Here is a 70,938-nt window from a genome sequence, read left to right as displayed (position 1 = left end):
GAGCTAGAGGCCAAAATCTACAGGTAGGCACCTTGCAAAAAACACTTCTGTTTTCTTTAAAAAAATTGGATGTCTCCACGTTGCGCTTTGGGGCCTTTGCTGTCGCGGGCGCTAGGCCTACCCACACAAGTGAGGTATCATTTTTATCGGGAGACTTGAGGGAATGCTGGGTGGAAGGAAATTTGTGGCTCCTCTCAGATTCCAGAACTTTCTTCCACAGAAATGTGAGGAACATGTGTTTTTGTAGCCAAATTTTGAGGTTTGCAAAGGATTCCGGGTAACAGAACCTGGTCCGAGCCACACAAGTCACCCCATCTTGGATTCCCCTAGGTCTCTAGTTTTCAGAAATGCACAGGTTTGGTAGGTTTCCCTAGGTGCCAGCTGAGCTACAGGCCAAAATCTACAGGTAGGCACTTTGCAAAAAACACCTCTGTTTTCTTTTAAAAAATTGGATGTGTCCACGTTGCGCTTTGGGGTGTTTCCTGTCGCGGGCGCTACGCCTACCCACACAAGTGAGGTATCATTTTTATGGGGAGTCTTGGGGGAACACTGGGTGGAAGGAAATTTGTGGCCCCTCTCGGATTCCAAAACTTTCTGCCACAGAAATGTGAGGAACATGTGTTTTTTTAGCCAGATTTTGAGGTTTGCAAAGGATTCTGGGTAACAGAACCTGGTCCGAGCCACACAAGTCACCCCATCTTGGATTCCCCTAGGTCTCTAGTTGTCAGAAATGCACAGGTTTGGTATGTTTCCCTAGGTGCCGGCTGAGCTAGAGGCCAAAATCTACAGGTAGGCACCTTGCAAAAAACACTTCTGTTTTCTTGAAAAAAATTGGATGTGTCCACGTTGCGCTTTGGGGCCTTTGCTGTCGCGGGCGCTAGGCCTACCCACACAAGTGAGGTATCATTTTTATCGGGAGACTTGAGGGAACGCTGGGTGGAAGGAAATTTGTGGCTCCTCTCAGATTCCAGAACTTTCTTCCACAGAAATGTGAGGAACATGTGTTTTTGTAGCCAAATTTTGAGGTTTGCAAAGGATTCCGGGTAACAGAACCTGGTCCGAGCCACACAAGTCACCCCATCTTGGATTCCCCTAGGTCTCTAGTTTTCAGAAATGCACAGGTTTGGTAGGTTTCCCTAGGTGCCGGCTGAGCTAGAGGCCAAAATCTGCAGGTAGGCACTTTGCAAAAAACACCTCTGTTTTCTTTAAAAAAATTAGATGTGTCCACGTTGCGCTTTGGGGCATTTCCTGTCGCGGGCGCTAGGCCTACCCACACAAGTGATGTATAATTTTTATCGGGAGACGTGGGGTAACGCTGGGTGGAAGGAAATTTGTGGCTCCTCTCAGAGTCCAGAACTTTCTTCCACAGAAATGTGAGGAACATGTGTTTTTTTAGCCAAATTGTGAGATTTGCAAAGGATTCTGGGTAACAGAACCTGGTCCGAGCCACACAAGTCACCCCATCTTGGATTCCCCTAGGTCTCTAGTTGTCAGAAATGCACAGGTTTGGTAGGTTTCCCTAGGTGCCGACTGAGCTAGAGGCCAAAATCTACAGGTAGGCACCTTGCAAAAAACACTTCTGTTTTCTTTAAAAAAATTGGATGTCTCCACGTTGCGCTTTGGGGCCTTTGCTGTCGCGGGCGCTAGGCCTACCCACACAAGTGAGGTATCATTTTTATCGGGAGACTTGAGGGAACGCTGGGTGGAAGGAAATTTGTGGCTCCTCTCAGATTCCAGAACTTTTTTCCACAGAAATGTGAGGAACATGTGTTTTTGTAGCCAAATTTTGAGGTTTGCAAAGGATTCCGTGTAACAGAACCTGGTCCGAGCCACACAAGTCACCCCATCTTGGATTCCCCTAGGTCTCTAGTTTTCAGGAATGCACAGGTTTGGTAGGTTTCCCTAGGTGCCGGCTGAGCTAGAGGCCAAAATCTGCAGGTAGGTACTTTGCAAAAAACACCTCTGTTTTCTTTAAAAAAATTGGATGTGTCCACGTTGCGCTTTGGGGCATTTCCTGTCGCGGGCGCTAGGCCTACCCACACAAGTGATGTATAATTTTTATCGGGAGACGTGGGGTAACGCTGGGTGGATGGAAATTTGTGGCTCCTCTTAGAGTCCAGAACTTTCTTCCACAGAAATGTGAGGAACATGTGTTTTTTTATCCAAATTGTGAGATTTGCAAAGGATTCTGGTAACAGAACCTGGTCCGAGCCACACAAGTCACCCCATCTTGGATTCCCCTAGGTCTCTAGTTTTCAGAAATGCACAGGTTTGGAAGGTTTCCCTAGGTGCCGGCTGAGCTAGAGGCCAAAATCTGCAGGTAGGCACCTTGCAAAAAACACTTCTGTTTTCTTTAAAAAAATTGGATGTGTCCACGTTGCGCTTTGGGGCGTTTGCTGTCGCGGGCGCTAGGCCTACCCACACAAGTGAGGTATCATTGTTATCGGGAGACTTTGGGGAACGCTGGGTGGAAGGAAATTTGTGGCTCCTCTCAGATTCCAGAACTTTCTGCCACAGAAATGTGAGGAACATGTGTTTTTTTAGCCAAATTTTGAGGTTTGCAAAGGATTCTGGGTAACAGAACATGGTCCGAGCCACACAAGTCACCCCATCTTGGATTCCCCTAGGTCTCTAGTTTTCAGAAATGCACAGGTTTGGTAGGTTTCCCTAGGTGCCGGCTGAGCTAGAGGCCAAAATCTGCTGGTAGGCACTTTGCAAAAAACACCTCTGTTTTCTTTAAAAAAATTGGATGTGTCCACGTTGCACTTTGGGGCGTTTCCTGTCGCCGGCGCTAGGCCTACCCACACAAGTGAGGTATCATTTTTATCGGGAGACTTGGGGGAACGCTTTGTGGCTCCTCTCAGATTCCAGAACTTTCTGCCACAGAAATGTGAGGAACATGTGTTTTTTTAGCCAAATTTTGAGGTTTGCAAAGGATTATGGGTAACAGAACCTGGTCCGAGCCACACAAGTCACCCCATCTTGGATTCCCCTAGGTCTCTAGTTTTCAGAAAGGCACAGTTTTGGTAGGTTTCCCTAGGTGCCGGCTGAGCTACAGGCCAAAATCTACAGGTAGGCACTTTGCAAAAAACACCTCTGTTTTCTTTCAAAAAATTGGATGTGTCCACGTTGCGCTTTGGGGTGTTTCCTGTCGCGGGCGCTACGCCTACCCACACAAGTGAGGTATCATTTTTATGGGGAGTCTTGGGGAAACACTGGGTGGAAGGAAATTTGTGGCCCCTCTCGGATTCCAAAACTTTCTGCCACAGAAATGTGAGGAACATGTGTTTTTTTAGCCAGATTTTGAGGTTTGCAAAGGATTCTGGGTAACAGAACCTGGTCCGAGCCACACAAGTCACCCCATCTTGGATTCCCCTAGGTCTCTAGTTTTCAGAAATGCACAGGTTTGGTAGGTTTCCCTAGGTGCCGGCTGAGCTAGAGGCCAAAATCTGCTGGTAGGCACTTTGCAAAAAACACCTCTGTTTTCTTTAAAAAATTTGGATGTGTCCACGTTGCGCTTTGGGGCGTTTCCTGTCGCGGGCGCTAGGCCTACCCACACAAGTGAGGTATAATTTTTATCGGAAAAAATGGGGGAACGCTGGGTGGAAGGAAATTGGTGTCTCCTCTCAGATTCCAGAACTTTCTTCCACAGAAATGTGAGGAACATGTGTTTTTTTAGCCAAATTTTGAGGTTTGCAAAGGATTATGGGTAACAGAACCTGGTCCGAGCCACACAAGTCACCCCATCTTGGATTACCCTAGGTCTCTAGTTTTCAGAAAGGCACAGGTTTGGTAGGTTTCCCTAGGTGCCAGCTGAGCTACAGGCCAAAATCTACAGGTAGGCACTTTGCAAAAAACACCTCTGTTTTCTTTTAAAAAATTGGATGTGTCCACGTTGCGCTTTGGGGTGTTTCCTGTCGCGGGCGCTACGCCTACCCACACAAGTGAGGTATCATTTTTATGGGGAGTCTTGGGGGAACACTGGGTGGAAGGAAATTTGTGGCCCCTCGGATTCCAAAACTTTCTGCCACAGAAATGTGAGGAACATGTGTTTTTTTAGCCAGATTTTGAGGTTTGCAAAGGATTCTGGGTAACAGAACCTGGTCCGAGCCACACAAGTCACCCCATCTTGGATTCCCCTAGGTCTCTAGTTGTCAGAAATGCACAGGTTTGGTAGGTTTCCCTAGGTGCCGGCTGAGCTAGAGGCCAAAATCTACAGGTAGGCACCTTGCAAAAAACACTTCTGTTTTCTTGAAAAAAATTGGATGTGTCCACGTTGCGCTTTGGGGCCTTTGCTGTCGCGGGCGCTAGGCCTACCCACACAAGTGAGGTATCATTTTTATCGGGAGACTTGAGGGAACGCTGGGTGGAAGGAAATTTGTGGCTCCTCTCAGATTCCAGAACTTTCTGCCACAGAAATGTGAGGAACATGTGTTTTTTTAGCCAAATTGTGAGGTTTGCAAAGGATTCTGGGTAACAGAACATGGTCCGAGCCACACAAGTCACCCCATCTTGGATTCCCCTAGGTCTCTAGTTTTCAGAAATGCACAGGTTTGGTAGGTTTCCCTAGGTGCCGGCTGAGCTAGAGGCCAAAATCTGCTGGTAGGCACTTTGCAAAAAACAACTCTGTTTTCTTTAAAAAAATTGGATGTGTCCACGTTGCCCTTTGGGGCGTTTCCTGTCGCCGGCGCTAGGCCTACCCACACAAGTGAGGTATCATTTTTATCGGGAGACTTGGGGGAACGCTGGGTGGAAGGAAATTTGTGGCTCCTCTCAGATTCCAGAACTTTCTGCCACAGAAATGTGAGGAACATGTGTTTTTTTAGCCAAATTTTGAGGTTTGCAAAGGATTCTGGGTAACAGAACCTGGTCCGAGCCACACAAGTCACCCCATCTTGGATTCCCCTAGGTCTCTAGTTTTCAGAAATGCACAGGTTTGGTAGGTTTCCCTAGGTGCCGGCTGAGCTAGAGGCCAAAATCTGCTGGTAGGCACTTTGCGAAAAACACCTCTGTTTTCTTTCAAAAATTTGGATGTGTCCACGTTGCGCTTTGGGGCGTTTCCTGTCGCGGGCGCTAGGCCTACCCACACAAGTGAGGTATAATTTTTATCGGAAAAAATGGGGGAACGCTGGGTGGAAGGAAATTGGTGGCTCCTCTCAGATTCCAGAACTTTCTTCCACAGAATTGTGAGGAACATGTGTTTTTTTTAGCCAAATTTTGAGGTTTGCAAAGGATTCTGGGTAACAGAACCTGGTCCGAGCCACACAAGTCACCCCATCTTGGATTCCCCTAGGTCTCTAGTTTTCAGAAATGCACAGGTTTGGTAGGTTTCCCTAGGTGCCGGCTGAGCTAGAGGCCAAAATCTACAGGTAGGCACCTTGCAAAAAACACTTCTGTTTTCTTTCAAAAAATTGGATGTGTCCACGTTGCGCTTTGGGGCGTTTGCTGTCGCGGGCGCTAGGCCTACCCACACAAGTGAGGTATCATTTTTATCGGGAGACTTGGGGGAACGCTGGGTGGTAGGAAATTTGTGGCTCCTCTCAGATTCCAGAACTTTCTTCCACAGAAATGTGAGGAACATGTATTTTTTTAGCCAAATTTTGAGGTTTGCAAAGGATTCTGGGTAACAGAACCTGGTCCGAGCCACACAAGTCACCCCATCTTGGATTCCCCTGGGTCTCTAGTTTTCAGAAATGCACAGGTTTGGTAGGTTTCCCTAGGTGCCGGCTGAGCTAGAGGCCAAAATCTACAGGTAGGCACCTTGCAAAAAACACTTCTGTTTTCTTTGAAAAAATTGGATGTGTCCACGTTGCGCTTTGGGGCGTTTCCTGTTGCGGGCGCTAGGCCTACCCACACAAGTGAGGTATCATTTTTATCGGGAGACTTGGGGGAACGCTGGCTGGAAGGAAATTTGTGGCTCCTCGCAGATTCCAGAACTTTCTGCCACAGAAATGTGAGGAACATGTGTTTTTTTAGCCAAATTGTGAGGTTTGCAAAGGATTCTGGGTAACAGAACATGGTCCGAGCCACACAAGTCACCCCATCTTGGATTCCCCTAGGTCTCTAGTTTTCAGAAATGCACAGGTTTGGTAGGTTTCCCTAGGTGCCGGCTGAGCTAGAGGCCAAAATCTGCTGGTAGGCACTTTGCAAAAAACAACTCTGTTTTCTTTAAAAAAATTGGATGTGTCCACGTTGCCCTTTGGGGCGTTTCCTGTCGCCGGCGCTAGGCCTACCCACACAAGTGAGGAATCATTTTTATCGGGAGACTTGGGGGAACGCTGGGTGGAAGGAAATTTGTGGCTCCTCTCAGATTCCAGAACTTTCCCGCTCAGAAATGTGAGGAACATGTGTTTTTTTAGACAAATTTTGAGGTTTGCAAAGGATTCTGGGTAACAGAACCTGGTCCGAGCCACACAAGTCACCCCATCTTGGATTCCCCTAGGTCTCTAGTTTTCAGAAATGCACAGGTTTGGTAGGTTTCCCTAGGTGCCGGCTGAGCTAGAGGCCAAAATCTGCTGGTAGGCACTTTGCGAAAAACACCTCTGTTTTCTTTCAAAAATTTGGATGTGTCCACGTTGCGCTTTGGGGCGTTTCCTGTCGCGGGCGCTAGGCCTACCCACACAAGTGAGGTATAATTTTTATCAGAAAAAATGTGGGAACGCTGGGTGGAAGGAAATTGGTGGCTCCTCTCAGATTCCAGAACTTTCTTCCACAGAAATGTGAGGAACATGTGTTTTTTTTAGCCAAATTTTGAGGTTTGCAAAGGATTCTGGGTAACAGAACCTGGTCCGAGCCACACAAGTCACCCCATCTTGGATTCCCCTATGTCTCTAGTTTTCAGAAATGCACAGGTTTGGTAGGTTTCCCTAGGTGCCGGCTGAGCTAGAGGCCAAAATCTACAGGTAGGCACCTTGCAAAAAACACTTCTGTTTTCTTTCAAAAAATTGGATGTGTCCACGTTGCGCTTTGGGGCGTTTGCTGTCGCGGGCGCTAGGCCTACCCACACAAGTGAGGTATCATTTTTATCGGGAGACTTGGGGGAACGCTGGGTGGTAGGAAATTTGTGACTCCTCTCAGATTCCAGAACTTTCTTCCACAGAAATGTGAGGAACATGTGTTTTTTTAGCCAAATTTTGAGGTTTGCAAAGGATTCTGGGTAACAGAACCTGGTCCGAGCCACACAAGTCACCCCATCTTGGATTCCCCTGGGTCTCTAGTTTTCAGAAATGCACAGGTTTGGTAGGTTTCCCTAGGTGCCGGCTGAGCTAGAGGCCAAAATCTACAGGTAGGCACCTTGCAAAAAACACTTCTGTTTTCTTTGAAAAAATTGGATGTGTCCACGTTGCGCTTTGGGGCGTTTCCTGTTGCGGGCGCTAGGCCTACCCACACAAGTGAGGTATCATTTTTATCGGGAGACTTGGGGGAACACTGGCTGGAAGGAAATTTGTGGCTCCTCTCAGATTCCAGAACTTTCTGCCACAGAAATGTGAGGAACATGTGTTTTTTTAGCCAAATTGTGAGGTTTGCAAAGGATTCTGGGTAACAGAACATGGTCCGAGCCACACAAGTCACCCCATCTTGGATTCCCCTAGGTCTCTAGTTTTCAGAAATGCACAGGTTTGGTAGGTTTCCCTAGGTGCCGGCTGAGCTAGAGGCCAAAATCTGCTGGTAGGCACTTTGCAAAAAACAACTCTGTTTTCTTTAAAAAAATTGGATGTGTCCACGTTGCCCTTTGGGGCGTTTCCTGTCGCCGGCGCTAGGCCTACCCACACAAGTGAGGAATCATTTTTATCGGGAGACTTGTGGGAACGCTGGGTGGAAGGAAATTTGTGGCTCCTCTCAGATTCCAGAACTTTCCCGCTCAGAAATGTGAGGAACATGTGTTTTTTTAGACAAATTTTGAGGTTTGCAAAGGATTCTGGGTAACAGAACCTGGTCCGAGCCACACAAGTCACCCCATCTTGGATTCCCCTAGGTCTCTAGTTTTCAGAAATGCACAGGTTTGGTAGGTTTCCCTAGGTGCCGGCTGAGCTAGAGGCCAAAATCTGCTGGTAGGCACTTTGCGAAAAACACCTCTGTTTTCTTTCAAAAATTTGGATGTGTCCACGTTGCGCTTTGGGGCGTTTCCTGTCGCGGGCGCTAGGCCTACCCACACAAGTGAGGTATAATTTTTATCAGAAAAAATGTGGGAACGCTGGGTGGAAGGAAATTGGTGGCTCCTCTCAGATTCCAGAACTTTCTTCCACAGAAATGTGAGGAACATGTGTTTTTTTTAGCCAAATTTTGAGGTTTGCAAAGGATTCTGGGTAACAGAACCTGGTCCGAGCCACACAAGTCACCCCATCTTGGATTCCCCTATGTCTCTAGTTTTCAGAAATGCACAGGTTTGGTAGGTTTCCCTAGGTGCCGGCTGAGCTAGAGGCCAAAATCTACAGGTAGGCACCTTGCAAAAAACACTTCTGTTTTCTTTCAAAAAATTGGATGTGTCCACGTTGCGCTTTGGGGCGTTTGCTGTCGCGGGCGCTAGGCCTACCCACACAAGTGAGGTATCATTTTTATCGGGAGACTTGGGGGAACGCTGGGTGGTAGGAAATTTGTGACTCCTCTCAGATTCCAGAACTTTCTTCCACAGAAATGTGAGGAACATGTGTTTTTTTAGCCAAATTTTGAGGTTTGCAAAGGATTCTGGGTAACAGAACCTGGTCCGAGCCACACAAGTCACCCCATCTTGGATTCCCCTGGGTCTCTAGTTTTCAGAAATGCACAGGTTTGGTAGGTTTCCCTAGGTGCCGGCTGAGCTAGAGGCCAAAATCTACAGGTAGGCACCTTGCAAAAAACACTTCTGTTTTCTTTGAAAAAATTGGATGTGTCCACGTTGCGCTTTGGGGCGTTTCCTGTTGCGGGCGCTAGGCCTACCCACACAAGTGAGGTATCATTTTTATCGGGAGACTTGGGGGAACACTGGCTGGAAGGAAATTTGTGGCTCCTCTCAGATTCCAGAACTTTCTGCCACAGAAATGTGAGGAACATGTGTTTTTTTAGCCAAATTGTGAGGTTTGCAAAGGATTCTGGGTAACAGAACATGGTCCGAGCCACACAAGTCACCCCATCTTGGATTCCCCTAGGTCTCTAGTTTTCAGAAATGCACAGGTTTGGTAGGTTTCCCTAGGTGCCGGCTGAGCTAGAGGCCAAAATCTGCTGGTAGGCACTTTGCAAAAAACAACTCTGTTTTCTTTAAAAAAATTGGATGTGTCCACGTTGCCCTTTGGGGCGTTTCCTGTCGCGGGCGCTAGGCCTACCCACACAAGTGAGGTATAATTTTTATCGGGAGACTTGGGGGAACGCTGGGTGGAAGGAAATTGGTGGCTCCTCTCAGATTCCAGAACTTTCTTCCACAGAAATGTGAGGAACATGTGTTTTTTTTAGCCAAATTTTGAGGTTTGCAAAGGATTCTGGGTAACAGAACCTGGTCCGAGCCACACAAGTCACCCCATCTTGGATTCCCCTAGGTCTCTAGTTTTCAGAAATGCACAGGTTTGGTAGGTTTCCCTAGGTGCCGGCTGAGCTAGAGGCCAAAATCTACAGGTAGGCACCTTGCAAAAAACACTTCTGTTTTCTTTCAAAAAATTGGATGTGTCCACGTTGCGCTTTGGGGCGTTTGCTGTCGCGGGCGCTAGGCCTACCCACACAAGTGAGGTATCATTTTTATCGGGAGACTTGGGGGAACGCTGGGTGGTAGGAAATTTGTGGCTCCTCTCAGATTCCAGAACTTTCTTCCACAGAAATGTGAGGAACATGTATTTTTTTAGCCAAATTTTGAGGTTTGCAAAGGATTCTGGGTAACAGAACCTGGTCCGAGCCACACAAGTCACCCCATCTTGGATTCCCCTGGGTCTCTAGTTTTCAGAAATGCACAGGTTTGGTAGGTTTCCCTAGGTGCCGGCTGAGCTAGAGGCCAAAATCTACAGGTAGGCACCTTGCAAAAAACACTTCTGTTTTCTTTGAAAAAATTGGATGTGTCCACGTTGCGCTTTGGGGCGTTTCCTGTTGCGGGCGCTAGGCCTACCCACACAAGTGAGGTATCATTTTTATCGGGAGACTTGGGGGAACGCTGGCTGGAAGGAAATTTGTGGCTCCTCTCAGATTCCAGAACTTTCTGCCACAGAAATGTGAGGAACATGTGTTTTTTTAGCCAAATTGTGAGGTTTGCAAAGGATTCTGGGTAACAGAACATGGTCCGAGCCACACAAGTCACCCCATCTTGGATTCCCCTAGGTCTCTAGTTTTCAGAAATGCACAGGTTTGGTAGGTTTCCCTAGGTGCCGGCTGAGCTAGAGGCCAAAATCTGCTGGTAGGCACTTTGCAAAAAACAACTCTGTTTTCTTTAAAAAAATTGGATGTGTCCACGTTGCCCTTTGGGGCGTTTCCTGTCGCCGGCGCTAGGCCTACCCACACAAGTGAGGAATCATTTTTATCGGGAGACTTGGGGGAACGCTGGGTGGAAGGAAATTTGTGGCTCCTCTCAGATTCCAGAACTTTCCCGCTCAGAAATGTGAGGAACATGTGTTTTTTTAGACAAATTTTGAGGTTTGCAAAGGATTCTGGGTAACAGAACCTGGTCCGAGCCACACAAGTCACCCCATCTTGGATTCCCCTAGGTCTCTAGTTTTCAGAAATGCACAGGTTTGGTAGGTTTCCCTAGGTGCCGGCTGAGCTAGAGGCCAAAATCTGCTGGTAGGCACTTTGCGAAAAACACCTCTGTTTTCTTTCAAAAATTTGGATGTGTCCACGTTGCGCTTTGGGGCGTGTCCTGTCGCGGGCGCTAGGCCTACCCACACAAGTGAGGTATAATTTTTATCGGAAAAAATGTGGGAACGCTGGGTGGAAGGAAATTGGTGGCTCCTCTCAGATTCCAGAACTTTCTTCCACAGAAATGTGAGGAACATGTGTTTTTTTTAGCCAAATTTTGAGGTTTGCAAAGGATTCTGGGTAACAGAACCTGGTCCGAGCCACACAAGTCACCCCATCTTGGATTCCCCTATGTCTCTAGTTTTCAGAAATGCACAGGTTTGGTAGGTTTCCCTAGGTGCCGGCTGAGCTAGAGGCCAAAATCTACAGGTAGGCACCTTGCAAAAAACACTTCTGTTTTCTTTCAAAAAATTGGATGTGTCCACGTTGCGCTTTGGGGCGTTTGCTGTCGCGGGCGCTAGGCCTACCCACACAAGTGAGGTATCATTTTTATCGGGAGACTTGGGGGAACGCTGGGTGGTAGGAAATTTGTGGCTCCTCTCAGATTCCAGAACTTTCTTCCACAGAAATGTGAGGAACATGTGTTTTTTTAGCCAAATTTTGAGGTTTGCAAAGGATTCTGGGTAACAGAACCTGGTCCGAGCCACACAAGTCACCCCATCTTGGATTCCCCTGGGTCTCTAGTTTTCAGAAATGCACAGGTTTGGTAGGTTTCCCTAGGTGCCGGCTGAGCTAGAGGCCAAAATCTACAGGTAGGCACCTTGCAAAAAACACTTCTGTTTTCTTTGAAAAAATTGGATGTGTCCACGTTGCGCTTTGGGGCGTTTCCTGTTGCGGGCGCTAGGCCTACCCACACAAGTGAGGTATCATTTTTATCGGGAGACTTGGGGGAACACTGGCTGGAAGGAAATTTGTGGCTCCTCTCAGATTCCAGAACTTTCTGCCACAGAAATGTGAGGAACATGTGTTTTTTAGCCAAATCTTGACGTTTGCAAAGGATTCTGGGTAACAGAACCTGGTCCGAGCCACACAAGTCACCCCATCTTGGATTCCCCTAGGTCTCTAGTTGTCAGAAATGCACAGGTTTGGTAGGTTTCCCTAGGTGCCGACTGAGCTAGAGGAAAAAAACTACAGGTAGGCACCTTGCAAAAAACACTTCTGTTTTCTTTAAAAAAATTGGATGTGTCCACGTTGCGCTTTGGGGCGTTTGCTGTCGCGGGCGCTAGGCCTACCCACACAAGTGAGGTATCATTTTTATCGGGAGACTTGGGGGAACGCTGGGTGGAAGGAAATTTGTGGCTCCTCTCAGATTCCAGAACTTTCTTCCACAGAAATCTGAGGAACATGTGTTTTTTTAGCCAAATTTTGAGGTTTGCAAAGGATTCCGGGTAACAGAACCTGGTCCGAGCCACGCAAGTCACCCCATCTTGGATTCCCCTAGGTCTCTAGTTTTCAGAAATGCACAGGTTTGGTAGGTTTCCCTAGGTGCCGGCTGAGCTAGAGGCCAAAATCTGCAGGTAGGCACTTTGCAAAAAACACCTCTGTTTTCTTTAAAAAAATTAGATGTGTCCACGTTGCGCTTTGGGGCATTTCCTGTCGCGGGCGCTAGGCCTACCCACACAAGTGATGTATAATTTTTATCGGGAGACGTGGGGTAACGCTGGGTGGAAGGAAATTTGTGGCTCCTCTCATAGTCCAGAACTTTCTTCCACAGAAATGTGAGGAACATGTGTTTTTTTAGCCAAATTGTGAGATTTGCAAAGGATTCTGGGTAACAGAACCTGGTCCGAGCCACACAAGTCACCCCATCTTGGATTCCCCTAGGTCTCTAGTTTTCAGAAATGCACAGGTTTGGTAGGTTTCCCTAGGTGCCGGCTGAGCTAGAGGCCAAAATCTGCAGGTAGGCACCTTGCAAAAAACACTTCTGTTTTCTTTAAAAAAATTGGATGTGTCCACGTTGCGCTTTGGGGCGTTTCCTGTCGCCGGCGCTAGGCCTACCCACACAAGTGAGGAATCATTTTTATCGGGAGACTTGGGGGAACGCTGGGTGGAAGGAAATTTGTGGCTCCTCTCAGATTCCAGAACTTTCCCGCTCAGAAATGTGAGGAACATGTGTTTTTTTAGACAAATTTTGAGGTTTGCAAAGGATTCTGGGTAACAGAACCTGGTCCGAGCCACACAAGTCACCCCATCTTGGATTCCCCTAGGTCTCTAGTTTTCAGAAATGCACAGGTTTGGTAGGTTTCCCTAGGTGCCGGCTGAGCTAGAGGCCAAAATCTGCTGGTAGGCACTTTGCGAAAAACACCTCTGTTTTCTTTCAAAAATTTGGATGTGTCCACGTTGCGCTTTGGGGCGTGTCCTGTCGCGGGCGCTAGGCCTACCCACACAAGTGAGGTATAATTTTTATCGGAAAAAATGTGGGAACGCTGGGTGGAAGGAAATTGGTGGCTCCTCTCAGATTCCAGAACTTTCTTCCACAGAAATGTGAGGAACATGTGTTTTTTTTAGCCAAATTTTGAGGTTTGCAAAGGATTCTGGGTAACAGAACCTGGTCCGAGCCACACAAGTCACCCCATCTTGGATTCCCCTATGTCTCTAGTTTTCAGAAATGCACAGGTTTGGTAGGTTTCCCTAGGTGCCGGCTGAGCTAGAGGCCAAAATCTACAGGTAGGCACCTTGCAAAAAACACTTCTGTTTTCTTTCAAAAAATTGGATGTGTCCACGTTGCGCTTTGGGGCGTTTGCTGTCGCGGGCGCTAGGCCTACCCACACAAGTGAGGTATCATTTTTATCGGGAGACTTGGGGGAACGCTGGGTGGTAGGAAATTTGTGGCTCCTCTCAGATTCCAGAACTTTCTTCCACAGAAATGTGAGGAACATGTGTTTTTTTAGCCAAATTTTGAGGTTTGCAAAGGATTCTGGGTAACAGAACCTGGTCCGAGCCACACAAGTCACCCCATCTTGGATTCCCCTGGGTCTCTAGTTTTCAGAAATGCACAGGTTTGGTAGGTTTCCCTAGGTGCCGGCTGAGCTAGAGGCCAAAATCTACAGGTAGGCACCTTGCAAAAAACACTTCTGTTTTCTTTGAAAAAATTGGATGTGTCCACGTTGCGCTTTGGGGCGTTTCCTGTTGCGGGCGCTAGGCCTACCCACACAAGTGAGGTATCATTTTTATCGGGAGACTTGGGGGAACACTGGCTGGAAGGAAATTTGTGGCTCCTCTCAGATTCCAGAACTTTCTGCCACAGAAATGTGAGGAACATGTGTTTTTTAGCCAAATCTTGACGTTTGCAAAGGATTCTGGGTAACAGAACCTGGTCCGAGCCACACAAGTCACCCCATCTTGGATTCCCCTAGGTCTCTAGTTGTCAGAAATGCACAGGTTTGGTAGGTTTCCCTAGGTGCCGACTGAGCTAGAGGAAAAAAACTACAGGTAGGCACCTTGCAAAAAACACTTCTGTTTTCTTTAAAAAAATTGGATGTGTCCACGTTGCGCTTTGGGGCGTTTGCTGTCGCGGGCGCTAGGCCTACCCACACAAGTGAGGTATCATTTTTATCGGGAGACTTGGGGGAACGCTGGGTGGAAGGAAATTTGTGGCTCCTCTCAGATTCCAGAACTTTCTTCCACAGAAATCTGAGGAACATGTGTTTTTTTAGCCAAATTTTGAGGTTTGCAAAGGATTCCGGGTAACAGAACCTGGTCCGAGCCACGCAAGTCACCCCATCTTGGATTCCCCTAGGTCTCTAGTTTTCAGAAATGCACAGGTTTGGTAGGTTTCCCTAGGTGCCGGCTGAGCTAGAGGCCAAAATCTGCAGGTAGGCACTTTGCAAAAAACACCTCTGTTTTCTTTAAAAAAATTAGATGTGTCCACGTTGCGCTTTGGGGCATTTCCTGTCGCGGGCGCTAGGCCTACCCACACAAGTGATGTATAATTTTTATCGGGAGACGTGGGGTAACGCTGGGTGGAAGGAAATTTGTGGCTCCTCTCATAGTCCAGAACTTTCTTCCACAGAAATGTGAGGAACATGTGTTTTTTTAGCCAAATTGTGAGATTTGCAAAGGATTCTGGGTAACAGAACCTGGTCCGAGCCACACAAGTCACCCCATCTTGGATTCCCCTAGGTCTCTAGTTTTCAGAAATGCACAGGTTTGGTAGGTTTCCCTAGGTGCCGGCTGAGCTAGAGGCCAAAATCTGCAGGTAGGCACCTTGCAAAAAACACTTCTGTTTTCTTTAAAAAAATTGGATGTGTCCACGTTGCGCTTTGGGGCGTTTGCTGTCGCGGGCGCTAGGCCTACCCACACAAGTGAGGTATCATTGTTATCGGGAGACTTGGGGGAACGCTGGGTGGAAGGAAATTCGTGGCTCCTCTCAGATTCCAGAACTTTCTGCCACAGAAATGTGAGGAACATGTGTTTTTTTAGCCAAATTTTGAGGTTTGCAGAGTATTCTGGGTAACAGAACATGGTCCGAGCCACACAAGTCACCCCATCTTGGATTCCCCTAGGTCTCTAGTTTTCAGAAATGCACAGGTTTGGTAGGTTTCCCTAGGTGCCGGCTGAGCTAGAGGCTAAAATCTGCTGGTAGGCACTTTGCAAAAAAAAACTCTGTTTTCTTTAAAAAAATTGGATGTGTCCACGTTGCACTTTGGGGCGTTTCCTGTCGCCGGCGCTAGGCCTACCCACACAAGTGAGGTATCATTTTTATCGGGAGACTTGGGGGAACGCTGGGTGGAAGGAAATTTGTGGCTCCTCTCAGATTCCAGAACTTTCTGCCACAGAAATGTGAGGAACATGTGTTTTTTTAGCCAAATTTTGAGGTTTGCAAAGGATTCTGGGTAACAGAACCTGGTCCGAGCCACACAAGTCACCCCATCTTGGATTCCCCTTGGTCTCTAGTTTTCAGAAATGCACAGGTTTGGTAGGTTTCCCTAGGTGCCGGCTGAGCTAGAGGCCAAAATCTACAGGTAGGCACCTTGCAAAAAACACCTCTGTTTTCTTTCAAAAAATTGGATGTGTCCACGTTGCGCTTTGGGGCGTTTCCTGTCACGGGCGCTAGGCCTACCCACACAAGTGAGGTATCATTTTTATTGGGAGAATTGGGGGAACGCTGGGTGGAAGGAAATTTGTGGCTCCTCTCAGATTCCAGAACTTTCTGCCACAGAAATATGAGGAGCATGTGTTTTTTTAGCCAAATTTTGAGGTTTGCAAAGGATTCTGGGTAACAGAACCTGGTCCGAGCCACACAAGTCACCCCATCTTGGATTCCCCTAGGTCTCTAGTTTTCAGAAATGCACAGGTTTGGTAGGTTTCCCTAGGTGCCGGCTGAGCTAGAGGCCAAAATCTGCTGGTAGGCACTTTGCGAAAAACACCTCTGTTTTCTTTAAAAAATTTGGATGTGTCCACGTGCGCTTTGGGGCGTTTCCTGTCGCGGGCGCTAGGCCTACCCACACAAGTGAGGTATAATTTTTATCGGAAAAAATGGGGGAACGCTGGGTGGAAGGAAATTGGTGGCTCCTCTCAGATTCCAGAACTTTCTTCCACAGAAATGTGAGGAACATGTGGTTTTTTTAGCCAAATTTTGAGGTTTGCAAAGGATTCCGGGTAACAGAACCTGGTCCGAGCCACACAAGTCACCCCATCTTGGATTCCCCTAGGTCTCTAGTTTTCAGAAATGCACAGGTTTGGTAGGTTTCCATAGATGCCGGCTGAGCTAGAGGCCAAAATCTACAGGTAGGCACCTTGCAAAAAACACTTCTGTTTTCTTTCAAAAAATTGGATGTGTCCACGTTGCGCTTTGGGGCGTTTGCTGTCGCGGGCGCTAGGCCTACCCACACAAGTGAGGTATCATTTTTATCGGGAGACTTGGGGGAACGCTGGGTGGTAGGAAATTTGTGGCTCCTCTCAGATTTCAGAACTTTCTTCCACAGAAATGTGAGGAACATGTGTTTTTTTAGCCAAATTTTGAGGTTTGCTAAGGATTCTGGGTAACAGAACCTGGTCCGAGCCACACAAGTCACCCCATCTTGGATTCCCCTAGGTCTCTAGTTTTCACAAATGCACAGGTTTGGTAGGTTTCCCAAGGTGCCGGCTGAGCTAGAGGCCAAAATCTACAGGTAGGCACCTTGCAAAAAACACTTCTGTTTTCTTTAAAAAAATTGGATGTGTCCACGTTGCGCTTTGGGGCGTTTCCTGTCGCGGGCGCTAGGCCTACCCACACAAGTGAGGTATAATTTTTATCGGGAGACTTGGGGGAACGCTGGGTGGAAGGAAATTTGTGGCTCCTCTCAGATTCCAGAACTTTCTGCCACAGAAATGTGAGGAACATGTGTTTTTTAGCCAAATTTTGACGTTTGCAAAGGATTCTGGGTAACAGAACCTGGTCCGAGCCACACAAGTCACCCCATCTTGGATTCCCCTAGGTCTCTAGTTTTCAGAAATGCACAGGTTTGGTAGGTTTCCCTAGGTGCCGGCTGAGCTAGAGGCAAAAATCTGCAGGTAGGCACCTTGCAAAAAACACTTCTGTTTTCTTTAAAAAAATTGGATGTGTCCACGTTGCGCTTTGGGGCGTTTGCTGTCGCGGGCGCTAGGCCTACCCACACAAGTGAGGTATCATTTTTATCGGGAGACTTGGGGGAACGCTGGGTGGAAGGAAATTTGTAGCTCCTCAGATTCCAGAACTTTCTGCCACAGAAATGTGAGGAACATGTGTTTTTTTAGCCAAATTGTGAGGTTTGCAAAGGATTCTGGGTAACAGAACATGGTCCGAGCCACACAAGTCACCCCATCTTGGATTCCCCTAGGTCTCTAGTTTTCAGAAATGCACAGGTTTGGTAGGTTTCCCTAGGTGCCGGCTGAGCTAGAGGCCAAAATCTGCTGGTAGGCACTTTGCAAAAAACAACTCTGTTTTCTTTAAAAAAATTGGATGTGTCCACGTTGCCCTTTGGGGCGTTTCCTGTCGCCGGCGCTAGGCCTACCCACACAAGTGAGGTATCATTTTTATCGGGAGACTTGGGGGAACGCTGGGTGGAAGGAAATTTGTGGCTCCTCTCAGATTCCAGAACTTTCTGCCACAGAAATGTGAGGAACATGTGTTTTTTTAGCCAAATTTTGAGGTTTGCAAAGGATTCTGGGTAACAGAACCTGGTCCGAGCCACACAAGTCACCCCATCTTGGATTCCCCTAGGTCTCTAGTTTTCAGAAATGCACAGGTTTGGTAGGTTTCCCTAGGTGCCGGCTGAGCTAGAGGCCAAAATCTGCTGGTAGGCACTTGGCGAAAAACACCTCTGTTTTCTTTCAAAAATTTGGATGTGTCCACGTTGCGCTTTGGGGCGTTTCCTGTCGCGGGCGCTAGGCCTACCCACACAAGTGAGGTATAATTTTTATCGGAAAAAATGGGGGAACGCTGGGTGGAAGGAAATTGGTGGCTCCTCTCAGATTCCAGAACTTTCTTCCACAGAAATGTGAGGAACATGTGTTTTTTTTAGCCAAATTTTGAGGTTTGCAAAGGATTCTGGGTAACAGAACCTGGTCCGAGCCACACAAGTCACCCCATCTTGGATTCCCCTAGGTCTCTAGTTTTCAGAAATGCACAGGTTTGGTAGGTTTCCCTAGGTGCCGGCTGAGCTAGAGGCCAAAGTCTACAGGTAGGCACCTTGCAAAAAACATTTCTGTTTTCTTTCAAAAAATTGGATGTGTCCACGTTGCGCTTTGGGGCGTTTGCTGTCGCGGGCGCTAGGCCTACCCACACAAGTGAGGTATCATTTTTATCGGGAGACTTGGGGGAACGCTGGGTGGTAGGAAATTTGTGGCTCCTCTCAGATTCCAGAACTTTCTTCCACAGAAATGTGAGGAACATGTGTTTTTTTAGCCAAATTTTGAGGTTTGCAAAGGATTCTGGGTAACAGAACCTGGTCCGAGCCACACAAGTCACCCCATCTTGGATTCCCCTGGGTCTCTAGTTTTCAGAAATGCACAGGTTTGGTAGGTTTCCCTAGGTGCCGGCTGAGCTAGAGGCCAAAATCTACAGGTAGGCACCTTGCAAAAAACATTTCTGTTTTCTTTGAAAAAATTGGATGTGTCCACGTTGCGCTTTGGGGCGTTTCCTGTTGCGGGCGCTAGGCCTACCCACACAAGTGAGGTATCATTTTTATCGGGAGACTTGGGGGAACGCTGGCTGGAAGGAAATTTGTGGCTCCTCTCAGATTCCAGAACTTTCTGCCACAGAAATGTGAGGAACATGTGTTTTTTAGCCAAATCTTGACGTTTGCAAAGGATTCTGGGTAACAGAACCTGGTCCGAGCCACACAAGTCACCCCATCTTGGATTCCCCTAGGTCTCTAGTTGTCAGAAATGCACAGGTTTGGTAGGTTTCCCTAGGTGCCGACTGAGCTAGAGGAAAAAAACTACAGGTAGGCACCTTGCAAAAAACACTTCTGTTTTCTTTAAAAAAATTGGATGTGTCCACGTTGCGCTTTGGGGCGTTTGCTGTCGCGGGCGCTAGGCCTACCCACACAAGTGAGGTATCATTTTTATCGGGAGACTTGGGGGAACGCTGGGTGGAAGGAAATTTGTGGCTCCTCTCAGATTCCAGAACTTTCTGCCACAGAAATGTGAGGAACATGTGTTTTTTTAGCCAAATTTTGAGGTTTGCAAAGGATTCTGGGTAACAGAACCTGGTCCGAGCCACACAAGTCACCCCATCTTGGATTCCCCTAGGTCTCTAGTTTTCAGAAATGCACAGGTTTGGTAGGTTTCCCTAGGTGCCGGCTGAGCTAGAGGCCAAAATCTGCTGGTAGGCACTTTGCGAAAAACACCTCTGTTTTCTTTCAAAAATTTGGATGTGTCCACGTTGCGCTTTGGGGCGTTTCCTGTCGCGGGCGCTAGGCCTACCCACACAAGTGAGGTATAATTTTTATCGGAAAAAATGGGGGAACGCTGGGTGGAAGGAAATTGGTGGCTCCTCTCAGATTCCAGAACTTTCTTCCACAGAAATGTGAGGAACATGTGTTTTTTTTAGCCAAATTTTGAGGTTTGCAAAGGATTCTGGGTAACAGAACCTGGTCCGAGCCACACAAGTCACCCCATCTTGGATTCCCCTAGGTCTCTAGTTTTCAGAAATGCACAGGTTTGGTAGGTTTCCCTAGGTGCCGGCTGAGCTAGAGGCCAAAATCTACAGGTAGGCACCTTGCAAAAAACATTTCTGTTTTCTTTCAAAAAATTGGATGTGTCCACGTTGCGCTTTGGGGCGTTTGCTGTCGCGGGCGCTAGGCCTACCCACACAAGTGAGGTATCATTTTTATCGGGAGACTTGGGGGAACGCTGGGTGGTAGGAAATTTGTGGCTCCTCTCAGATTCCAGAACTTTCTTCCACAGAAATGTGAGGAACATGTGTTTTTTTAGCCAGATTTTGAGGTTTGCAAAGGATTCTGGGTAACAGAACCTGGTCCGAGCCACACAAGTCACCCCATCTTGGATTCCCTTGGGTCTCTAGTTTTCAGAAATGCACAGGTTTGGTAGGTTTCCCTAGGTGCCGGCTGAGCTAGAGGCCAAAATCTACAGGTAGGCACCTTGCAAAAAACACTTCTGTTTTCTTTGAAAAAATTGGATGTGTCCACGTTGCGCTTTGGGGCATTTCCTGTTGCGGGCGCTAGGCCTACCCACACAAGTGAGGTATCATTTTTATCGGGAGACTTGGGGGAACGCTGGCTGGAAGGAAATTTGTGGCTCCTCTCAGATTCCAGAACTTTCTGCCACAGAAATGTGAGGAACATGTGTTTTTTAGACAAATCTTGACGTTTGCAAAGGATTCTGGGTAACAGAACCTGGTCCGAGCCACACAAGTCACCCCATCTTGGATTCCCCTAGGTCTCTAGTTGTCAGAAATGCACAGGTTTGGTAGGTTTCCCTAGGTGCCGACTGAGCTAGAGGAAAAAAACTACAGGTAGGCACCTTGCAAAAAACACTTCTGTTTTCTTTAAAAAAATTGGATGTGTCCACGTTGCGCTTTGGGGCGTTTGCTGTCGCGGGCGCTAGGCCTACCCACACAAGTGAGGTATCATTTTTATCGGGAGACTTGGGGGAACGCTGGGTGGAAGGAAATTTGTGGCTCCTCTCAGATTCCAGAACTTTCTTCCACAGAAATCTGAGGAACATGTGTTTTTTTAGCCAAATTTTGAGGTTTGCAAAGGATTCCGGGTAACAGAACCTGGTCCGAGCCACACAAGTCACCCCATCTTGGATTCCCCTAGGTCTCTAGTTTTCAGAAATGCACAGGTTTGGTAGGTTTCCCTAGATGCCGGCTGAGCTAGAGGCCAAAATCAGCAGGTAGGCACTTTGCAAAAAACACCTCTGTTTTCTTTAAAAAAATTGGATGTGTCCACGTTGCGCTTTGGGGCGTTTCCTGTCGCCGGCGCTAGGCCTACCCACACAATTGAGGTATCATTTTTATCGGGAGACTTGGGGGAACGCTTTGTGGCTCCTCTCAGATTCCAGAACTTTCTGCCACAGAAATGTGAGGAACATGTGTTTTTTTAGCCAAATTTTGAGGTTTGCAAAGGATTGTGGGTAACAGAACCTGGTCCGAGCCACACAAGTCACCCCATCTTGGATTCCCCTAGGTCTCTAGTTTTCAGAAATGCACAGGTTTGGTTGGTTTCCCTAGGTGCTGGCTGAGCTACAGGCCGAAATCTACAGGTAGGCACTTTGCAAAAAACACCTCTGTTTTCTTGAAAAAATTTGGATGTGTCCACGTTGCGCTTTGGGGCGTTTCCTGTCGCGGGCGCTAGGCCTACCCACACGAGTGAGGAATCATTTTTTATCGGGAGACGTGGGGGAACGCTGGGAGGAAGGAAATTTGTGGCTCCTCTCAGATTCCAGAACTTTCTGCCACAGAAATGTGAGGAACATGTGTTTTTTTAGCCAAATTTTGAGGTTTGCAAAGGATTATGGGTAACAGAACCTGGTCCGAGCCACACAAGTCACCCCATCTTGGATTCCCATAGGTCTCTAGTTTTCAGAAAGGCACAGGTTTGGTAGGTTTCCCTAGGTGCCGGCTGAGCTACAGGCCAAAATCTACAGGTAGGCACTTTGCAAAAAACACCTCTGTTTTCTTTCAAAAAATTGGATGTGTCCACGTTGCGCTTTGGGGTGTTTCCTGTTGCGGGCGCTACGCCTACCCACACAAGTGAGGTATCATTTTTATGGGGAGTCTTGGGGGAACACTGGGTGGAAGGAAATTTGTGGCCCCTCTCGGATTCCAAAACTTTCTGCCACAGAAATGTGAGGAACATGTGTTTTTTTAGCCAAATTTTGAGGTTTGCAAAGGATTCTGGGTAACAGAACCTGGTCCGAGCCACACAAGTCACCCCATCTTGGATTCCCCTAGGTCTCTAGTTGTCAGAAATGCACAGGTTTGGTAGGTTTCCCTAGGTGCCGGCTGAGCTAGAGGCCAAAATCTACAGGTAGGCACCTTGCAAAAAACACTTCTGTTTTCTTTAAAAAAATTGGATGTCTCCACGTTGCGCTTTGGGGCCTTTGCTGTCGCGGGCGCTAGGCCTACCCACACAAGTGAGGTATCATTTTTATCGGGAGACTTGAGGGAACACTGGGTGGAAGGAAATTTGTGGCTCCTCTCAGATTCCAGAACTTTCTTCCACAGAAATGTGAGGAACATGTGTTTTTGTAGCCAAATTTTGAGGTTTGCAAAGGATTCCGTGTAACAGAACCTGGTCCGAGCCACACAAGTCACCCCATCTTGGATTCCCCTAGGTCTCTAGTTTTCAGGAATGCACAGGTTTGGTAGGTTTCCCTAGGTGCCGGCTGAGCTAGAGGCCAAAATCTGCAGGTAGGTACTTTGCAAAAAACACCTCTGTTTTCTTTAAAAAAATTGGATGTGTCCACGTTGCGCTTTGGGGCATTTCCTGTCGCGGGCGCTAGGCCTACCCACACAAGTGATGTATAATTTTTATCGGGAGACGTGGGGTAACGCTGGGTGGATGGAAATTTGTGGCTCCTCTTAGAGTCCAGAACTTTCTTCCACAGAAATGTGAGGAACATGTGTTTTTTTAGCCAAATTGTGAGATTTGCAAAGGATTCTGGTAACAGAACCTGGTCCGAGCCACACAAGTCACCCCATCTTGGATTCCCCTAGGTCTCTAGTTTTCAGAAATGCACAGGTTTGGAAGGTTTCCCTAGGTGCCGGCTGAGCTAGAGGCCAAAATCTGCAGGTAGGCACCTTGCAAAAAACACTTCTGTTTTCTTTAAAAAAATTGGATGTGTCCACGTTGCGCTTTGGGGCGTTTGCTGTCGCGGGCGCTAGGCCTACCCACACAAGTGAGGTATCATTGTTATCGGGAGACTTGGGGGAACGCTGGGTGGAAGGAAATTTGTGGCTCCTCTCAGATTCCAGAACTTTCTGCCACAGAAATGTGAGGAACATGTGTTTTTTTAGCCAAATTTTGAGGTTTGCAAAGGATTCTGGGTAACAGAACATGGTCCGAGCCACACAAGTCACCCCATCTTGGATTCCCCTAGGTCTCTAGTTTTCAGAAATGCACAGGTTTGGTAGGTTTCCCTAGGTGCCGGCTGAGCTAGAGGCCAAAATCTGCTGGTAGGCACTTTGCAAAAAACACCTCTGTTTTCTTTAAAAAAATTGGATGTGTCCACGTTGCACTTTGGGGCGTTTCCTGTCGCCGGCGCTAGGCCTACCCACACAAGTGAGGTATCATTTTTATCGGGAGACTTGGGGGAACGCTTTGTGGCTCCTCTCAGATTCCAGAACTTTCTGCCACAGAAATGTGAGGAACATGTGTTTTTTTAGCCAAATTTTGAGGTTTGCAAAGGATTATGGGTAACAGAACCTGGTCCGAGCCACACAAGTCACCCCATCTTGGATTCCCCTAGGTCTCTAGTTTTCAGAAAGGCACAGTTTTGGTAGGTTTCCCTAGGTGCCGGCTGAGCTACAGGCCAAAATCTACAGGTAGGCACTTTGCAAAAAACACCTCTGTTTTCTTTCAAAAAATTGGATGTGTCCACGTTGCGCTTTGGGGTGTTTCCTGTCGCGGGCGCTACGCCTACCCACACAAGTGAGGTATCATTTTTATGGGGAGTCTTGGGGGAACACTGGGTGGAAGGAAATTTGTGGCCCCTCTCGGATTTCAAAACTTTCTGCCACAGAAATGTGAGGAACATGTGTTTTTTTAGCCAGATTTTGAGGTTTGCAAAGGATTCTGGGTAACAGAACCTGGTCCGAGCCACACAAGTCACCCCATCTTGGATTCCCCTAGGTCTCTAGTTTTCAGAAATGCACAGGTTTGGTAGGTTTCCCTAGGTGCCGGCTGAGCTAGAGGCCAAAATCTGCTGGTAGGCACTTTGCAAAAAACACCTCTGTTTTCTTTAAAAAATTTGGATGTGTCCACGTTGCGCTTTGGGGCGTTTCCTGTCGCGGGCGCTAGGCCTACCCACACAAGTGAGGTATAATTTTTATCGGAAAAAATGGGGGAACGCTGGGTGGAAGGAAATTGGTGTCTCCTCTCAGATTCCAGAACTTTCTTCCACAGAAATGTGAGGAACATGTGTTTTTTTAGCCAAATTTTGAGGTTTGCAAAGGATTATGGGTAACAGAACCTGGTCCGAGCCACACAAGTCACCCCATCTTGGATTACCCTAGGTCTCTAGTTTTCAGAAAGGCACAGGTTTGGTAGGTTTCCCTAGGTGCCAGCTGAGCTACAGGCCAAAATCTACAGGTAGGCACTTTGCAAAAAACACCTCTGTTTTCTTTTAAAAAATTGGATGTGTCCACGTTGCGCTTTGGGGTGTTTCCTGTCGCGGGCGCTACGCCTACCCACACAAGTGAGGTATCATTTTTATGGGGAGTCTTGGGGGAACACTGGGTGGAAGGAAATTTGTGGCCCCTCGGATTCCAAAACTTTCTGCCACAGAAATGTGAGGAACATGTGTTTTTTTAGCCAGATTTTGAGGTTTGCAAAGGATTCTGGGTAACAGAACCTGGTCCGAGCCACACAAGTCACCCCATCTTGGATTCCCCTAGGTCTCTAGTTGTCAGAAATGCACAGGTTTGGTAGGTTTCCCTAGGTGCCGGCTGAGCTAGAGGCCAAAATCTACAGGTAGGCACCTTGCAAAAAACACTTCTGTTTTCTTGAAAAAAATTGGATGTGTCCACGTTGCGCTTTGGGGCCTTTGCTGTCGCGGGCGCTAGGCCTACCCACACAAGTGAGGTATCATTTTTATCGGGAGACTTGAGGGAACGCTGGGTGGAAGGAAATTTGTGGCTCCTCTCAGATTCCAGAACTTTCTGCCACAGAAATGTGAGGAACATGTGTTTTTTTAGCCAAATTGTGAGGTTTGCAAAGGATTCTGGGTAACAGAACATGGTCCGAGCCACACAAGTCACCCCATCTTGGATTCCCCTAGGTCTCTAGTTTTCAGAAATGCACAGGTTTGGTAGGTTTCCCTAGGTGCCGGCTGAGCTAGAGGCCAAAATCTGCTGGTAGGCACTTTGCAAAAAACAACTCTGTTTTCTTTAAAAAAATTGGATGTGTCCACGTTGCCCTTTGGGGCGTTTCCTGTCGCCGGCGCTAGGCCTACCCACACAAGTGAGGTATCATTTTTATCGGGAGACTTGGGGGAACGCTGGGTGGAAGGAAATTTGTGGCTCCTCTCAGATTCCAGAACTTTCTGCCACAGAAATGTGAGGAACATGTGTTTTTTTAGCCAAATTTTGAGGTTTGCAAAGGATTCTGGGTAACAGAACCTGGTCCGAGCCACACAAGTCACCCCATCTTGGATTCCCCTAGGTCTCTAGTTTTCAGAAATGCACAGGTTTGGTAGGTTTCCCTAGGTGCCGGCTGAGCTAGAGGCCAAAATCTGCTGGTAGGCACTTTGCGAAAAACACCTCTGTTTTCTTTCAAAAATTTGGATGTGTCCACGTTGCGCTTTGGGGCGTTTCCTGTCGCGGGCGCTAGGCCTACCCACACAAGTGAGGTATAATTTTTATCGGAAAAAATGGGGGAACGCTGGGTGGAAGGAAATTGGTGGCTCCTCTCAGATTCCAGAACTTTCTTCCACAGAAATGTGAGGAACATGTGTTTTTTTTAGCCAAATTTTGAGGTTTGCAAAGGATTCTGGGTAACAGAACCTGGTCCGAGCCACACAAGTCACCCCATCTTGGATTCCCCTAGGTCTCTAGTTTTCAGAAATGCACAGGTTTGGTAGGTTTCCCTAGGTGCCGGCTGAGCTAGAGGCCAAAATCTACAGGTAGGCACCTTGCAAAAAACACTTCTGTTTTCTTTCAAAAAATTGGATGTGTCCACGTTGCGCTTTGGGGCGTTTGCTGTCGCGGGCGCTAGGCCTACCCACACAAGTGAGGTATCATTTTTATCGGGAGACTTGGGGGAACGCTGGGTGGTAGGAAATTTGTGGCTCCTCTCAGATTCCAGAACTTTCTTCCACAGAAATGTGAGGAACATGTATTTTTTTAGCCAAATTTTGAGGTTTGCAAAGGATTCTGGGTAACAGAACCTGGTCCGAGCCACACAAGTCACCCCATCTTGGATTCCCCTGGGTCTCTAGTTTTCAGAAATGCACAGGTTTGGTAGGTTTCCCTAGGTGCCGGCTGAACTAGAGGCCAAAATCTACAGGTAGGCACCTTGCAAAAAACACTTCTGTTTTCTTTGAAAAAATTGGATGTGTCCACGTTGCGCTTTGGGGCGTTTCCTGTTGCGGGCGCTAGGCCTACCCACACAAGTGAGGTATCATTTTTATCGGGAGACTTGGGGGAACGCTGGCTGGAAGGAAATTTGTGGCTCCTCTCAGATTCCAGAACTTTCTGCCACAGAAATGTGAGGAACATGTGTTTTTTTAGCCAAATTGTGAGGTTTGCAAAGGATTCTGGGTAACAGAACATGGTCCGAGCCACACAAGTCACCCCATCTTGGATTCCCCTAGGTCTCTAGTTTTCAGAAATGCACAGGTTTGGTAGGTTTCCCTAGGTGCCGGCTGAGCTAGAGGCCAAAATCTGCTGGTAGGCACTTTGCAAAAAACAACTCTGTTTTCTTTAAAAAAATTGGATGTGTCCACGTTGCCCTTTGGGGCGTTTCCTGTCGCCGGCGCTAGGCCAACCCACACAAGTGAGGAATCATTTTTATCGGGAGACTTGGGGGAACGCTGGGTGGAAGGAAATTTGTGGCTCCTCTCAGATTCCAGAACTTTCCCGCTCAGAAATGTGAGGAACATGTGTTTTTTTAGACAAATTTTGAGGTTTGCAAAGGATTCTGGGTAACAGAACCTGGTCCGAGCCACACAAGTCACCCCATCTTGGATTCCCCTAGGTCTCTAGTTTTCAGAAATGCACAGGTTTGGTAGGTTTCCCTAGGTGCCGGCTGAGCTAGAGGCCAAAATCTGCTGGTAGGCACTTTGCGAAAAACACCTCTGTTTTCTTTCAAAAATTTGGATGTGTCCACGTTGCGCTTTGGGGCGTTTCCTGTCGCGGGCGCTAGGCCTACCCACACAAGTGAGGTATAATTTTTATCGGAAAAAATGTGGGAACGCTGGGTGGAAGGAAATTGGTGGCTCCTCTCAGATTCCAGAACTTTCTTCCACAGAAATGTGAGGAACATGTGTTTTTTTTAGCCAAATTTTGAGGTTTGCAAAGGATTCTGGGTAACAGAACCTGGTCCGAGCCACACAAGTCACCCCATCTTGGATTCCCCTATGTCTCTAGTTTTCAGAAATGCACAGGTTTGGTAGGTTTCCCTAGGTGCCGGCTGAGCTAGAGGCCAAAATCTACAGGTAGGCACCTTGCAAAAAACACTTCTGTTTTCTTTCAAAAAATTGGATGTGTCCACGTTGCGCTTTGGGGCGTTTGCTGTCGCGGGCGCTAGGCCTACCCACACAAGTGAGGTATCATTTTTATCGGGAGACTTGGGGGAACGCTGGGTGGTAGGAAATTTGTGGCTCCTCTCAGATTCCAGAACTTTCTTCCACAGAAATGTGAGGAACATGTGTTTTTTTAGCCAAATTTTGAGGTTTGCAAAGGATTCTGGGTAACAGAACCTGGTCCGAGCCACACAAGTCACCCCATCTTGGATTCCCCTGGGTCTCTAGTTTTCAGAAATGCACAGGTTTGGTAGGTTTCCCTAGGTGCCGGCTGAGCTAGAGGCCAAAATCTACAGGTAGGCACCTTGCAAAAAACACTTCTGTTTTCTTTGAAAAAATTGGATGTGTCCACGTTGCGCTTTGGGGCGTTTCCTGTTGCGGGCGCTAGGCCTACCCACACAAGTGAGGTATCATTTTTATCGGGAGACTTGGGGGAACACTGGCTGGAAGGAAATTTGTGGCTCCTCTCAGATTCCAGAACTTTCTGCCACAGAAATGTGAGGAACATGTGTTTTTTAGCCAAATCTTGACGTTTGCAAAGGATTCTGGGTAACAGAACCTGGTCCGAGCCACACAAGTCACCCCATCTTGGATTCCCCTAGGTCTCTAGTTGTCAGAAATGCACAGGTTTGGTAGGTTTCCCTAGGTGCCGACTGAGCTAGAGGAAAAAAACTACAGGTAGGCACCTTGCAAAAAACACTTCTGTTTTCTTTAAAAAAATTGGATGTGTCCACGTTGCGCTTTGGGGCGTTTGCTGTCGCGGGCGCTAGGCCTACCCACACAAGTGAGGTATCATTTTTATCGGGAGACTTGGGGGAACGCTGGGTGGAAGGAAATTTGTGGCTCCTCTCAGATTCCAGAACTTTCTTCCACAGAAATCTGAGGAACATGTGTTTTTTTAGCCAAATTTTGAGGTTTGCAAAGGATTCCGGGTAACAGAACCTGGTCCGAGCCACACAAGTCACCCCATCTTGGATTCCCCTAGGTCTCTAGTTTTCAGAAATGCACAGGTTTGGTAGGTTTCCCTAGGTGCCGGCTGAGCTAGAGGCCAAAATCTGCAGGTAGGCACTTTGCAAAAAACACCTCTGTTTTCTTTAAAAAAATTAGATGTGTCCACGTTGCGCTTTGGGGCATTTCCTGTCGCGGGCGCTAGGCCTACCCACACAAGTGATGTATAATTTTTATCGGGAGACGTGGGGTAACGCTGGGTGGAAGGAAATTTGTGGCTCCTCTCATAGTCCAGAACTTTCTTCCACAGAAATGTGAGGAACATGTGTTTTTTTAGCCAAATTGTGAGATTTGCAAAGGATTCTGGGTAACAGAACCTGGTCCGAGCCACACAAGTCACCCCATCTTGGATTCCCCTAGGTCTCTAGTTTTCAGAAATGCACAGGTTTGGTAGGTTTCCCTAGGTGCCGGCTGAGCTAGAGGCCAAAATCTGCAGGTAGGCACCTTGCAAAAAACACTTCTGTTTTCTTTAAAAAAATTGGATGTGTCCACGTTGCGCTTTGGGGCGTTTGCTGTCGCGGGCGCTAGGCCTACCCACACAAGTGAGGTATCATTGTTATCGGGAGACTTGGGGGAACGCTGGGTGGAAGGAAATTCGTGGCTCCTCTCAGATTCCAGAACTTTCTGCCACAGAAATGTGAGGAACATGTGTTTTTTTAGCCAAATTTTGAGGTTTGCAGAGTATTCTGGGTAACAGAACATGGTCCGAGCCACACAAGTCACCCCATCTTGGATTCCCCTAGGTCTCTAGTTTTCAGAAATGCACAGGTTTGGTAGGTTTCCCTAGGTGCCGGCTGAGCTAGAGGCTAAAATCTGCTGGTAGGCACTTTGCAAAAAAAAACTCTGTTTTCTTTAAAAAAATTGGATGTGTCCACGTTGCACTTTGGGGCGTTTCCTGTCGCCGGCGCTAGGCCTACCCACACAAGTGAGGTATCATTTTTATCGGGAGACTTGGGGGAACGCTGGGTGGAAGGAAATTTGTGGCTCCTCTCAGATTCCAGAACTTTCTGCCACAGAAATGTGAGGAACATGTGTTTTTTTAGCCAAATTTTGAGGTTTGCAAAGGATTCTGGGTAACAGAACCTGGTCCGAGCCACACAAGTCACCCCATCTTGGATTCCCCTAGGTCTCTAGTTTTCAGAAATGCACAGGTTTGGTAGGTTTCCCTAGGTGCCGGCTGAGCTAGAGGCCAAAATCTACAGGTAGGCACCTTGCAAAAAACACCTCTGTTTTCTTTCAAAAAATTGGATGTGTCCACGTTGCGCTTTGGGGCGTTTCCTGTCACGGGCGCTAGGCCTACCCACACAAGTGAGGTATCATTTTTATTGGGAGAATTGGGGGAACGCTGGGTGGAAGGAAATTTGTGGCTCCTCTCAGATTCCAGAACTTTCTGCCACAGAAATATGAGGAGCATGTGTTTTTTTAGCCAAATTTTGAGGTTTGCAAAGGATTCTGGGTAACAGAACCTGGTCCGAGCCACACAAGTCACCCCATCTTGGATTCCCCTAGGTCTCTAGTTTTCAGAAATGCACAGGTTTGGTAGGTTTCCCTAGGTGCCGGCTGAGCTAGAGGCCAAAATCTGCTGGTAGGCACTTTGCGAAAAACACCTCTGTTTTCTTTAAAAAATTTGGATGTGTCCACGTGCGCTTTGGGGCGTTTCCTGTCGCGGGCGCTAGGCCTACCCACACAAGTGAGGTATAATTTTTATCGGAAAAAATGGGGGAACGCTGGGTGGAAGGAAATTGGTGGCTCCTCTCAGATTCCAGAACTTTCTTCCACAGAAATGTGAGGAACATGTGGGTTTTTTAGCCAAATTTTGAGGTTTGCAAAGGATTCTGGGTAACAGAACCTGGTCCGAGCCACACAAGTCACCCCATCTTGGATTCTCCTAGGTCTCTAGTTTTCAGAAATGCACAGGTTTGGTAGGTTTCCATAGATGCCGGCTGAGCTAGAGGCCAAAATCTACAGGTAGGCACCTTGCAAAAAACACTTCTGTTTTCTTTCAAAAAATTGGATGTGTCCACGTTGCGCTTTGGGGCGTTTGCTGTCGCGGGCGCTAGGCCTACCCACACAAGTGAGGTATCATTTTTATCGGGAGACTTGGGGGAACGCTGGGTGGTAGGAAATTTGTGGCTCCTCTCAGATTCCAGAACTTTCTTCCACAGAAATGTGAGGAACATGTGTTTTTTTAGCCAAATTTTGAGGTTTGCTAAGGATTCTGGGTAACAGAACCTGGTCCGAGCCACACAAGTCACCCCATCTTGGATTCCCCTAGGTCTCTAGTTTTCACAAATGCACAGGTTTGGTAGGTTTCCCAAGGTGCCGGCTGAGCTAGAGGCCAAAATCTACAGGTAGGTACCTTGCAAAAAACACTTCTGTTTTCTTTAAAAAAATTGGATGTGTCCACGTTGCGCTTTGGGGCGTTTCCTGTCGCGGGCGCTAGGCCTACCCACACAAGTGAGGTATAATTTTTATCGGGAGACTTGGGGGAACGCTGGGTGGAAGGAAATTTGTGGCTCCTCTCAGATTCCAGAACTTTCTGCCACAGAAATGTGAGGAACATGTGTTTTTTAGCCAAATTTTGACGTTTGCAAAGGATTCTGGGTAACAGAACCTGGTCCGAGCCACACAAGTCACCCCATCTTGGATTCCCCTAGGTCTCTAGTTTTCAGAAATGCACAGGTTTGGTAGGTTTCCCTAGGTGCCGGCTGAGCTAGAGGCAAAAATCTGCAGGTAGGCACCTTGCAAAAAACACTTCTGTTTTCTTTAAAAAAATTGGATGTGTCCACGTTGCGCTTTGGGGCGTTTGCTGTCGCGGGCGCTAGGCCTACCCACACAAGTGAGGTATCATTTTTATCGGGAGACTTGGGGGAACGCTGGGTGGAAGGAAATTTGTAGCTCCTCAGATTCCAGAACTTTCTGCCACAGAAATGTGAGGAACATGTGTTTTTTTAGCCAAATTGTGAGGTTTGCAAAGGATTCTGGGTAACAGAACATGGTCCGAGCCACACAAGTCACCCCATCTTGGATTCCCCTAGGTCTCTAGTTTTCAGAAATGCACAGGTTTGGTAGGTTTCCCTAGGTGCCGGCTGAGCTAGAGGCCAAAATCTGCTGGTAGGCACTTTGCAAAAAACAACTCTGTTTTCTTTAAAAAAATTGGATGTGTCCACGTTGCCCTTTGGGGCGTTTCCTGTCGCCGGCGCTAGGCCTACCCACACAAGTGAGGTATCATTTTTATCGGGAGACTTGGGGGAACGCTGGGTGGAAGGAAATTTGTGGCTCCTCTCAGATTCCAGAACTTTCTGCCACAGAAATGTGAGGAACATGTGTTTTTTTAGCCAAATTTTGAGGTTTGCAAAGGATTCTGGGTAACAGAACCTGGTCCGAGCCACACAAGTCACCCCATCTTGGATTCCCCTAGGTCTCTAGTTTTCAGAAATGCACAGGTTTGGTAGGTTTCCCTAGGTGCCGGCTGAGCTAGAGGCCAAAATCTGCTGGTAGGCACTTTGCGAAAAACACCTCTGTTTTCTTTCAAAAATTTGGATGTGTCCACGTTGCGCTTTGGGGCGTTTCCTGTCGCGGGCGCTAGGCCTACCCACACAAGTGAGGTATAATTTTTATCGGAAAAAATGGGGGAACGCTGGGTGGAAGGAAATTGGTGGCTCCTCTCAGATTCCAGAACTTTCTTCCACAGAAATGTGAGGAACATGTGTTTTTTTTAGCCAAATTTTGAGGTTTGCAAAGGATTCTGGGTAACAGAACCTGGTCCGAGCCACACAAGTCACCCCATCTTGGATTCCCCTAGGTCTCTAGTTTTCAGAAATGCACAGGTTTGGTAGGTTTCCCTAGGTGCCGGCTGAGCTAGAGGCCAAAATCTACAGGTAGGCACCTTGCAAAAAACATTTCTGTTTTCTTTCAAAAAATTGGATGTGTCCACGTTGCGCTTTGGGGCGTTTGCTGTCGCGGGCGCTAGGCCTACCCACACAAGTGAGGTATCATTTTTATCGGGAGACTTGGGGGAACGCTGGGTGGTAGGAAATTTGTGGCTCCTCTCAGATTCCAGAACTTTCTTCCACAGAAATGTGAGGAACATGTGTTTTTTTAGCCAAATTTTGAGGTTTGCAAAGGATTCTGGGTAACAGAACCTGGTCCGAGCCACACAAGTCACCCCATCTTGGATTCCCCTGGGTCTCTAGTTTTCAGAAATGCACAGGTTTGGTAGGTTTCCCTAGGTGCCGGCTGAGCTAGAGGCCAAAATCTACAGGTAGGCACCTTGCAAAAAACACTTCTGTTTTCTTTGAAAAAATTGGATGTGTCCACGTTGCGCTTTGGGGCGTTTTCTGTTGCGGGCGCTAGGCCTACCCACACAAGTGAGGTATCATTTTTATCGGGAGACTTGGGGGAACGCTGGCTGGAAGGAAATTTGTGGCTCCTCTCAGATTCCAGAACTTTCTGCCACAGAAATGTGAGGAACATGTGTTTTTTAGCCAAATCTTGACGTTTGCAAAGGATTCTGGGTAACAGAACCTGGTCCGAGCCACACAAGTCACCCCATCTTGGATTCCCCTAGGTCTCTAGTTGTCAGAAATGCACAGGTTTGGTAGGTTTCCCTAGGTGCCGACTGAGCTAGAGGAAAAAAACTACAGGTAGGCACCTTGCAAAAAACACTTCTGTTTTCTTTAAAAAAATTGGATGTGTCCACGTTGCGCTTTGGGGCGTTTGCTGTCGCGGGCGCTAGGCCTACCCACACAAGTGAGGTATCATTTTTATCGGGAGACTTGGGGGAACGCTGGGTGGAAGGAAATTTGTGGCTCCTCTCAGATTCCAGAACTTTCTGCCACAGAAATGTGAGGAACATGTGTTTTTTTAGCCAAATTTTGAGGTTTGCAAAGGATTCTGGGTAACAGAACCTGGTCCGAGCCACACAAGTCACCCCATCTTGGATTCCCCTAGGTCTCTAGTTTTCAGAAATGCACAGGTTTGGTAGGTTTCCCTAGGTGCCGGCTGAGCTAGAGGCCAAAATCTGCTGGTAGGCACTTTGCGAAAAACACCTCTGTTTTCTTTCAAAAATTTGGATGTGTCCACGTTGCGCTTTGGGGCGTTTCCTGTCGCGGGCGCTAGGCCTACCCACACAAGTGAGGTATAATTTTTATCGGAAAAAATGGGGGAACGCTGGGTGGAAGGAAATTGGTGGCTCCTCTCAGATTCCAGAACTTTCTTCCACAGAAATGTGAGGAACATGTGTTTTTTTTAGCCAAATTTTGAGATTTGCAAAGGATTCTGGGTAACAGAACCTGGTCCGAGCCACACAAGTCACCCCATCTTGGATTCCCCTAGGTCTCTAGTTTTCAGAAATGCACAGGTTTGGTAGGTTTCCCTAGGTGCCGGCTGAGCTAGAGGCCAAAATCTACAGGTAGGCACCTTGCAAAAAACATTTCTGTTTTCTTTCAAAAAATTGGATGTGTCCACGTTGCGCTTTGGGGCGTTTGCTGTCGCGGGCGCTAGGCCTACCCACACAAGTGAGGTATCATTTTTATCGGGAGACTTGGGGGAACGCTGGGTGGTAGGAAATTTGTGGCTCCTCTCAGATTCCAGAACTTTCTTCCACAGAAATGTGAGGAACATGTGTTTTTTTAGCCAGATTTTGAGGTTTGCAAAGGATTCTGGGTAACAGAACCTGGTCCGAGCCACACAAGTCACCCCATCTTGGATTCCCTTGGGTCTCTAGTTTTCAGAAATGCACAGGTTTGGTAGGTTTCCCTAGGTGCCGGCTGAGCTAGAGGCCAAAATCTACAGGTAGGCACCTTGCAAAAAACACTTCTGTTTTCTTTGAAAAAATTGGATGTGTCCACGTTGCGCTTTGGGGCATTTCCTGTTGCGGGCGCTAGGCCTACCCACACAAGTGAGGTATCATTTTTATCGGGAGACTTGGGGGAACGCTGGCTGGAAGGAAATTTGTGGCTCCTCTCAGATTCCAGAACTTTCTGCCACAGAAATGTGAGGAACATGTGTTTTTTAGCCAAATCTTGACGTTTGCAAAGGATTCTGGGTAACAGAACCTGGTCCGAGCCACACAAGTCACCCCATCTTGGATTCCCCTAGGTCTCTAGTTGTCAGAAATGCACAGGTTTGGTAGGTTTCCCTAGGTGCCGACTGAGCTAGAGGAAAAAAACTACAGGTAGGCACCTTGCAAAAAACACTTCTGTTTTCTTTAAAAAAATTGGATGTGTCCACGTTGCGCTTTGGGGCGTTTGCTGTCGCGGGCGCTAGGCCTACCCACACAAGTGAGGTATCATTTTTATCGGGAGACTTGGGGGAACGCTTTGTGGCTCCTCTCAGATTCCAGAACTTTCTGCCACAGAAATGTGAGGAACATGTGTTTTTTTAGCCAAATTTTGAGGTTTGCAAAGGATTGTGGGTAACAGAACCTGGTCCGAGCCACACAAGTCACCCCATCTTGGATTCCCCTAGGTCTCTAGTTTTCAGAAATGCACAGGTTTGGTTGGTTTCCCTAGGTGCTGGCTGAGCTACAGGCCGAAATCTACAGGTAGGCACTTTGCAAAAAACACCTCTGTTTTCTTGAAAAAATTTGGATGTGTCCACGTTGCGCTTTGGGGCGTTTCCTGTCGCGGGCGCTAGGCCTACCCACACGAGTGAGGAATCATTTTTTATCGGGAGACGTGGGGGAACGCTGGGAGGAAGGAAATTTGTGGCTCCTCTCAGATTCCAGAACTTTCTGCCACAGAAATGTGAGGAACATGTGTTTTTTTAGCCAAATTTTGAGGTTTGCAAAGGATTATGGGTAACAGAACCTGGTCCGAGCCACACAAGTCACCCCATCTTGGATTCCCATAGGTCTCTAGTTTTCAGAAAGGCACAGGTTTGGTAGGTTTCCCTAGGTGCCGGCTGAGCTACAGGCCAAAATCTACAGGTAGGCACTTTGCAAAAAACACCTCTGTTTTCTTTCAAAAAATTGGATGTGTCCACGTTGCGCTTTGGGGTGTTTCCTGTTGCGGGCGCTACGCCTACCCACACAAGTGAGGTATCATTTTTATGGGGAGTCTTGGGGGAACACTGGGTGGAAGGAAATTTGTGGCCCCTCTCGGATTCCAAAACTTTCTGCCACAGAAATGTGAGGAACATGTGTTTTTTTAGCCAAATTTTGAGGTTTGCAAAGGATTCTGGGTAACAGAACCTGGTCCGAGCCACACAAGTCACCCCATCTTGGATTCCCCTAGGTCTCTAGTTGTCAGAAATGCACAGGTTTGGTAGGTTTCCCTAGGTGCCGGCTGAGCTAGAGGCCAAAATCTACAGGTAGGCACCTTGCAAAAAACACTTCTGTTTTCTTTTAAAAAATTGGATGTGTCCACGTTGCGCTTTGGGGCCTTTGCTGTCGCGGGCGCTAGGCCTACCCACACAAGTGAGGTATCATTTTTATCGGGAGACTTGAGGGAACGCTGGGTGGAAGGAAATTTGTGGCTCCTCTCAGATTCCAGAACTTTCTTCCACAGAAATGTGAGGAACATGTGTTTTTGTAGCCAAATTTTGAGGTTTGCAAAGGATTCCGGGTAACAGAACCTGGTCCGAGCCACACAAGTCACCCCATCTTGGATTCCCCTAGGTCTCTAGTTTTCAGAAATGCACAGGTTTGGTAGGTTTCCCTAGGTGCCGGCTGAGCTAGAGGCCAAAATCTGCAGGTAGGCACTTTGCAAAAAACACCTCTGTATTTTTTAAAAAAATTGGATGTGTCCACGTTGCGCTTTGGGGCATTTCCTGTCGCGGGCGCTAGGCCTACCCACACAAGTGATGTATAATTTTTATCGGGAGACGTGGGGTAACGCTGGGTGGAAGGAAATTTGTGGCTCCTCTCAGAGTCCAGAACTTTCTTCCACAGAAATGTGAGGAACATGTGTTTTTTTAGCCAAATTGTGAGATTTGCAAAGGATTCTGGGTAACAGAACCTGGTCCTAGCCACACAAGTCACCCCATCTTGGATTCCCCTAGGTCTCTAGTTGTCAGAAATGCACAGGTTTGGTAGGTTTCCCTAGGTGCCGGCTGAGCTACAGGCCAAAATCTACAGGTAGGCACTTTGCAAAAAACACCTGTTTTCTTTCAAAAATTTGGATGTGTCCACGTTGCGCTTTGGGGCGTTTCCTGTCGCGGGCGCTAGGCCTACCCATACAAGTGATGTATAATTTTTATCGGGAGACGTGGGGGAACGATGGGTGGAAGGAAATTTGTGGCTCCTCTCAGATTCCAGAACTTTCTTCCACAGAAATGTGAGGAACATGTGTTTTTTTAGCCAAATTTTGAGGTTTGCAAAGGATTCCGGGTAACAGAACCTGGTCCGAGCCACACAAGTCACCCCATCTTGGATTCCCTTAGGTCTCTAGTTTTCAGAAATGCACAGGTTTGGTAGGTTTCCCTAGATGCCGGCTGAGCTAGAGGCCAAAATCAGCAGGTAGGCACTTTGCAAAAAACACCTCTGTTTTCTTTAAAAAAATTGGATGTGTCCACGTTGCGCTTTGGGGCGTTTCCTGTCGCCGGCGCTAGGCCTACCCACACAAGTGAGGTATCATTTTTATCGGGAGACTTGGGGGAACGCTTTGTGGCTCCTCTCAGATTCCAGAACTTTCTGCCACAGAAATGTGAGGAACATGTGTTTTTTTAGCCAAATTTTGAGGTTTGCAAAGGATTCTGGGTAACAGAACCTGGTCCGAGCCACACAAGTCACCCCATCTTGGATTCCCCTAGGTCTCTAGTTGTCAGAAATGCACAGGTTTGGTAGGTTTCCCTAGGTGCTGGCTGAGCTAGAGGCCAAAATCTACAGGTAGGAACCTTGCAAAAAACACTTCTGTTTTCTTTTCAAAAATTGGATGTGTCCACGTTGCGCTTTGGGGCCTTTGCTGTCGCGGGCGCTAGGCCTACCCACACAAGTGAGGTATCATTTTTATCGGGAGACTTGAGGGAACGCTGGGTTGAAGGAAATTTGTGGCTCCTCTCAGATTCCAGAACTTTCTTCCACAGAAATGTGAGGAACATGTGTTTTTGTAGCCAAATTTTGAGGTTTGCAAAGGATTCCGGGTAACAGAACCTGGTCCGAGCCACACAAGTCACCCCATCTTGGATTCCCCTAGGTCTCTAGTTTTCAGAAATGCACAGGTTTGGTAGGTTTCCCTAGGTGCCGGCTGAGCTAGAGGCCAAAATCTGCAGGTAGGCACTTTGCAAAAAACACCTCTGTTTTCTTTAAAAAAATTGGATGTGTCCACGTTGCGCTTTGGGGCATTTCCTGTCGCGGGCGCTAGGCCTACCCACACAAGTGATGTATAATTTTTATCGGGAGACGTGGGGTAACGCTGGGTGGAAGGAAATTTGTGGCTCCTCTCAGAGTCCAGGACTTTCTTCCACAGAAATGTGAGGAACATGTGTTTTTTTAGCCAAATTGTGAGATTTGCAAAGGATTCTGGGTAACAGAACCTGGTCCTAGCCACACAAGTCACCCCATCTTGGATTCCCCTAGGTCTCTAGTTGTCAGAAATGCACAGGTTTGGTAGGTTTCCCTAGGTGCCGGCTGAGCTACAGGCCAAAATCTACAGGTAGGCACTTTGCAAAAAACACCTCTGTTTTCTTTCAAAAATGTGGATGTGTCCACGTTGCGCTTTGGGGCGTTTCCTGTCACGGGCGCTAGGCCTACCCATACAAGTGATGTATAATTTTTATCGGGAGACGTGGGGGAACGCTGGGTGGAAGGAAATTTGTGGCTCCTCTCAGATTCCAGAACTTTCTTCCACAGAAATGTGAGGAACATGTGTTTTTTTAGCCAAATTTTGAGGTTTGCAAAGGATTCTGGGTAACAGAACCTGGTCCGAGCCACACAAGTCACCCCATCTTGGATTCCCCTAGGTCTCTAGTTGTCAGAAATGCACAGGTTTGGTAGGTTTCCCTAGGTGCCGGCTGAGCTAGAGGCCAAAATCTACAGGTAGGCACCTTGCAAAAAACACTTCTGTTTTCTTTAAAAAAATTGGATGTGTCCACATTGCGCTTTGGGGCGTTTGCTGTCGCGGGCGCTAGGCCTACCCACACAAGTGAGGTATCATTTTTATCGGGAGACTTGGGGGAACGCTGGGTGGAAGGAAATTTGTGGCTCCTCTCAGATTCCAGAACTTTCTTCCACAGAAACGTGAGGAACATGGGTTTTTTTAGCCAAATTTTGAGGTTTGCAAAGGATTCCGGGTAACAGAACCTGGTCCGAGCCACACAAGTCACCCCATCTTGGATTCCCCTAGGTCTCTAGTTTTCAGAAATGCACAGGTTTGGTAGGTTTCCCTAGGTGCCGGCTGAGCTAGAGGCCAAAATCAGCAGGTAGGCACTTTGCAAAAAACACCTCTGTTTTCTTTAAAAAATTTGGATGTGTCCACGTTGCGCTTTGGGGCGTTTCCTGTCGCGGGCGCTAGGCCTACCCACACGAGTGAGGAATCATTTTTATCGGGAGACGTGGGGGAACGCTGGAAGGAAGGAAATTTGTGGCTCCTCTCAGATTCCAGAACTTTCTGCCACAGAAATGTGAGGAACATGTGTTTTTTTAGCCAAATTGTGAGGTTTGCAAAGGATTATGGGTAACAGAACCTGGTCCGAGCCACACAAGTCACCCCATCTTGGATTCCCCTAGGTCTCTAGTTTTCAGAAAGGCACAGGTTTGGTAGGTTTCCCTAGGTGCCGGCTGAGCTACAGGCCAAAATCTACAGGTAGGCACTTTGCAAAAAACACCTCTGTTTTCTTTAAAAAAATTGGATGTGTCCACGTTGCGCTTTGGGGCATTTCCTGTCGCGGGCGCTAGGCCTACCCACACAAGTGATGTATAATTTTTATCGGGAGACGTGGGGTAACGCTGGGTGGAAGGAAATTTGTGGCTCCTCTCAGAGTCCAGGACTTTCATCCACAGAAATGTGAGGAACATGTGTTTTTTTAGCCAAATTGTGAGATTTGCAAAGGATTCTGGGTAACAGAACCTGGTCCTAGCCACACAAGTCACCCCATCTTGGATTCCCCTAGGTCTCTAGTTGTCAGAAATGCACAGGTTTGGTAGGTTTCCCTAGGTGCCGGCTGAGCTACAGGCCAAAATCTACAGGTAGGCACTTTGCAAAAAACACCTCTGTTTTCTTTCAAAAATGTGGATGTGTCCACGTTGCGCTTTGGGGCGTTTCCTGTCACGGGCGCTAGGCCTACCCATACAAGTGATGTATAATTTTTATCGGGAGACGTGGCGGAACGCTGGGTGGAAGGAAATTTGTGGCTCCTCTCAGATTCCAGAACTTTCTTCCACAGAAATGTGAGGAACATGTGTTTTTTTAGCCAAATTTTGAGGTTTGCAAAGGATTCTGGGTAACAGAACCTGGTCCGAGCCACACAAGTCACCCCATCTTGGATTCCCCTAGGTCTCTAGTTGTCAGAAATGCACAGGTTTGGTAGGTTTCCCTAGGTGCCGGCTGAGCTAGAGGCCAAAATCTACAGGTAGGCACCTTGCAAAAAACACTTCTGTTTTCTTTCAAAAAATTGGATGTGTCCACATTGCGCTTTGGGGCGTTTGCTGTCGCGGGCGCTAGGCCTACCCACACAAGTGAGGTATCATTTTTATCGGGAGACTTGGGGGAACGCTGGGTGGAAGGAAATTTGTGGCTCCTCTCAGATTCCAGAACTTTCTTCCACAGAAACGTGAGGAACATGGGTTTTTTTAGCCAAATTTTGAGGTTTGCAAAGGATTCCGGGTAACAGAACCTGGTCCGAGCCACACAAGTCACCCCATCTTGGATTCCCCTAGGTCTCTAGTTTTCAGAAATGCACAGGTTTGGTAGGTTTCCCTAGGTGCCGGCTGAGCTAGAGGCCAAAATCAGCAGGTAGGCACTTTGCAAAAAACACCTCTGTTTTCTTTAAAAAATTTGGATGTGTCCACGTTGCGCTTTGGGGCGTTTCCTGTCGCGGGCGCTAGGCCTACCCACACGAGTGAGGAATCATTTTTATCGGGAGACGTAGGGGAACGCTGGGAGGAAGGAAATTTGTGGCTCCTCTCAGATTCCAGAACTTTCTGCCACAGAAATGTGAGGAACATGTGTTTTTTTAGCCAAATTTTGAGGTTTGCAAAGGATTATGGGTAACAGAACCTGGTCCGAGCCACACAAGTCACCCCATCTTGGATTCCCCTAGGTCTCTAGTTTTCAGAAAGGCACAGGTTTGGTAGGTTTCCCTAGGTGCCGGCTGAGCTACAGGCCAAAATCTACAGGTAGGCACTTTGCAAAAAACACCTCTGTTTTCTTTCAAAAAATTGGATGTGTCCACGTTGCGCTTTGGGGTGTTTCCTGTCGCGGGCGCTACGCCTACCCACACAAGTGAGGTATCATTTTTATGGGGAGTCTTGGGGGAACACTGGGTGGAAGGAAATTTGTGGCCCCTCTCGGATTCCAAAACTTTCTGCCACAGAAATGTGAGGAACATGTGTTTTTTTAGCCAAATTTTGAGGTTTGCAAAGGATTCTGGGTAACAGAACCTGGTCCGAGCCACACAAGTCACCCCATCTTGGATTCCCCTAGGTCTCTAGTTTTCAGAAATGCACAGATTTGGTAGGTTTCCCTAGGTGCCGGCTGAGCTAGAGGCCAAAATCTGCAGGTAGGCACTTTGCAAAAAACACCTCTGTTTTCTTTAAAAAAATTGGATGTGTCCACGTTGCGCTTTGGGGCATTTCCTGTCGCGGGCGCTAGGCCTACCCACACAAGTGATGTATAATTTTTATCGGGAGACGTGGGGTAACGCTGGGTGGAAGGAAATTTGTGGCTCCTCTCAGAGTCCAGAACTTTCTTCCACAGAAATGTGAGGAACATGTGTTTTTTTAGCCAAATTGTGAGATTTGCAAAGGATTCTGGGTAACAGAACCTGGACCTAGCCACACAAGTCACCCCATCTTGGATTCCCCTAGGTCTCTAGTTGTCAGAAATGCACAGGTTTGGTAGGTTTCCCTAGGTGCCGGCTGAGCTACAGGCCAAAATCTACAGGTAGGCACTTTGCAAAAAACACCTCTGTTTTCTTTCAAAAATTTGGATGTGTCCACGTTGTGCTTTGGGGCGTTTCCTGTCGCGGGCGCTAGGCCTACCCATACAAGTGATGTATAATTTTTATCGGGAGACGTGGGGGAACGCTGGGTGGAAGGAAATTTGTGGCTCCTCTCAGATTCCAGAACTTTCTTCCACAGAAATGTGAGGAACATGTGTTTTTTTAGCCAAATTTTGAGGTTTGCAAAGGATTCTGGGTAACAGAACCTGGTCCGAGCCACACAAGTCACCCCATCTTGGATTCCCCTAGGTCTCTTGTTGTCAGAAATGCACAGGTTTGGTAGGTTTCCCTAGGTGCCGGCTGAGCTAGAGGCCAAAATCTACAGGAAGGCACCTTGCAAAAAACACTTCTGTTTTCTTTCAAAAAATTGGATGTGTCCACATTGCGCTTTGGGGCGTTTGCTGTCGCGGGCGCTAGGCCTACCCACACAAGTGAGGTATCATTTTTATCGGGAGACTTGGGGGAACGCTGGGTGGAAGGAAATTTGTGGTTCCTCTCAGATTCCAGAACTTTCTTCCACAGAAACATGAGGAACATGGGTTTTTTTAGCCAAATTTTGAGGTTTGCAAAGGATTCCGGGTAACAGAACCTGGTCCGAGCCACACAAGTCACCCCATCTTGGATTCCCCTAGGTCTCTAGTTTTCAGAAATGCACAGGTTTGGTAGGTTTCCCTAGGTGCCGGCTGAGCTAGAGGCCAAAATCAGCAGGTAGGCACTTTGCAAAAAACACCTCTGTTTTGTTTAAAAAAATTGGATGTGTCCACGTTGCGCTTTGGGGCGTTTCCTGTCGCCGGCGCTAGGCCTACCCACACAAGTGAGGTATCATTTTTATCGGGAGACTTGGGGGAACGCTGGGTGGAAGGAAATTTTTGGCTCCTCTCAGATTCCAGAACTTTCTGCCACAGAAATGTGAGGAACATGTGTTTTTTTAGCCAAATTTTGAGGTTTGCAAAGGATTCTGGGTAACAGAACCTGGTCCGAGCCACATAAGTCACCCCATCTTGGATTCCCCTACGTCTCTAGTTTTCAGAAATGCACAGGTTTGGTAGGTTTCCCTAGGTGCCGGCTGAGCTACAGGCCAAAATCTACAGGTAGGCACTTTGCAAAAAACACCTCTGTTTTCTTTCAAAAATTTGGATGTGTCCATGTTGCGCTTTGGGGCATTTCCTGTCGCGGGCGCTAGGCCTACCCACACAAGTGATGTATCATTTTTATCGGGAGACGTGGGGGAACGCTGGGTGGAAGGACATTTGTGGCTCCTCCCACAGTCCAAAACTTTCTTCCACAGAAATGTGAGGAACATGTGTTTTTTTAGCCAAATTGTGAGGTTTGCAAAGGATTCTGGGTAACAGAACCTGGTCCTAGCCACACAAGTCACCCCATCTTGGATTCCCCTAGGTCTCTAGTTGTCAGAAATGCACAGGTTTGGTAGGTTTCCCTAGGTGCAGGCTGAGCTACAGGCCAAAATCTACAGGTAGGCACTTTGCAAAAAACACCTCTGTTTTCTTTCAAAAATTTGGATGGGTCCACGTTGCGCTTTGGGGCGTTTCCTGTCGCGGGCGCTAGGCCTACCCACACAAGTGATGTATAATTTTTATCGGGAGACGTGGGGGAACGCTGGGTGGAAGGAAATTTGTGGCTCCTCTCAGATTCCAGAACTTTCTTCCACAGAAATGTGAGGAACATGTGTTTTTTTAGCCAAATTTTGAGGTTTGCAAAGGATTCTGGGTAACAGAACCTGGTCCGAGCCACACAAGTCACCCCATCTTGGATTCCCCTAGGTCTCTAGTTTTCAAAAATGCACAGGTTTGGTAGGTTTCCCTAGGTGCCGGCTGAGCTAGAGGCCAAAATCTACAGGTAGGCACCTTGCAAAAAACACTTCTGTTTTCTTTCAAAAAATTGGATGTGTCCACGTTGCGCTTTGGGGCATTTCCTGTCGCGGGCGCTAGGCCTACCCACACAAGTGATGTATAATTTTTATCGGGAGACGTGGGGTAACGCTGGGTGGAAGGAAATTTGTGGCTCCTCTCAGAGTCCAGGACTTTCTTCCACAGAAATGTGAGGAACATGTGTTTTTTTAGCCAAATTGTGAGATTTGCAAAGGATTCTGGGTAACAGAACCTGGTCCTAGCCACACAAGTCACCCCATCTTGGATTCCCCTAGGTCTCTAGTTGTCAGAAATGCACAGGTTTGGTAGGTTTCCCTAGGTGCCGGCTGAGCTACAGGCCAAAATCTACAGGTAGGCACTTTGCAAAAAACACCTCTGTTTTCTTTCAAAAATGTGGATGTGTCCACGTTGCGCTTTGGGGCGTTTCCTGTCACGGGCGCTAGGCCTACCCATACAAGTGATGTATAATTTTTATCGGGAGACGTGGGGGAACGCTGGGTGGAAGGAAATTTGTGGCTCCTCTCAGATTCCAGAACTTTCTTCCACAGAAATGTGAGGAACATGTGTTTTTTTAGCCAAATTTTGAGGTTTGCAAAGGATTCTGGGTAACAGAACCTGGTCCGAGCCACACAAGTCACCCCATCTTGGATTCCCCTAGGTCTCTAGTTGTCAGAAATGCACAGGTTTGGTAGGTTTCCCTAGGTGCCGGCTGAGCTAGAGGCCAAAATCTACAGGTAGGCACCTTGCAAAAAACACTTCTGTTTTCTTTAAAAAAATTGGATGTGTCCACATTGCGCTTTGGGGCGTTTGCTGTCGCGGGCGCTAGGCCTACCCACACAAGTGAGGTATCATTTTTATCGGGAGACTTGGGGGAACGCTGGGTGGAAGGAAATTTGTGGCTCCTCTCAGATTCCAGAACTTTCTTCCACAGAAACGTGAGGAACATGGGTTTTTTTAGCCAAATTTTGAGGTTTGCAAAGGATTCCGGGTAACAGAACCTGGTCCGAGCCACACAAGTCACCCCATCTTGGATTCCCCTAGGTCTCTAGTTTTCAGAAATGCACAGGTTTGGTAGGTTTCCCTAGGTGCCGGCTGAGCTAGAGGCCAAAATCAGCAGGTAGGCACTTTGCAAAAAACACCTCTGTTTTCTTTAAAAAATTTGGATGTGTCCACGTTGCGCTTTGGGGCGTTTCCTGTCGCGGGCGCTAGGCCTACCCACACGAGTGAGGAATCATTTTTATCGGGAGACGTGGGGGAACGCTGGGAGGAAGGAAATTTGTGGCTCCTCTCAGATTCCAGAACTTTCTGCCACAGAAATGTGAGGAACATGTGTTTTTTTAGCCAAATTTTGAGGTTTGCAAAGGATTATGGGTAACAGAACCTGGTCCGAGCCACACAAGTCACCCCATCTTGGATTCCCCTAGGTCTCTAGTTTTCAGAAAGGCACAGGTTTGGTAGGTTTCCCTAGGTGCCGGCTGAGCTACAGGCCAAAATCTACAGGTAGGCACTTTGCAAAAAACACCTCTGTTTTCTTTAAAAAAATTGGATGTGTCCACGTTGCGCTTTGGGGCATTTCCTGTCGCGGGCGCTAGGCCTACCCACACAAGTGATGTATAATTTTTATCGGAAGACGTGGGGTAACGCTGGGTGGAAGGAAATTTGTGGCTCCTCTCAGAGTCCAGGACTTTCTTCCACAGAAATGTGAGGAACATGTGTTTTTTTAGCCAAATTGTGAGATTTGCAAAGGATTCTGGGTAACAGAACCTGGTCCTAGCCACACAAGTCACCCCATCTTGGATTCCCCTAGGTCTCTAGTTGTCAGAAATGCACAGGTTTGGTAGGTTTCCCTAGGTGCCGGCTGAGCTACAGGCCAAAATCTACAGGTAGGCACTTTGCAAAAAACACCTCTGTTTTCTTTCAAAAATGTGGATGTGTCCACGTTGCGCTTTGGGGCGTTTCCTGTCACGGGCGCTAGGCCTACCCATACAAGTGATGTATAATTTTTATCGGGAGACGTGGCGGAACGCTGGGTGGAAGGAAATTTGTGGCTCCTCTCAGATTCCAGAACTTTCTTCCACAGAAATGTGAGGAACATGTGTTTTTTTAGCCAAATTTTGAGGTTTGCAAAGGATTCTGGGTAACAGAACCTGGTCCGAGCCACACAAGTCACCCCATCTTGGATTCCCCTAGGTCTCTAGTTGTCAGAAATGCACAGGTTTGGTAGGTTTCCCTAGGTGCCAGCTGAGCTAGAGGCCAAAATCTACAGGTAGGCACCTTGCAAAAAACACTTCTGTTCTCTTTCAAAAAATTGGATGTGTCCACATTGCGCTTTGGGGCGTTTGCTGTCGCGGGCGCTAGGCCTACCCACACAAGTGAGGTATCATTTTTATCGGGAGACTTGGGGGAACGCTGGGTGGAAGGAAATTTGTGGCTCCTCTCAGATTCCAGAACTTTCTTCCACAGAAACGTGAGGAACATGGGTTTTTTTAGCCAAATTTTGAGGTTTGCAAAGGATTCCGGGTAACAGAACCTGGTCCGAGCCACACAAGTCACCCCATCTTGGATTCCCCTAGGTCTCTAGTTTTCAGAAATGCACAGGTTTGGTAGGTTTCCCTAGGTGCCGGCTGAGCTAGAGGCCAAAATCAGCAGGTAGGCACTTTGCAAAAAACACCTCTGTTTTCTTTAAAAAATTTGGATGTGTCCACGTTGCGCTTTGGGGCGTTTCCTGTCGCGGGCGCTAGGCCTACCCACACGAGTGAGGAATCATTTTTATCGGGAGACGTGGGGGAACGCTGGGAGGAAGGAAATTTGTGGCTCCTCTCAGATTCCAGAACTTTCTGCCACAGAAATGTGAGGAACATGTGTTTTTTTAGCCAAATTTTGAGGTTTGCAAAGGATTATGGGTAACAGAACCTGGTCCGAGCCACACAAGTCACCCCATCTTGGATTCCCCTAGGTCTCTAGTTTTCAGAAAGGCACAGGTTTGGTAGGTTTCCCTAGGTGCCGGCTGAGCTACAGGCCAAAATCTACAGGTAGGCACTTTGCAAAAAACACCTCTGTTTTCTTTCAAAAAATTGGATGTGTCCACGTTGCGCTTTGGGGTGTTTCCTGTCGCGGGCGCTACGCCTACCCACACAAGTGAGGTATCATTTTTATGGGGAGTCTTGGGGGAACACTGGGTGGAAGGAAATTTGTGGCCCCTCTCGGATTCCAAAACTTTCTGCCACAGAAATGTGAGGAACATGTGTTTTTTTAGCCAAATTTTGAGGTTTGCAAAGGATTCTGGGTAACAGAACCTGGTCCGAGCCACACAAGTCACCCCATCTTGGATTCCCCTAGGTCTCTAGTTTTCAGAAATGCACAGATTTGGTAGGTTTCCCTAGGTGCCGGCTGAGCTAGAGGCCAAAATCTGCAGGTAGGCACTTTGCAAAAAACACCTCTGTTTTCTTTAAAAAAATTGGATGTGTCCACGTTGCGCTTTGGGGCATTTCCTGTCGCGGGCGCTAGGCCTACCCACACAAGTGATGTATAATTTTTATCGGGAGACGTGGGGTAACGCTGGGTGGAAGGAAATTTGTGGCTCCTCTCAGAGTCCAGAACTTTCTTCCACAGAAATGTGAGGAACATGTGTTTTTTTAGCCAAATTGTGAGATTTGCAAAGGATTCTGGGTAACAGAACCTGGACCTAGCCACACAAGTCACCCCATCTTGGATTCCCCTAGGTCTCTAGTTGTCAGAAATGCACAGGTTTGGTAGGTTTCCCTAGGTGCCGGCTGAGCTACAGGCCAAAATCTACAGGTAGGCACTTTGCAAAAAACACCTCTGTTTTCTTTCAAAAATTTGGATGTGTCCACGTTGTGCTTTGGGGCGTTTCCTGTCGCGGGCGCTAGGCCTACCCATACAAGTGATGTATAATTTTTATCGGGAGACGTGGGGGAACGCTGGGTGGAAGGAAATTTGTGGCTCCTCTCAGATTCCAGAACTTTCTTCCACAGAAATGTGAGGAACATGTGTTTTTTTAGCCAAATTTTGAGGTTTGCAAAGGATTCTGGGTAACAGAACCTGGTCCGAGCCACACAAGTCACCCCATCTTGGATTCCCCTAGGTCTCTAGTTGTCAGAAATGCACAGGTTTGGTAGGTTTCCCTAGGTGCCGGCTGAGCTAGAGGCCAAAATCTACAGGTAGGCACCTTGCAAAAAACACTTCTGTTTTCTTTCAAAAAATTGGATGTGTCCACATTGCGCTTTGGGGCGTTAGCTGTCGCGGGCGCTAGGCCTACCCACACAAGTGAGGTATCATTTTTATCGGGAGACTTGGGGGAACGCTGGGTGGAAGGAAATTTGTGGTTCCTCTCAGATTCCAGAACTTTCTTCCACAGAAACATGAGGAACATGGTTTTTTTTAGCCAAATTTTGAGGTTTGCAAAGGATTCCGGGTAACAGAACCTGGTCCGAGCCACACAAGTCACCCCATCTTGGATTCCCCTAGGTCTCTAGTTTTCAGAAATGCACAGGTTTGGTAGGTTTCCCTAGGTGCCGGCTGAGCTAGAGGCCAAAATCAGCAGGTAGGCACTTTGCAAAAAACACCTCTGTTTTCTTTAAAAAAATTGGATGTGTCCACGTTGCGCTTTGGGGCGTTTCCTGTCGCCGGCGCTAGGCCTACCCACACAAGTGAGGTATCATTTTTATCGGGAGACTTGGGGGAACGCTGGGTGGAAGGACATTTTTGGCTCCTCTCAGATTCCAGAACTTTCTGCCACAGAAATGTGAGGAACATGTGTTTTTTTAGCCAAATTTTGAGGTTTGCAAAGGATTCTGGGTAACAGAACCTGGTCCGAGCCACATAAGTCACCCCATCTTGGATTCCCCTACGTCTCTAGTTTTCAGAAATGCACAGGTTTGGTAGGTTTCCCTAGGTGCCGGCTGAGCTACAGGCCAAAATCTACAGGTAGGCACTTTGCAAAAAACACCTCTGTTTTCTTTCAAAAATTTGGATGTGTCCATGTTGCGCTTTGGGGCATTTCCTGTCGCGGGCGCTAGGCCTACCCACACAAGTGATGTATCATTTTTATCGGGAGACGTGGGGGAACGCTGGGTGGAAGGACATTTGTGGCTCCTCCCACAGTCCAAAACTTTCTTCCACAGAAATGTGAGGAACATGTGTTTTTTTAGCCAAATTGTGAGGTTTGCAAAGGATTCTGGGTAACAGAACCTGGTCCTAGCCACACAAGTCACCCCATCTTGGATTCCCCTAGGTCTCTAGTTGTCAGAAATGCACAGGTTTGGTAGGTTTCCCTAGGTGCAGGCTGAGCTACAGGCCAAAATCTACAGGTAGGCACTTTGCAAAAAACACCTCTGTTTTCTTTCAAAAATTTGGATGGGTCCACGTTGCGCTTTGGGGCGTTTCCTGTCGCGGGCGCTAGGCCTACCCACACAAGTGATGTATAATTTTTATCGGGAGACGTGGGGGAACGCTGGGTGGAAGGAAATTTGTGGCTCCTCTCAGATTCCAGAACTTTCTTCCACAGAAATGTGAGGAACATGTGTTTTTTTAGCCAAATTTTGAGGTTTGCAAAGGATTCTGGGTAACAGAACCTGGTCCGAGCCACACAAGTCACCCCATCTTGGATTCCCCTAGGTCTCTAGTTGTCAGAAATGCACAGGTTTGGTAGGTTTCCCTAGGTGCCGGCTGAGCTAGAGGCCAAAATCTACAGGTAGGCACCTTGCAAAAAACACTACAGTTTTCTTTCAAAAAATTGGATGTGTCCACGTTGCGCTTTGGGGCGTTTGCTGTCGCGGGCGCTAGGCCTACCCACACAAGTGAGGTATCATTTTTATCGGGAGACTTGGGGATACGCTGGGTGGAAGGAAATTTGTGGCTCCTCTCAGATTCCAGAACTTTCTTCCACAGAAATGTGAGGAACATGTGTTTTTTTAGCCAAATTTTGAGGTTTGCAAAGGATTCTGGGTAACAGAACCTGGTCCGAGCCACACAAGTCACCCCATCTTGGATTCCCCTAGGTCTCTAGTTGTCAGAAATGCACAGGTTTGGTAGGTTTCCCTAGGTGACGGCTGAGCTACAGGCCAAAATCTACAGGTAGGCACTTTGCAAAAAACACCTCTGTTTTCTTTCAAAAATGTGGATGTGTCCACGTTGCGCTTTGGGGCGTTTCCTGTCACGGGCGCTAGGCCTACCCATACAAGTGATGTATAATTTTAATCGGGAGACAAGGGGGAACGCTGGGTGGAAGGAAATTTGTGGCTCCTCTCAGATTCCAGAACTTTCTTCCACAGAAATGTGAGGAACATGTGTTTTTTTAGCCAAATTTTGAGGTTTGCAAAGGATTCTGGGTAACAGAACCTGGTCCGAGCCACACAAGTCACCCCATCTTGGATTCCCCTAGGTCTCTAGTTGTCAGAAATGCACAGGTTTGGTAGGTTTCCCTAGGTGCCGGCTGAGCTAGAGGCCAAAATCTACAGGTAGGCACCTTGCAAAAAACACTTCTGTTTTCTTTCAAAAAATTGGATGTGTCCACTTTGCGCTTTGGGGCGTTTGCTGTCGCGGGCGCTAGGCCTACCCACACAAGTGAGGTATCATTTTTATCGGGAGACTTGGGGGAACGCTGGGTGGAAGGAAATTTGTGGCTCCTCTCAGATTCCAGAACTTTCTTCCACAGAAACGTGAGGAACATGGGTTTTTTTAGCCAAATTTTGAGGTTTGCAAAGGATTCCGGGTAACAGAACCTGGTCCGAGCCACACAAGTCACCCCATCTTGGATTCCCCTAGGTCTCTAGTTTTCAGAAATGCACAGGTTTGGTAGGTTTCCCTAGGTGCCGGCTGAGCTAGAGGCCAAAATCAGCAGGTAGGCACTTTGCAAAAAACACCTCTGTTTTCTTTAAAAAATTTGGATGTGTCCACGTTGCGCTTTGGGGCGTTTCCTGTCGCGGGCGCTAGGCCTACCCACACGAGTGAGGAATCATTTTTATCGGGAGACGTGGGGGAACGCTGGGAGGAAGGAAATTTGTGGCTCCTCTCAGATTCCAGAACTTTCTGCCACAGAAATGTGAGGAACATGTGTTTTTTTAGCCAAATTTTGAGGTTTGCAAAGGATTATGGGTAACAGAACCTGGTCCAAGCCACACAAGTCACCCCATCTTGGATTCCCCTAGGTCTCTAGTTTTCAGAAAGGCACAGGTTTGGTAGGTTTCCCTAGGTGCCGGCTGAGCTACAGGCCAAAATCTACAGGTAGGCACTTTGCAAAAAACACTTCTGTTTTCTTTCAAAAAATTGGATGTGTCCACGTTGCGCTTTGGGGCATTTCCTGTCGCGGGCGCCAGGCCTACCCACACAAGTGAGGTATCATTTTTATCGGGAGACTTGGGGGAATGCTGGGTGGAAGGAAATTTGTGGCTCCTCTCAGATTCCAGAACTTTCTGCCACAGAAATGTGAGGAACATGTGTTTTTTTAGCCAAATTTTGAGGTTTGCAAAGGATTCTGGGTAACAGAACATGGTCCGAGCCACACAAGTCACCCCATCTTGGATTCCCCTAGGTCTCTAGTTTTCAGAAATGCACAGGTTTGGTAGGTTTCCCTAGGTGCCGGCTGAGCTACAGGCCAAAATCTACAGGTAGGCACTTTGCAAAAAACACCTCTGTTTTCTTTCAAAAATTTGGATGTGTCCACGTTGCGCTTTGGGGCATTTCCTGTCGCGGGCGCTAGGCCTACCCACACAAGTGATGTATAATTTTTATCGGGAGACGTGGGGGAACGCTGGGTGGAAGGAAATTTGTGGCTCCTCCCACAGTCCAAAACTTTCTTCCACAGAAATGTGAGGAACATGTGTTTTTTTAGCCAAATTGTGAGGTTTGCAAAGGATTCTAGGTAACAGAACCTGGTCCTAGCCACACAAGTCACCCCATCTTGGATTCCCCTAGGTCTCTAGTTTTCAGAAATGCACAGGTTTGGTAGGTTTCCCTAGGTGCCGGCTGAGCTAGAGGCCAAAATCTGCAGGTAGGCACTTTGCAAAAAACACCTCTGTTTTCTTTAAAAAAATTGGATGTGTCCACGTTGCGCTTTGGGGCATTTCCTGTCGCGGGCGCTAGGCCTACTCACACAAGTGATGTATAATTTTTATCGGGAGACGTGGGGTAACGCTGGGTGGAAGGAAATTTGTGGCTCCTCTCAGAGTCCAGGACTTTCTTCCACAGAAATGTGAGGAACATGTGTTTTTTTAGCCAAATTGTGAGATTTGCAAAGGATTCTGGGTAACAGAACCTGGTCCTAGCCACACAAGTCACCCCATCTTGGATTCCCCTAGGTCTCTAGTTGTCAGAAATGCACAGGTTTGGTAGGTTTCCCTAGGTGACGGCTGAGCTACAGGCCAAAATCTACAGGTAGGCACTTTGCAAAAAACACCTCTGTTTTCTTTCAAAAATGTGGATGTGTCCACGTTGCGCTTTGGGGCGTTTCCTGTCACGGGCGCTAGGCCTACCCATACAAGTGATGTATAATTTTAATCGGGAGACAAGGGGGAACGCTGGGTGGAAGGAAATTTGTGGCTCCTCTCAGATTCCAGAACTTTCTTCCACAGAAATGTGAGGAACATGTGTTTTTTTAGCCAAATTTTGAGGTTTGCAAAGGATTCTGGGTAACAGAACCTGGTCCGAGCCACACAAGTCACCCCATCTTGGATTCCCCTAGGTCTCTAGTTGTCAGAAATGCACAGGTTTGGTAGGTTTCCCTAGGTGCCGGCTGAGCTAGAGGCCAAAATCTACAGGTAGGCACCTTGCAAAAAACACTTCTGTTTTCTTTCAAAAAATTGGATGTGTCCACTTTGCGCTTTGGGGCGTTTGCTGTCGCGGGCGCTAGGCCTACCCACACAAGTGAGGTATCATTTTTATCAGGAGACTTGGGGGAACGCTGGGTGGAAGGAAATTTGTGGCTCCTCTCAGATTCCAGAACTTTCTTCCACAGAAACGTGAGGAACATGGGTTTTTTTAGCCAAATTTTGAGGTTTGCAAAGGATTCCGGGTAACAGAACCTGGTCCGAGCCACACAAGTCACCCCATCTTGGATTCCCCTAGGTCTCTAGTTTTCAGAAATGCACAGGTTTGGTAGGTTTCCCTAGGTGCCGGCTGAGCTAGAGGCCAAAATCAGCAGGTAGGCACTTTGCAAAAAACACCTCTGTTTTCTTTAAAAAATTTGGATGTGTCCACGTTGCGCTTTGGGGCGTTTCCTGTCGCGGGCGCTAGGCCTACCCACACGAGTGAGGAATCATTTTTATCGGGAGACGTGGGGGAACGCTGGGAGGAAGGAAATTTGTGGCTCCTCTCAGATTCCAGAACTTTCTGCCACAGAAATGTGAGGAACATGTGTTTTTTTAGCCAAATTTTGAGGTTTGCAAAGGATTATGGGTAACAGAACCTGGTCCAAGCCACACAAGTCACCCCATCTTGGATTCCCCTAGGTCTCTAGTTTTCAGAAAGGCACAGGTTTGGTAGGTTTCCCTAGGTGCCGGCTGAGCTACAGGCCAAAATCTACAGGTAGGCACTTTGCAAAAAACACCTCTGTTTTCTTTAAAAAAATTGGATGTGTCCACGTTGCGCTTTGGGGTGTTTCCTGTCGCGGGCGCTACGCCTACCCACACAAGTGAGGTATCATTTTTATGGGGAGTCTTGGGGGAACACTGGGTGGAAGGAAATTTGTGGCCCCTCTCGGATTCCAAAACTTTCTGCCACAGAAATGTGAGGAACATGTGTTTTTTTAGCCAAATTTTGAGGTTTGCAAAGGATTCTGGGTAACAGAACCTGGTCCGAGCCACACAAGTCACCCCATCTTGGATTCCCCTAGGTCTCTAGTTTTCAGAAATGCACAGATTTGGTAGGTTTCCCTAGGTGCCGGCTGAGCTAGAGGCCAAAATCTGCAGGTAGGCACTTTGCAAAAAACACCTCTGTTTTCTTTAAAAAAATTGGATGTGTCCACGTTGCGCTTTGGGGCATTTCCTGTCACGGGCGCTAGGCCTACCCACACAAGTGATGTATAATTTTTATCGGGAGACGTGGGGTAACGCTGGGTGGAAGGAAATTTGTGGCTCCTCTCAGAGTCCAGAACTTTCTTCCACAGAAATGTGAGGAACATGTGTTTTTTTAGCCAAATTGTGAGATTTGCAAAGGATTCTGGGTAACAGAACCTGGACCTAGCCACACAAGTCACCCCATCTTGGATTCCCCTAGGTCTCTAGTTGTCAGAAAGGCACAGGTTTGGTAGGTTTCCCTAGGTGCCGGCTGAGCTACAGGCCAAAATCTACAGGTAGGCACTTTGCAAAAAACACCTCTGTTTTCTTTCAAAAATTTGGATGTGTCCACGTTGCGCTTTGGGGCGTTTCCTGTCGCGGGCGCTAGGCCTACCCATACAAGTGATGTATAATTTTTATCGGGAGACGTGGGGGAACGCTGGGTGGAAGGAAATTTGTGGCTCCTCTCAGATTCCAGAACTTTCTTCCACAGAAATGTGAGGAACATGTGTTTTTTTAGCCAAATTTTGAGGTTTGCAAAGGATTCTGGGTAACAGAACCTGGTCCGAGCCACACAAGTCACCCCATCTTGGATTCCCCTAGGTCTCTAGTTGTCAGAAATGCACAGGTTTGGTAGGTTTCCCTAGGTGCCGGCTGAGCTAGAGGCCAAAATCTACAGGTAGGCACCTTGCAAAAAACACTTCTGTTTTCTTTCAAAAAATTGGATGTGTCCACATTGCGCTTTGGGGCGTTTGCTGTCGCGGGCGCTAGGCCTACCCACACAAGTGAGGTATCATTTTTATCGGGAGACTTGGGGGAACGCTGGGTGGAAGGAAATTTGTGGTTCCTCTCAGATTCCAGAACTTTCTTCCACAGAAACATGAGGAACATGGGTTTTTTTAGCCAAATTTTGGGGTTTGCAAAGGATTCCGGGTAACAGAACCTGGTCCGAGCCACACAAGTCACCCCATCTTGGATTCCCCTAGGTCTCTAGTTTTCAGAAATGCACAGGTTTGGTAGGTTTCCCTAGGTGCCGGCTGAGCTAGAGGCCAAAATCAGCAGGTAGGCACTTTGCAAAAAACACCTCTGTTTTCTTTAAACAAATTGGATGTGTCCACGTTGCGCTTTGGGGCGTTTCCTGTCACCGGCGCTAGGCCTACCCACACAAGTGAGGTATCATTTTTATCGGGAGACTTGGGGGAACGCTGGGTGGAAGGAAATATGTGGCTCCTCTCAGATTCCATAACTTTCTGCCACAGAAATGTGAGGAACATGTGTTTTTTTAGCCAAATTTTGAGGTTTGCAAAGGATTCTGGGTAACAGAACCTGGTCCGAGCCACACAAGTCACCCCATCTTGGATTCCCCTACGTCTCTAGTTTTCAGAAATGCACAGGTTTGGTAGGTTTCCCTAGGTGCCGGCTGAGCTACAGGCCAAAATCTACAGGTAGGCACTTTGCAAAAAACACCTCTGTTTTCTTTCAAAAATTTGGATGTGTCCATGTTGCGCTTTGGGGCATTTCCTGTCGCGGGCGCTAGGCCTACCCACACAAGTGATGTATCATTTTTATCGGGAGACGTGGGGGAACGCTGGGTGGAAGGAAATTTGTGGCTCCTCCCACAGTCCAAAACTTTCTTCCACAGAAATGTGAGGAACATGTGTTTTGTTAGCCAAATTGTGAGGTTTGCAAAGGATTCTGGGTAACAGAACCTGGTCCTAGCCACACAAGTCACCCGATCTTGGATTCCCCTAGGTCTCTAGTTGTCAGAAATGCACAGGTTTGGTAGGTTTCCCTAGGTGCAGGCTGAGCTACAGGCCAAAATCTACAGGTAGGCACTTTGCAAAAAACACCTCTGCTTTCTTTCAAAAATTTGGATGGGTCCACGTTGCGCTTTGGGGCGTTTCCTGTCGCGGGCGCTAGGCCTACCCACACAAGTGATGTATAATTTTTATCGGGAGACGTGGGGGAACGCTGGGTGGAAGGAAATTTGTGGCTCCTCTCAGATTCCAGAACTTTCTTCCACAGAAATGTGAGGAACATGTGTTTTTTTAGCCAAATTTTGAGGTTTGCAAAGGATTCTGGGTAACAGAACCTGGTCCGAGCCACACAAGTCACCCCATCTTGGATTCCCCTAGGTCTCTAGTTGTCAAAAATGCACAGGTTTGGTAGGTTTCCCTAGGTGCCGGCTGAGCTAGAGGCCAAAATCTACAGGTAGGCACCTTGCAAAAAACACTTCTGTTTTCTTTCAAAAAATTGGATGTGTCCACGTTGCGCTTTGGGGCATTTCCTGTCGCGGGCGCTAGGCCTACCCACACAAGTGAGGTATCATTTTTATCGGGAGACTTGGGGGAACGCTGAGTGGAAGGAAATTTGTGGCTCCTCTCAGATTCCAGAACTTTCTGCCACAGAAATGTGAGGAACATGTGTTTTTTTAGCCAAATTTTGAGGTTTGCAAAGGATTCTGGGTAACAGAACCTGGTCTGAGCCACACAAGTCACCCCATCTTGGATTCCCCTAGGTCTCTAGTTTTCAGAAATGCACAGGTTTGGTAGGTTTCCCTAGGTGCCGGCTGAGCTACAGGCCAAAATCTACAGGTAGGCACTTTGCAAAAAACACCTCTGTTTTCTTTCAAAAATTTGGATGTGTCCACGTTGCGCTTTGGGGCATTTCCTGTCGCGGGCGCTAGGCCTACCCACACAAGTGATGTATAATTTTTATCGGGAGACGTGGGGGAACGCTGGGTGGAAGGAAATTTATGGCTCCTCCCACAGTCCAAAACTTTCTTCCACAGAAATGTGAGGAACATGTGTTTTTTTAGCCAAATTGTGAGGTTTGCAAAGGATTCTGGGTAACAGAACCTGGTCCTAGCCACACAAGTCACCCCATCTTGGATTCCCCTAGGTCTCTAGTTGTCAGAAATGCACAGGTTTGGTAGGTTTCCCTAGGTGCAGGCTGAGCTACAGGCCAAAATCTACAGGTAGGCACTATGCAAAAAACACCTCTGTTTTCTTTCAAAAATTTGGATGGGTCCACGTTGCGCTTTGGGGCGTTTCCTGTCGCGGGCGCTAGGCCTACCCACACAAGTGATGTATAATTTTTATCGGGAGACGTGGGGGAACGCTGGGTGGAAGGAAATTTGTGGCTCCTCTCAGATTCCAGAACTTTCTTCCACAGAAATGTGAGGAACATGTGTTTTTTTAGCCAAATTTTGAGGTTTGCAAAGGATTCTGGGTAACAGAACCTGGTCCGAGCCACACAAGTCACCCCATCTTGGATTCCCCTAGGTCTCTAGTTGTCAGAAATGCACAGGTTTGGTAGGTTTCCCTAGGTGCCGGCTGCACTAGAGGCCAAAATCTACAGGTAGGCACCTTGCAAAAAACACTTCTGTTTTCTTTCAAAAAATTGGATGTGTCCACGTTGCGCTTTGGGGCGTTTCCTGTCGCGGGCGCTAGGCCTACCCACACAAGTGAGGTATCATTTTTATCGGGAGACTTGGGGGAACGCTGGCTGGAAGGAAATTTGTGGCTCCTCTCAGATTCCAGAACTTTCTGCCACAGAAATGTGAGGAACATGTTTTTTTTAGCCAAATTTTGAGGTTTGCAAAGGATTCTGGGTAACAGAACCTGGTCCGAGCCACACAAGTCACCCCATCTTGGATTCCCCTAGGTCTCTAGTTTTCAGAAATGCACAGGTTTGGTAGGTTTCCCTAGGTGCCGGCTGAGCTACAGGCCAAAATCTACAGGTAGGCACTTTGCAAAAAACACCTCTGTTTTCTTTAAAACATTTGGATGTGTTCACGTTGCGCTTTGGGGCGTTTCCTGTCGCGGGCGCTAGGCCTACCCACACAAGTGAGGTATAATTTTTATCGGAAAACATGGGGGAACGCTGGGTGGAAGTAAATTGGTGGCGCCTCTCAGATTCCAGAACTTTCTTCCACAGAAATGTGAGGAACATGTGTTTTTTTAGCCAAATTTTGAGGTTTGCAAAGGATTCTGGGTAACAGAACCTGGTCCGAGCCACACAAGTCACCCCATCTTGGATTCCCCTAGGTCTCTAGTTTTCAGAAATGCACAGGTTTGGTAGGTTTCCCTAGGTGCCGGCTGAGCTGGAGGCCAAAATCTACAGGTAGGCACCTTGCAAAAAACACTTCTGTTTTCTTTCAAAAAATTGGATGTGTCCACGTTGCGCTTTGGGGCGTTTGCTGTCGCGGGCGCTAGGCCTACCCACACAAGTGAGGTATCATTTTTATCGGGAGACTTGGGGATACGCTGGGTGGAAGGAAATTTGTGGCTCCTCTCAGATTCCAGAACTTTCTTCCACAGAAATGTGATGAACATGTGTTTTTATAGCCAAATTTTGAGGTTTGCAAAGGATTCTGGGTAACAGAACCTGGTCCGAGCCACACAAGTCACCCCATCTTGGATTCCCCTAGGTCTCTAGTTTTCAGAAATGCACAGGTTTGGTAGGTTTCCCTAGGTGCCGGCTGAGCTAGAGGCCAAAATCTGCTGGTAGGCACTTTGCAAAAAACACCTCTGTTTTCTTTCAAAAAATTGGATGTGTCCACGTTGCGCTTTGGGGCATTTCCTGTCGCGGGCGCTAGGCCTACCCACACAAGTGAGGTATCATTTTTATCGGGAGACTTGGGGGAATGCTGGGTGGAAGGAAATTTGTGGCTCCTCTCAGATTCCAGAACTTTCTGCCACAGAAATGTGAGGAACATGTGTTTTTTTAGCCAAATTTTGAGGTTTGCAAAGGATTCTGGGTAACAGAACATGGTCCGAGCCACACAAGTCACCCCATCTTGGATTCCCCTAGGTCTCTAGTTTTCAGAAATGCACAGGTTTGGTAGGTTTCCCTAGGTGCCGGCTGAGCTACAGGCCAAAATCTACAGGTAGGCACTTTGCAAAAAACACCTCTGTTTTCTTTCAAAAATTTGGATGTGTCCACGTTGCGCTTTGGGGCATTTCCTGTCGCGGGCGCTAGGCCTACCCACACAAGTGATGTATAATTTTTATCGGGAGACGTGGGGGAACGCTGGGTGGAAGGAAATTTGTGGCTCCTCCCACAGTCCAAAACTTTCTTCCACAGAAATGTGAGGAACATGTGTTTTTTTAGCCAAATTGTGAGGTTTGCAAAGGATTCTAGGTAACAGAACCTGGTCCTAGCCACACAAGTCACCCCATCTTGGATTCCCCTAGGTCTCTAGTTTTCAGAAATGCACAGGTTTGGTAGGTTTCCCTAGGTGCCGGCTGAGCTAGAGGCCAAAATCTGCAGGTAGGCACTTTGCAAAAAACACCTCTGTTTTCTTTAAAAAAATTGGATGTGTCCACGTTGCGCTTTGGGGCATTTCCTGTCGCGGGCGCTAGGCCTACTCACACAAGTGATGTATAATTTTTATCGGGAGACGTGGGGTAACGCTGGGTGGAAGGAAATTTGTGGCTCCTCTCAGAGTCCAGGACTTTCTTCCACAGAAATGTGAGGAACATGTGTTTTTTTAGCCAAATTGTGAGATTTGCAAAGGATTCTGGGTAACAGAACCTGGTCCTAGCCACACAAGTCACCCCATCTTGGATTCCCCTAGGTCTCTAGTTGTCAGAAATGCACAGGTTTGGTAGGTTTCCCTAGGTGACGGCTGAGCTACAGGCCAAAATCTACAGGTAGGCACTTTGCAAAAAACACCTCTGTTTTCTTTCAAAAATGTGGATGTGTCCACGTTGCGCTTTGGGGCGTTTCCTGTCACGGGCGCTAGGCCTACCCATACAAGTGATGTATAATTTTAATCGGGAGACAAGGGGGAACGCTGGGTGGAAGGAATTTGTGGCTCCTCTCAGATTCCAGAACTTTCTTCCACAGAAATGTGAGGAACATGTGTTTTTTTAGCCAAATTTTGAGGTTTGCAAAGGATTCTGGGTAACAGAACCTGGTCCGAGCCACACAAGTCACCCCATCTTGGATTCCCCTAGGTCTCTAGTTGTCAGAAATGCACAGGTTTGGTAGGTTTCCCTAGGTGCCGGCTGAGCTAGAGGCCAAAATCTACAGGTAGGCACCTTGCAAAAAACACTTCTGTTTTCTTTCAAAAAATTGGATGTGTCCACTTTGCGCTTTGGGGCGTTTGCTGTCGCGGGCGCTAGGCCTACCCACACAAGTGAGGTATCATTTTTATCGGGAGACTTGGGGGAACGCTGGGTGGAAGGAAATTTGTGGCTCCTCTCAGATTCCAGAACTTTCTTCCACAGAAACGTGAGGAACATGGGTTTTTTTAGCCAAATTTTGAGGTTTGCAAAGGATTCCGGGTAACAGAACCTGGTCCGAGCCACACAAGTCACCCCATCTTGGATTCCCCTAGGTCTCTAGTTTTCAGAAATGCACAGGTTTGGTAGGTTTCCCTAGGTGCCGGCTGAGCTAGAGGCCAAAATCAGCAGGTAGGCACTTTGCAAAAAACACCTCTGTTTTCTTTAAAAAATTTGGATGTGTCCACGTTGCGCTTTGGGGCGTTTCCTGTCGCGGGCGCTAGGCCTACCCACACGAGTGAGGAATCATTTTTATCGGGAGACGTGGGGGAACGCTGGGAGGAAGGAAATTTGTGGCTCCTCTCAGATTCCAGAACTTTCTGCCACAGAAATGTGAGGAACATGTGTTTTTTTAGCCAAATTTTGAGGTTTGCAAAGGATTATGGGTAACAGAACCTGGTCCAAGCCACACAAGTCACCCCATCTTGGATTCCCCTAGGTCTCTAGTTTTCAGAAAGGCACAGGTTTGGTAGGTTTCCCTAGGTGCCGGCTGAGCTACAGGCCAAAATCTACAGGTAGGCACTTTGCAAAAAACACCTCTGTTTTCTTTAAAAAAATTGGATGTGTCCACGTTGCGCTTTGGGGTGTTTCCTGTCGCGGGCGCTACGCCTACCCACACAAGTGAGGTATCATTTTTATGGTGAGTCTTGGGGGAACACTGGGTGGAAGGAAATTTGTGGCCCCTCTCGGATTCCAAAACTTTCTGCCACAGAAATGTGAGGAACATGTGTTTTTTTAGCCAAATTTTGAGGTTTGCAAAGGATTCTGGGTAACAGAACCTGGTCCGAGCCACACAAGTCACCCCATCTTGGATTCCCCTAGGTCTCTAGTTTTCAGAAATGCACAGATTTGGTAGGTTTCCCTAGGTGCCGGCTGAGCTAGAGGCCAAAATCTGCAGGTAGGCACTTTGCAAAAAACACCTCTGTTTTCTTTAAAAAAATTGGATGTGTCCACGTTGCGCTTTGGGGCATTTCCTGTCACGGGCGCTAGGCCTACCCACACAAGTGATGTATAATTTTTATCGGGAGACGTGGGGTAACGCTGGGTGGAAGGAAATTTGTGGCTCCTCTCAGAGTCCAGAACTTTCTTCCACAGAAATGTGAGGAACATGTGTTTTTTTAGCCAAATTGTGAGATTTGCAAAGGATTCTGGGTAACAGAACCTGGACCTAGCCACACAAGTCACCCCATCTTGGATTCCCCTAGGTCTCTAGTTGTCAGAAAGGCACAGGTTTGGTAGGTTTCCCTAGGTGCCGGCTGAGCTACAGGCCAAAATCTACAGGTAGGCACTTTGCAAAAAACACCTCTGTTTTCTTTCAAAAATTTGGATGTGTCCACGTTGCGCTTTGGGGCGTTTCCTGTCGCGGGCGCTAGGCCTACCCATACAAGTGATGTATAATTTTTATCGGGAGACGTGGGGGAACGCTGGGTGGAAGGAAATTTGTGGCTCCTCTCAGATTCCAGAACTTTCTTCCACAGAAATGTGAGGAACATGTGTTTTTTTAGCCAAATTTTGAGGTTTGCAAAGGATTCTGGGTAACAGAACCTGGTCCGAGCCACACAAGTCACCCCATCTTGGATTCCCCTAGGTCTCTAGTTGTCAGAAATGCACAGGTTTGGTAGGTTTCCCTAGGTGCCGGCTGAGCTAGAGGCCAAAATCTACAGGTAGGCACCTTGCAAAAAACACTTCTGTTTTCTTTCAAAAAATTGGATGTGTCCACATTGCGCTTTGGGGCGTTTGCTGTCGCGGGCGCTAGGCCTACCCACACAAGTGAGGTATCATTTTTATCGGGAGACTTGGGGGAACGCTGGGTGGAAGGAAATTTGTGGTTCCTCTCAGATTCCAGAACTTTCTTCCACAGAAACATGAGGAACATGGGTTTTTTTAGCCAAATTTTGGGGTTTGCAAAGGATTCCGGGTAACAGAACCTGGTCCGAGCCACACAAGTCACCCCATCTTGGATTCCCCTAGGTCTCTAGTTTTCAGAAATGCACAGGTTTGGTAGGTTTCCCTAGGTGCCGGCTGAGCTAGAGGCCAAAATCAGCAGGTAGGCACTTTGCAAAAAACACCTCTGTTTTCTTTAAACAAATTGGATGTGTCCACGTTGCGCTTTGGGGCGTTTCCTGTCACCGGCGCTAGGCCTACCCACACAAGTGAGGTATCATTTTTATCGGGAGACTTGGGGGAACGCTGGGTGGAAGGAAATATGTGGCTCCTCTCAGATTCCATAACTTTCTGCCACAGAAATGTGAGGAACATGTGTTTTTTTAGCCAAATTTTGAGGTTTGCAAAGGATTCTGGGTAACAGAACCTGGTCCGAGCCACACAAGTCACCCCATCTTGGATTCCCCTACGTCTCTAGTTTTCAGAAATGCACAGGTTTGGTAGGTTTCCCTAGGTGCCGGCTGAGCTACAGGCCAAAATCTACAGGTAGGCACTTTGCAAAAAACACCTCTGTTTTCTTTCAAAAATTTGGATGTGTCCATGTTGCGCTTTGGGGCATTTCCTGTCGCGGGCACTAGGCCTACCCACACAAGTGATGTATCATTTTTATCGGGAGACGTGGGGGAACGCTGGGTGGAAGGAAATTTGTGGCTCCTCCCACAGTCCAAAACTTTCTTCCACAGAAATGTGAGGAACATGTGTTTTGTTAGCCAAATTGTGAGGTTTGCAAAGGATTCTGGGTAACAGAACCTGGTCCTAGCCACACAAGTCACCCGATCTTGGATTCCCCTAGGTCTCTAGTTGTCAGAAATGCACAGGTTTGGTAGGTTTCCCTAGGTGCAGGCTGAGCTACAGGCCAAAATCTACAGGTAGGCACTTTGCAAAAAACACCTCTGTTTTCTTTCAAAAATTTGGATGGGTCCACGTTGCGCTTTGGGGCGTTTCCTGTCGCGGGCGCTAGGCCTACCCACACAAGTGATGTATAATTTTTATCGGGAGACGTGGGGGAACGCTGGGTGGAAGGAAATTTGTGGCTCCTCTCAGATTCCAGAACTTTCTTCCACAGAAATGTGAGGAACATGTGTTTTTTTAGCCAAATTTTGAGGTTTGCAAAGGATTCTGGGTAACAGAACCTGGTCCGAGCCACACAAGTCACCCCATCTTGGATTCCCCTAGGTCTCTAGTTGTCAAAAATGCACAGGTTTGGTAGGTTTCCCTAGGTGCCGGCTGAGCTAGAGGCCAAAATCTACAGGTAGGCACCTTGCAAAAAACACTTCTGTTTTCTTTCAAAAAATTGGATGTGTCCACGTTGCGCTTTGGGGCATTTCCTGTCGCGGGCGCTAGGCCTACCCACACAAGTGAGGTATCATTTTTATCGGGAGACTTGGGGGAACGCTGAGTGGAAGGAAATTTGTGGCTCCTCTCAGATTCCAGAACTTTCTGCCACAGAAATGTGAGGAACATGTGTTTTTTTAGCCAAATTTTGAGGTTTGCAAAGGATTCTGGGTAACAGAACCTGGTCTGAGCCACACAAGTCACCCCATCTTGGATTCCCCTAGGTCTCTAGTTTTCAGAAATGCACAGGTTTGGTAGGTTTCCCTAGGTGCCGGCTGAGCTACAGGCCAAAATCTACAGGTAGGCACTTTGCAAAAAACACCTCTGTTTTCTTTCAAAAATTTGGATGTGTCCACGTTGCGCTTTGGGGCATTTCCTGTCGCGGGCGCTAGGCCTACCCACACAAGTGATGTATAATTTTTATCGGGAGACGTGGGGGAACGCTGGGTGGAAGGAAATTTATGGCTCCTCCCACAGTCCAAAACTTTCTTCCACAGAAATGTGAGCGACATGTGTTTTTTTAGCCAAATTGTGAGGTTTGCAAAGGATTCTGGGTAACAGAACCTGGTCCTAGCCACACAAGTCACCCCATCTTGGATTCCCCTAGGTCTCTAGTTGTCAGAAATGCACAGGTTTGGTAGGTTTCCCTAGGTGCAGGCTGAGCTACAGGCCAAAATCTACAGGTAGGCACTATGCAAAAAACACCTCTGTTTTCTTTCAAAAATTTGGATGGGTCCACGTTGCGCTTTGGGGCGTTTCCTGTCGCGGGCGCTAGGCCTACCCACACAAGTGATGTATAATTTTTATCGGGAGACGTGGGGGAACGCTGGGTGGAAGGAAATTTGTGGCTCCTCTCAGATTCCAGAACTTTCTTCCACAGAAATGTGAGGAACATGTGTTTTTTTAGCCAAATTTTGAGGTTTGCAAAGGATTCTGGGTAACAGAACCTGGTCCGAGCCACACAAGTCACCCCATCTTGGATTCCCCTAGGTCTCTAGTTGTCAGAAATGCACAGGTTTGGTAGGTTTCCCTAGGTGCCGGCTGCACTAGAGGCCAAAATCTACAGGTAGGCACCTTGCAAAAAACACTTCTGTTTTCTTTCAAAAAATTGGATGTGTCCACGTTGCGCTTTGGGGCGTTTCCTGTCGCGGGCGCTAGGCCTACCCACACAAGTGAGGTATCATTTTTATCGGGAGACTTGGGGGAACGCTGGCTGGAAGGAAATTTGTGGCTCCTCTCAGATTCCAGAACTTTCTGCCACAGAAATGTGAGGAACATGTTTTTTTTAGCCAAATTTTGAGGTTTGCAAAGGATTCTGGGTAACAGAACCTGGTCCGAGCCACACAAGTCACCCCATCTTGGATTCCCCTAGGTCTCTAGTTTTCAGAAATGCACAGGTTTGGTAGGTTTCCCTAGGTGCCGGCTGAGCTACAGGCCAAAATCTACAGGTAGGCACTTTGCAAAAAACACCTCTGTTTTCTTTAAAAAATTTGGATGTGTTCACGTTGCGCTTTGGGGCGTTTCCTGTCGCGGGCGCTAGGCCTACCCACACAAGTGAGGTATAATTTTTTTCGGAAAACATGGGGGAAGGCTGGGTGGAAGTAAATTGGTGGCGCCTCTCAGATTCCAGAACTTTCTTCCACAGAAATGTGAGGAACATGTGTTTTTTTAGCCAAATTTTGAGGTTTGCAAAGGATTCTGGGTAACAGAACCTGGTCCGAGCCACACAAGTCACCCCATCTTGGATTCCCCTAGGTCTCTAGTTTTCAGAAATGCACAGGTTTGGTAGGTTTCCCTAGGTGCCGGCTGAGCTGGAGGCCAAAATCTACAGGTAGGCACCTTGCAAAAAACACTTCTGTTTTCTTTCAAAAAATTGGATGTGTCCACGTTGCGCTTTGGGGCGTTTGCTGTCGCGGGCGCTAGGCCTACCCACACAAGTGAGGTATCATTTTTATCGGGAGACTTGGGGATACGCTGGGTGGAAGGAAATTTGTGGCTCCTCTCAGATTCCAGAACTTTCTTCCACAGAAATGTGATGAACATGTGTTTTTATAGCCAAATTTTGAGGTTTGCAAAGGATTCTGGGTAACAGAACCTGGTCCGAGCCACACAAGTCACCCCATCTTGGATTCCCCTAGGTCTCTAGTTTTCAGAAATGCACAGGTTTGGTAGGTTTCCCTAGGTGCCGGCTGAGCTAGAGGCCAAAATCTGCTGGTAGGCACTTTGCAAAAAACACCTCTGTTTTCTTTTAAAAAATTGGATGTGTCCACGTTGCTCTTTGGGGCGTTTCCTGTCGCCGGCGCTAGGCCTACCCACACAAGTGAGGTATCATTTTTATCGAGAGACTTGGGGGAACGCTGGGTGGAAGGAAATTTGTGGATCCTCTCAGATTCCAGAACTTTCTGCCACAGAAATGTGAGGAACATGTGTTTTTTTAGCCAAATTTTGAGGTTTGCAAAGGATTCTGGGTAACAGAACCTGGTCCGAGCCACACAAGTCACCCCATCTTGGATTCCCCTAGGTCTCTAGTTGTCAGAAATGCACAGGTTTGGTAGGGTTCCCTAGGTGCCGGCTGAGCTACAGGCCAAAATCTACAGGTAGGCACTTTGCAAAAAACACCTCTGTTTTCTTTCAAAAATTTGGATGTGTCCACGTTGCGCTTTGGGGCGTTTCCTGTCGCGGGCGCTAGGCCTACCCACACAAGTGATGTATAATTTTTATCGGGAGACGTGGGGGAACGCTGGGTGGAAGATAATTTGTGGCTCCTCTCAGATTCCAGAACTTTCTTCCACAGAAATGTGAGGAACATGTGTTTTTTTAGCCAAATTGTGAGGTTTGCAAAGGATTCTGGGTAACAGAACCTGGTCCGAGCCACACAAGTCACCCCATCTTGGATTCCCCTAGGTCTCTAGTTTTCAGAAATGCACAGGTTTGGTAGGTTTCCCTAGGTGCCGGCTGAGCTACAGGCCAAAATCTACAGGTAGGCACTTTGCAAAAAACACCTCTGTTTTCTTTCAAAAATTTGGATGTGTCCACGTTGCGCTTTGGGGCATTTCCTGTCGCGGGCGCTAGGCCTACCCACACAAGTGAGGTATAATTTTTATCGGAAAAAATGGGGGAACGCTGGGTGGAAGGAAATTGGTGGCTCCTCTCAGATTCCAGAACTTTCTTCCACAGAAATGTGAGGAACATGTGTTTTTTTAGCCAAATTCTGAGGTTTGCAAAGGATTCTGGGTAACAGAACCTGGTCCGAGCCACACAAGTCACCCCATCTTGGATTCCCCTAGGTCTCTAGTTTTCAGAAATGCACAGGTTTGGTAGGTTTCCCTAGGTGCCGGCTGAGCTAGAGGCCAAAATCTACAGGTAGGCACCTTGCAAAAAACACTTCTGTTTTCTTTAAAAAAATTGGATGTGTCCACGTTGCGCTTTGGGGCGTTTGCTGTCGCGGGCGCTAGGCCTACCCACACAAGTGAGGTATAATTTTTATCGGGAGACTTGGGGGAACGCTGGGTGGAAGGAAATTTGTGGCTCCTCTCAGATTCCAGAACTTTCTTCCACAGAAATGTGAGGAACATGTGTTTTTTTAGCCAAATTTTGAGGTTTGCAAAGGATTCTGAGTAACAGAACCTGGTCCGAGCCACACAAGTCACCCCATCTTGGATTCCCCTAGGTCTCTAGTTTTCAGAAATGCACAGGTTTGGTAGGTTTCCCTAGGTGCCGGCTGAGCTACAGGCCAAAATCTACAGGTAGGCACTTTGCAAAAAACACCTCTGTTTTCTTTAAAAAAATTGGATGTGTCCACGTTGCGCTTTGGGGCGTTTCCTGTCGCCGGCGCTAGGCCTACCCACACAAGTGATGTATAATTGTTATCGGGAGACGTGGGGGAACGCTGGGTGGAAGGAAATTTGTGGCTCCTCTCAGAGTCCAGAACCTTCTGCCACAGAAATGTGAGGAACATGTGTTTTTTTAGCCAAATTTTGAGGTTTGCAAAGGATTCTGGGTAACAGAACCTGGTCCGAGCCACACAAGTCACCCCATCTTGGATTCCCCTAGGTCTCTAGTTTTCAGAAATGCCCAGGTTTGGTAGGTTTCCCTAGGTGTCGGCTGAGCTACAGGCCAAAATCTACAGGTAGGCACTTTGCAAAAAACACCTCTGTTTTCTTTCAAAAATTTGGATGTGTCCACGTTGCGCTTTGGGGCGTTTCCTGTCGCGGGCGCTAGGCCTACCCACACAAGTGATGTATAATTGTTATCGGGAGATGTGGGGGAACGCTGGGTGGAAGGAAATTTGTGGCTCCTATCAGAGTCCAGAACTTTCTTCCACAGAAATGTGAGGAACATGTGTTTTTTTAGCCAAATTTTGAGGTTTGCAAAGGATTCCGGGTAACAGAACCTGGTCCGAGCCACACAAGTCACCCCATCTTGGATTCCCCTAGGTCTCTAGTTGTCAGAAATGCACAGGTTTGGTAGGTTTCCCTAGGTTCCGGCTGAGCTACAGGCCAAAATCTACAGGTAGGCACTTTGCAAAAAACACCTCTGTTTTCTTTCAAAAATTTTGATGTGTCCACGTTGCGCTTTGGGGCGTTTCCTGTCGGGGGCGCTAGGCCTACCCACACAAGTGATGTATAATTTTTATCGGGAGACGTGGGGGAACGCTGGGTGGAAGGAAATTTGTGGCTCCTCTCAGATTCCAGAACTTTCTGCCACAGAAATGTGAGGAACATGTGTTTTTTTAGCCAAATTTTGAGGTTTGCAAAGGATTCTGGGTAACAGAACCTGTTCCAAGCCAGACAAGTCACCCTATCTTGGATTCCCCTAGGTCTCTGGTTTTCAGAAATGCACAAGTTTGGTAGGTTTCGCTAGGTGCCGGCTGAGCTAGAGGCCAAAATCTGCTGGTAGGCACTTTGCAAAAAACACCTCTGTTTTCTATAAAAAAATTGGATGTGTCCACGTTGCGCTTTGGGGCGTTTCCTGTCGCCGGCGCTAGGCCTACCCACACAAGTGAGGTATCATTGTTATCGGGAGATGTGGGGGAACGCTGGGTGGAAGGAAATTTGTGGCTCCTATCAGAGTCCAGAACTTTCTTCCACAGAAATGTGAGGAACATGTGTTTTTTTAGCCAAATTGTGAGGTTTGCAAAGGATTCTGGGTAACAGAACCTGGTCCGAGCCACACAAGTCACCCCATCTTGGATTCCCCTAGGTCTCTAGTTGTCAGAAATGCACAGGTTTGGTAGGTTTCCCTAGGTTCCGGCTGAGCTACAGGCCAAAATCTACAGGTAGGCACTTTGCAAAAAATACCTCTGTTTTCTTTCAAAAATTTTGATGTGTCCACGTTGCGCTTTGGGGCGTTTCCTGTCGCGGGCGCTAGGCCTACCCACACAAGTGATGTATAATTTTTATCGGGAGACGTGGGGGAACGCTGGGTGGAAGGAAATTTGTGGCTCCTCTCAGATTCCAGAACTTTCTGCCACAGAAATGTGAGGAACATGTGTTTTTTTAGCCAAATTTTGAGGTTTGCAAAGGATTCTGGGTAACAGAACCTGGTCCAAGCCACACAAGTCACCCTATCTTGGATTCCCCTAGGTCTCTGGTTTTCAGAAATGCACAGGTTTGGTAGGTTTCCCTAGGTGCCAGCTGAGCTAGAGGCCAAAATCTGCTGGTAGGCACTTTGCAAAAAACACCTCTGTTTTCTATAAAAAAATTGGATGTGTCCACGTTGCGCTTTGGGGCGTTTCCTGTCGCCGGCGCTAGGCCTACCCACACAAGTGAGGTATCATTTTTATCGGGAGACTTGGGGGAACGCTGGGTAGAAGGAAATTTGTGGCTCCTCTCAGATTCCAGAACTTTCTGCCACAGAAATGTGAGGAACATGTGTTTTTTTAGCCAAATTTTGAGGTTTGCAAAGGATTCTGGGTAACAGAACCTGGTCCGAGCCACACAAGTCACCCCATCTTAGATTCCCCTAGGTCTCTAGTTTTCAGAAATGCACAGGTTTGGTAGGTTTCCCTAGGTGCCGGCTGAGCTAGAGGCCAAAATCTGCTGGTAGGCACTTTGCAAAAAACACCTCTGTTTTCTTTCAAAAATGTGGATGTGTCCACGTTGCGCATTGGGGCGTTTCCTGTCGCGGGCGCTAGGCCTACCCACACAAGTGAGGTATAATTTTTATCGGAAAAAATGGGGGAACGCTGGGTGGAAAAAAATTGGTGGCTCCTCTCAGATTCCAGAACTTTCTTCCACAGAAATGTGAGGAACATGTGTTTTTTTTAGCCAAATTTTGAGGTTTGCAAAGGATTCTGGGTAACAGAACCTGGTCCGAGCCACACAAGTCACCCCATCTTGGATTCCCCTAGGTCTCTAGTTTTCAGAAATGCACAGGTTTGGTAGGTTTCCCTAGGAGCCGGCTGAGCTAGAGGCCAAAATCTACAGGTAGGCACTTTGCAAAAAACACCTCTGTTTTCTTTCAAAAATTTGGATGTGTCCACGTTGCGCTTTGGGGCGTTTCCTGTCGCGGGCGCTAGGCCTACCCACACAAGTGATGTATAATTGTTATCGGGAGATGTGGGGGAACGCTGGGTGGAAGGAAATTTGTGGCTCCTATCAGAGTCCAGAACTTTCTTCCACAGAAATGTGAGGAACATGTGTTTTTTTAGCCAAATTTTGAGGTTTGCAAAGGATTCCGCGTAACAGAACCTGGTCCGAGCCACACAAGTCACCCCATCTTGGATTCCCCTAGGTCTCTAGTTGTCAGAAATGCACAGGTTTGGTAGGTTTCCCTAGGTTCCGGCTGAGCTACAGGCCAAAATCTACAGGTAGGCACTTTGCAAAAAACACCTCTGTTTTCTTTCAAAAATTTTGATGTGTCCACGTTGCGCTTTGGGGCGTTTCCTGTCGGGGGCGCTAGGCCTACCCACACAAGTGATGTATAATTTTTATCGGGAGACGTGGGGGAACGCTGGGTGGAAGGAAATTTGTGGCTCCTCTCAGATTCCAGAACTTTCTGCCACAGAAATGTGAGGAACATGTGTTTTTTTAGCCAAATTTTGAGGTTTGCAAAGGATTCTGGGTAACAGAACCTGTTCCAAGCCAGACAAGTCACCCTATCTTGGATTCCCCTAGGTCTCTGGTTTTCAGAAATGCACAAGTTTGGTAGGTTTCCCTAGGTGCCGGCTGAGCTAGAGGCCAAAATCTGCTGGTAGGCACTTTGCAAAAAACACCTCTGTTTTCTATAAAAAAATTGGATGTGTCCACGTTGCGCTTTGGGGCGTTTCCTGTCGCCGGCGCTAGGCCTACCCACACAAGTGAGGTATCATTGTTATCGGGAGATGTGGGGGAACGCTGGGTGGAAGGAAATTTGTGGCTCCTATCAGAGTCCAGAACTTTCTTCCACAGAAATGTGAGGAACATGTGTTTTTTTAGCCAAATTGTGAGGTTTGCAAAGGATTCTGGGTAACAGAACCTGGTCCGAGCCACACAAGTCACCCCATCTTGGATTCCCCTAGGTCTCTAGTTGTCAGAAATGCACAGGTTTGGTAGGTTTCCCTAGGTTCCGGCTGAGCTACAGGCCAAAATCTACAGGTAGGCACTTTGCAAAAAATACCTCTGTTTTCTTTCAAAAATTTTGATGTGTCCACGTTGCGCTTTGGGGCGTTTCCTGTCGCGGGCGCTAGGCCTACCCACACAAGTGATGTATAATTTTTATCGGGAGACGTGGGGG

This window comes from Pleurodeles waltl, chromosome 2_2, assembly GCF_031143425.1.
Source record: "Pleurodeles waltl isolate 20211129_DDA chromosome 2_2, aPleWal1.hap1.20221129, whole genome shotgun sequence".
Taxonomy (NCBI): Eukaryota; Metazoa; Chordata; class Amphibia; order Caudata; family Salamandridae; genus Pleurodeles; species Pleurodeles waltl.
Note: the sequence above shows the minus strand (reverse complement) of the source record.